General features: G+C 45.7%; 3 protein-coding genes and 2 long non-coding RNA genes across 5 annotated transcripts; 2 read left to right on the plus strand and 3 right to left on the minus strand.

Annotated features, from left to right (window-relative positions):
* Positions 1 to 11,148: 11,148 nt before the first annotated feature.
* On the minus strand, positions 11,149 to 13,214 carry LOC120643974 (chlorophyll a-b binding protein CP26, chloroplastic-like). The gene is made up of 5 exons (XM_039920489.1): positions 12,947 to 13,214; positions 12,699 to 12,783; positions 12,212 to 12,262; positions 11,989 to 12,109; positions 11,149 to 11,760 (listed from the first exon to the last, which is right to left on the minus strand). The coding sequence occupies exons 1-5, from the start codon at positions 13,140 to 13,142 to the stop codon at positions 11,365 to 11,367; spliced, it is 849 nt and encodes a 282-aa protein (XP_039776423.1). The 5' UTR covers positions 13,143 to 13,214; the 3' UTR covers positions 11,149 to 11,364.
* Positions 13,215 to 13,570: 356 nt separating this feature from the next.
* Positions 13,571 to 16,414, minus strand: LOC120643975 (keratin, type II cytoskeletal 5-like). Its single transcript, XM_039920490.1, has 3 exons — positions 16,191 to 16,414; positions 14,700 to 14,871; positions 13,571 to 13,949 (listed from the first exon to the last, which is right to left on the minus strand). The coding sequence occupies exons 1-3, from the start codon at positions 16,345 to 16,347 to the stop codon at positions 13,859 to 13,861; spliced, it is 420 nt and encodes a 139-aa protein (XP_039776424.1). The 5' UTR covers positions 16,348 to 16,414; the 3' UTR covers positions 13,571 to 13,858.
* A 2,582-nt stretch (positions 16,415 to 18,996) lies between these two features.
* Positions 18,997 to 25,856, minus strand: LOC120645464 (TNF receptor-associated factor homolog 1a-like). The gene is made up of 8 exons (XM_039922244.1): positions 25,727 to 25,856; positions 25,491 to 25,602; positions 20,330 to 20,424; positions 20,163 to 20,231; positions 19,923 to 20,049; positions 19,594 to 19,755; positions 19,055 to 19,433; positions 18,997 to 19,005 (listed from the first exon to the last, which is right to left on the minus strand). Exons 1-8 carry the CDS (start codon positions 25,854 to 25,856, stop codon positions 18,997 to 18,999), a joined length of 1,083 nt encoding a protein of 360 aa, XP_039778178.1.
* A 1,001-nt stretch (positions 25,857 to 26,857) lies between these two features.
* LOC120643976 lies at positions 26,858 to 28,067 on the plus strand. The gene is made up of 2 exons (XR_005663264.1): positions 26,858 to 27,165; positions 27,717 to 28,067. It is a non-coding gene; the product is annotated as an uncharacterized LOC120643976 (long non-coding RNA).
* Positions 28,068 to 34,711: 6,644 nt separating this feature from the next.
* Positions 34,712 to 35,448, plus strand: LOC120643978. Its single transcript, XR_005663265.1, has 2 exons — positions 34,712 to 35,154; positions 35,294 to 35,448. It is a non-coding gene; the product is annotated as an uncharacterized LOC120643978 (long non-coding RNA).
* The last annotated feature ends 35,907 nt before the right edge of the window (positions 35,449 to 71,355 follow it).

Here is a 71,355-nt window from a genome sequence, read left to right on the forward strand (position 1 = left end):
TAGTCAACAGTACTTGGTAAATTGACTGTGTTCTCATGTACGGTGCTAGGGTCCAAGAAGCCTATATTGTTAATCCCACATCGTCTACATTTGTGTGACTCCATTCTAGAAAAAATAATGAAAAGTTAAACATGCTAATGAGTGATAAATGAAGACAGATGATCAGTAGTGAGGATACTTGCACAGTCCACAAGGTCATAATTGAGACGTCGAGAGCAACCTGTTGGTAGAAATGATACAAGTGCTCGAAATCAACCCACACTCTGCCTTCCCCCTTATGAAGATCTTCATCAAGATAACTTGCCCCAAACAGCTTACTTTTTTGCATCTTATACCAAGAATGCAACTGTCGCATTCTTGTGGGTAGCTTCGGGATTTGTTCTGGGGCCACCCGATCTTTCCCCAATTCAAATGCTAGGTAATCGGTGGTAGTGGCAATGGTTGTTTCCACCAATCTTCTCCATACTCAATTTGAAGAAGTTCTAACTCTGTCATGTTGTTTTGTTCACAAAATGCGGCCCGTTCAGCTACATTTAACTTGTGTGCAGCTCGGGTTCCTTCACGCCACCTCTCTATATTCATAGTTCGCTCATAGTCTGAAAGCGGAGGTTGATTATTTCCAGTTTGCGGCAGTTTCATTAAGTTTAAGAAATGGTCCATTGCACCTTTGGGGACTATGAAGTCCTCCTCTACTTTCTTTCCTTTTTCTTTGAGTAGCGTTGTTATGCTTCCACTCACCTGTTTCTTGCCCGTCCCTTCACACGGTCCCTCTGGCTTTTCTGCCAGTTCTGAATATTGCTTCTGAGATGATATTTTCTGTGTTCTCGATGATGTTCGCCTTTTTTTCAGAGGGCTAGGAGTTAGCTCTCTTTGAGGTGACGGCGGGCTTGATTCTCTGTTGGACTTTGGTGAAGGAGGTAGGTCCCTCTCCGATGACTCTCAAGGATCATCATCGGATGACTCAGATTCTGATTCAAATATTATGTAGCATTTCCGCCACGCCACAAATCCTCTGATGTTATCCCCTAGCAACCTACTGTCATCACCGGGGATATCCAACTCCACATTTTTGTATTTCCTCTTAACAAGAGAATCAACGGTAACCTTTGCATAACCTTCAGGTAAAGGGCGATTATGCAGCATAACCCCTTCGCCTGTTGGCCAAGCCTGACCTACAGCCACCTTCATATCAAAGAACTTCTGATGGATGTATAGCTTGCTGGTTGTTGGTTGTGTGATCTTATCCACAGGGAAGGTGACTCCAACATCCTCCTCAGGCAACGCAGTGCTTCCACAGCTACTCCGAACCAACCCTTGTGGACTTGTAAGATCTGGCGCAACATCTCTCATTGCTTATCCTGGTGCCAAGGGAGCACCACGGGAAAGTGATTCCACAAGCTCAGCCCGAAACTTCTCATTCATTGCATTTACTTCTTCACGGACAGCTTGTAAAAGACTTTGCCACTCGTCCTGTTGTTGAGCATTCCTCCTCCCACGGCTCCTGTATGTGCCCAAATGTTCGGGGAAGGCAAACCTCCATGGAACATTGCCGGTCCCACGTGTGCGCCCTGGGTGCTCTTTGGATCCAAGTGCTCGAGTCAGCTCATCGTTCTCCCTGTCTGGCACGAAAGTGCCTGTGGAAGTAGCCTCGTGTGCTTCATGAATCTTGTATCCAAGATCCTCAGCATCACGATCACGAAAACCAAGGGAACCATCAGGATTGTAGTACGCACCCCTCGCTAGAAGATACCTCACGGCCCGAGGATCCCACCCATCTGTCTGCAGCGTAACACCACTATGGACCAGCCTCTCTGCTTGCTCCTCCCACTCGGGTATTTTTCTAATATACCCACGAGAGCCGGTTTTATGGGGCTTATCATTTTTCCTACAATTCTGTGAATTTGTGGCACTGCTAGCTTGTGCCTCCTCTGACCTCTTGTACAAGACAAACTGTTCCCAAAAAGGTCGTTGGTTCGGAAAATCCTTCCAATCTGGCTCAGTTTCATTCTTCACATGCTTGTTCAATGTAAATTTGAAGTTTCTGAAAGAGTTGCCCATGAGAAACAGTGCTCGACGCCGTGCTAATGGCTCTGAATCCTCGGGGAAGATGAACTTTTATTTCAACTTGCACCAACATATTTCCTTAATTGAGTCCGGTACCACCCAAGTCTTATCCTTCGCATTCCAATACCTGTACGTGATGGGCACATTTTCCTTCACCACCACCCCAATAGCTGACTTGTATGGCCCGTCACCTTGACAGGAGCGACGGGCTCACCTAATTCATCGAGCTCGGTAATAAGAGACTGACCCTTAGGCATCTTGTTCCGACCTCGTTTGGCCCTACTGGCAGCTGATATCGTGGTCTCTTCCTCAGTCTGAGCTGGCGCCTGCACATATGTTGAACAGTTATTTCCTACAATTGACCAATTAGAAGAGCACACATATATGCGACACTGAATTACCTCATCATTTTGGTTGAGGTTTAAGTACTCAGAAGGGCTTCCATCCCCTCCACCCTCACTATTACTACGGGCCCCTCCATCATCATTCTCCGCATTATTCTCAGCTTCAGCTTGTTTCCCACGACGAGACTTGAATCGTGAAAATCGCCCCATTATACCTGCATATGAGTAAAGAAGCATGGTTTGCTCAAAAAGCTTACGGCACAGACTAGCATTTTCTGACACCACAAAATAAGACGTGATGCATCCATGACGTCTGACAACCTACTCTGGACCCGTCAGTGATAATCAGCATCACCGCTGGTTCCAACGGCCACAACGACCACCTACTCTGGACCCGTCAGTGATACCTCATCACCGCCGGTTCATGTTAAACCGGCGGTGATAGCCCGTTGGCAATGACCAATTCTCTAGTAGTGTTTGGTGCTAATGACCCTGGTTTAGCTAATTAAACACCTGGGATGTCACAAAATGATTCTGCCAATAGTATCATAAAACGAAATGCTACAGCTATACTCGATAGTAAATGCATGCCATGTTTATTCCAGCCTATTAATTCAACCGTTTGTGGCTTCTTGTTGCTGCAGGGCTGCTGTCCTGCAACCGGCCATTTTGGGCTGTTGACATTTCGAGACAATAATAAAAGGAAGCCCATAACAATAATAAAGCTCTAAACCTAACAGGCTTGAAGTAAAGAACTGATTTGCAGAGCTCGTCCTACCTGTCCTCTCCAAGGTTGCCCATATACAGTAGAGAAATAATGGTCCCCTTTTTAGCTATATTTGGTTCTGAGGGTACCTTACAGGCTTACACGTCGATAAATGATCGATACATACACAAGTCTTAATTCAACATGCATTAGGACAAAGTATAGAACAATAATCGACAATTTTGAATTAAATCTTACAAAGTTTTTAGATAAAGGAATATATAGGGGTACTTGATGAAGGTACCAAATATAGGAGCAACACTAAACACACCAAGAATGATCATCAGCACCAAAAGTACACATCCTTTAATGAAAGAGCATAACCAAGTGTGTAGGATACTCATCTTCATATATTCCCAATTTGGAAAAGAGAACTTCTTACTCTTGTCTATATTAACATTTAAAAACATGTGTACCTAACCTTAAAAAAAACATGTGTACCATGCGCACAGTACCCAAAATATTTACTATCTTTCGTGACAATGCCTGCCGACAAACAATATCTACATGTTTGCTCAATGCTATGAATATACGTATCTGCCGTGATCATAAAACACATGACCACTGCAAATGCTACAACTATACTTGATAGTAAATGCATCATGCAATGTTTTATTCCGGCCTATATCCGTTGTGGACTTGCACTTGAATTTCTGGTTGCTGCAGGCTGCTGCTGTCCTGCAACCGGCCATTTTAATTTTTCAGTTGACATTGCGAGACAAATTCATGACCCAAGCATTTATCATCGGCATCGCTTAAGAGTTAAGACGATGTACATATATGTGTGTTGCAAAATTCCATCGAAAATGGGTGCACAAAAGAATTTTGGAATGACGGAAAACACGCGAATGTAAAGCAATTGTCAGGAAATTAGCAAAAATTGCGCATAAAAATTAAATATTTTTACACAATAATAATCAAAGTAAGCCCAAACTAGTAAAGTACTGATTTGCGGAGCTGGTCCTATATATACACCTGTCCTATCCAAGGCTGCACCTATATGGTAATGATCCCATTTAGCTATATTTGGTTCTGACAGTACCTCACACGTTGATAAATGATCACTGCAGCCATACACAAATCTACTTGTATTCGGACAAAGTATAAGCAAGCTAAGAACCGATAATTTCAAAATCTAACAAGGGTACTTGATGAAGGTACCATTTTATTGGTTTATGGATCGAGCAACAGTAAGCACCAAAAGTACACATGCATGCTTTAAAGGAAGGGCAGAAACCAAATGTGTGTAGGGCGTACTCATGTTTGTTGTATCTTAGCCAGTTTCAGTGGGGGTTTCATAAAGAGTTTCATGACATTAAATACTATCAATTTTGCTAATGTGGTAAAGAGAAAAAATGATAGAGTTTTATGAGATGTGAGGAGAGTTTCATCACTATAAAACTCATTTGGCACGCTTATCTAGTTTCCAATCTAGATATCTGTATTCGTGAAACTCTCGCTTAGACTGAACTTAAACACCCTCCAAAATTCGTACTTGACCACCAACGGCTTGTGGCTACTTTGAAATTGTGAATGATCAATGTTGTGGACCTCGGCCCCGGTGCCAGGACGACACAATAGTAGTGGTAGAGATGAAGAGAAACTACGGTCACGCACTCATGCTTTGGTTAGCGGTGAGCCAATGGAGTACTGCAGCAGCACTACTACTGACAAATTGCAATGTATACTCCTCTACTGAGAGAGTGAGAGAGAGAGAGGGCAGGCGTTGAATTGCATTTATAAGAAGTTGGAGTTGGATGTAGGCAGATAGGAGAGAGAGAGGGGCGGGAGCAAGTATACTCAGGGGACCAGCTGCGACTTCAAGGCTGTGTTTAGATATTTTGAAAAAAAAGTTTGTGATGGAATTTTGCTAATTTGAAGTACTAAATGAAGTCTATTTACAAATTTTTTTACACAGATGAGTTGTAAATCACGAGACGAATCTAATTATGCTAATTAATCCATAATTAATTAATAATTAGCGGATGGTTACTGTAGCATCATTGTTGCAAAATCATGGATTAAATAGTCTTATTAGATTCGTCTTGCGATTTACAGCCCATCCATGTAAAAAATTTTGTAAATAGATTTTATTTAATACTCCATATATATATCAAAACATTTGATGTAACGTTTTTTTTTGTATTTACGGGTTTATGGGGTGGGAACGGGACCAAGCGACGTGCTGTAAAACAGTACATTATCCGGCAGTGGAAAACCACAATTTAACCATCTGGGCGTGTGTGTCAGTACATTGTCGTACCATAAGATTTGAACATTATGATACTGTATGTACAAAGAACTCTTAACTAAAATGTGAATACTGCCGAAACAAAGTTGAGTTTGGACCCTGAATTTGCCGCAACTAACTTTAGGCAGCCCTGCCTAAGGCCCTGTTTAATTTCCAAAAAAATTCCTATGGTATTCGTCACATCGAATCTTCGGACATGCATGGAGAATTAAATACGGTTGAAAAAAATAACTAATTACACAATACAACTGTTTTATAGAAAATGACTCTTTTAAATTTAATTAATTCATAATTAAACAGTAATTATCAAATAACAACAAAATATGCTACAATAACAAACTCTAAACTTTTTAGCGAACTAAACACAGTCTAAGTTCCTCGCCACTTGACCCACACGCCACTCACAGTTTTTTCTTGCCAAATGTTACACGGTCAATTAATTTTGCTGGCAAAGATTAACCTTAGCAGCAGCGCACACAGACAAAAACATACATGCCCTAATTATTAATAAAGAGCTTCTAGGCACTGAAGCATGCAGCTGCAGCAAGGTTTTCAGCAGCGGCGCCGGCGCCGGGCGGCCACTGATCGATCGATCGGCCGGCCGGAATGCAAAGCGGAGGGTGAAAGGAAAACCCCAGGCGTGTGATCAAATCAGCGGCCAACACACGGTTGCGTCGCGTGATCTGTGAACTGTGATCCCCCAGGCCTCGCTCATCAATCCACGCCACCGCAGCAGCTGCAGGCCGCGTGCAGGGCAGCGCAGTGCAGGCTGCAGCAGCAGCGTGGTGTCATTTCTCTGCACCGCGCGCCGCTGCTCATGATCGGCAGAGCGCGCACGTGAAGTACTATGTTTCCAGCAGATTTATTTTCAGATCGATTTCCTTGCAAACATGCATGAAAGAAAAGCTTGGTCCTGTTTGGTAAGCCATCAAATCAAGTTTACACAAAAACACGAACGTCCGTATGGAGTACTAAATGAAGTCTATTTGTAAAAAATTTTCAGAAATGAGTGTAACTTTCCGAGACGAATCTAATGACGGTAATTAATCGATGATTTGCTACAGTGATACTATAGTAACCATCCTCGAATCACGCGGTCAAAGGCCTCATTAGATTCGTCTCGCGATTTACACGGGGTTGTGGAGGTGGTTTTATAATTAGACTTTATTTGATACTCTAAATTAGCGGTCAAAGCGTGCTACAGTAATTCCATGGAGACGAGTTAGGAGGGCAGGCCAGCATATGACTGTAGCTTGTGGTGCCTGCAGTGGTATATCTAGGAGATTAGGGAGGAAGCAATGCCTATCCCTGTGTTGTGCAGCAGCACAGCTTCTTGCTTTTTAAGTTGGAGCTCTTCTCTGTTTCTTTAATCCTCTTCACTTTTTTTTCTTGATTTTTCATCAGCTACAGTAGTTCTCTCTTTTGGCCTGTTACGTGCCAGTGCTATTGCACGCAGCTCTTTATGTTTAATCCCTGGGTCTGGGCAGGCACGTCACACGCATTGCCACATTGTAGCAGTACCGCAGCAGCAGGATGCAGCCATGCAGGGTAGATGCTAGTCGTCCAGTATTGAGGAGCAAGCATCACAGGAAGCTGGTCAGCGCTTCCTGTTGCTGTTTTCTGATGTCTCTTCATTTCCCTGGCCGCCGCACACCAGTTCAGGCCCTGCAAAAAAATTTTCTATGGCTGTGTTTAGTTCCTTCAAAATTTCCAAATTTTTCGTCACATCAAAACATTAAATATAGCAAATGACACATGCATAGAACACTAAATGTGGGTAAACAAAATAACTTATTGCACAGTTTGGATGTACGTTGCGAGATGAATCTTTTGAGTCTAGTTAGCCCATAGTAGGACAATATTTACCACATACAAACGAAATGTGCTACAGTGCTTTTCAGCTTCACTTTTCGCAAATTTTTCGCATCTAAACACAGCTTACAGTACCCGTCACATCAAATGTTCGGATACATGCATGGAGCGTTAAATGCAGTTGAAAAAAATAATTAATTACACAGTCTAACTGATTACCACGAGATGAATCTTTTAAGCCTAATTAGTTTATGATTGGATATTGTTTGCCAAGTAACAATAAAATATACTACAATATCAAAATCTAAACCTTTTCGCGAACTAAACACAACCTCAGTTGATTGGCCATGTCAAGAGGAGAAAAGAATAACGGGCCGTGGGCATGTACAACCGTTAGACATCAACCATATGTGTGAGAACACATAAGTAAAATAAGCTGACGCGGTCATCATTAAATAAGAAAAGAATATATTGTTATCTACTATATCATTTACTGTTTTGGCTCGTGCTCTCGTACAAAACAACACGAAACAGAGAAGGCATTAAATATCATAGCAAAATAGACAATCCATTGCCTACGATCCACCTAGGGCATGCATGACAGAACCTAGTTTAAGTTTTGGTTGGAATAATCAAGGGCCAATACAATTGATGATGACAGACCCTACCAATCTATGATGCTGATGCAGTGATGACAGGGTACTGGAACTCTGGGGTGTTTAGTTGCGCTCCGTAAAATTTTTGAAAATATATCTTTCTACATTTGAAGTACTAAACATAGACTAATCACAAAAATAATTACAGAACTCGTCTATAAATCGCGAGACGAATCTAATGAGCCTAATTAATCCATCATTAGAGATTGTTTACTGTGGTATTACTGTAGCAATTTAGCGTCTGATTACAGCCTAATTAGGTTCATTAGATTCGTCTCGCCATTTACTTACAGCGGTCGCAATGCGTTTTTTATTTCGTCTAGATTTAAGTCTTCATATAGGTGCCGGAAATTTTTTTTAGAATTTTGAATTTTGTAACTAAATACGGGCATACGTTTGGACACCAAGGACATGGCAAGCAAGAGCCCGGGAGCTCGATCTCGTCCACGCGCGCGCACGCAAGCATGTGAGCTCTCTGCCGCAGCAAGGACCATTCACCATTCGATCGTCAGGATTTCAGGAACAGATCAATCAATTACCAAGCCAAAAAACAATCTTCTCTCTTGGTGATAACTGTGTCAATTAATTATGTGCATGCGTGTCCCCATGTGGAAATGTGGGTCATGTTTAGTTTCCAAAAAAATTTCTACAGTACCCGTCACATCGAATCTTCGAATATATACATGAATCATTAAATGCAGTTAGACAAAATAACTAATTACACATTTTAACTAATGATGAGACGAATCTTTTAAACATAATTAATCCATGATTAAATTTAATTGTCAAATAACAACGAAAGTGTTATATTACCAAAATTCAAAAAAATTCGCGAACTAAACACACCCGTGTCCCCAAACATGGCCTGCCACAAGCCCACAACACCGGCTGGTGCTCACCTGCCGATCGACTGGCTGGGGGCGGCTGTCAACGCGAAGCGATCAGCCGGAGGACCACGGCGAGTCGATCGATCGTTACAGGATGATTCGAGTTTAATGGGATCTCGCCGGCCTATCAGATCGAGTTGCAGTAAGATTTCGATCCCTCGAGTTATTACACGGTCTGGAGGCTGGAGCCTGCAAGCTGAGCAGATCATCATCAGAGATCACACAACAGGGCACTGATGGCAGGAGGCGAATGCAGCCAGGCCACAGGGCGTGTGCCGTGTCGTCCGCGGGTACCGTGTGCCGTGTGCCTGCTGCTGCTGCTGCTCAGCTCGATCAGTGGCCGGCGATTTCGAGCTGCAGCTCGTCAGAACGGCCTTGTCCTCCGCTGTCCATGAGCATTTCTCCCTCCTTCCCTCCCTCCCTCTCTCTTTAAAAGTTGTGCGTTAATTGAATAAATTCTTAGCAGAAGCGTAGCTTAATTTCCATCAAAATTAACGTATCATATTTTTACGGATTGGATAAACCCTTCCATGAGCCCCCATATTAGTTCTTATGAGCGAGGTGGTGCTAGAAAATGCGATAGATGGCGAGTTCTTATGTAAAGTAAAAAAAACGAGATATTCATAAAGCTTCTGCTATCTTGATTGCTCACTTGTACGCTTGAGCTAAGACGAAAAATTCAGATGGATTTAGTAAATATCACTATATATCAGTCTGCCTTTTTTTTTAGCTAAGAAGTGATTTTTTTGGGAGTTTATCTACCGATTGGGAGGATTGCCATATATTTGGGTTATTTTTGTGGTAGGCTGTAATGCCCCATCCAATGATATTCATTTCTTTTTTGAAAATTATGATATTCACTTCTATAGTAGTGTGGCATGATCCTTGTTGCTATTTTGAATTTATGCATTGAATACTTCTTAATGTGTAATTCTGACTTCTAAGATATATAATGAAGATAGTATAATAATGCAAAAAAATAATTATGAGCATTAATGGTGATGTAATCAGGAATCTCTTAAATTAAAGAAGCTATCTATATATTCTTCAAAATAAATAGTGAAAGTTGAACTACATTATCGCTTATGCAAGTATTATATCAATAAAAAGTAGTAGGTTTTATCCCTATTGGTAGATACCACTATGGGAGTAGATGTGACTCGTAGGTGTTCTTGTTTTGATTACCAAACATCTAAACACAGGTCCAAATAGTGTTAATTTAACATATGAAAACAATCTGGTCATGGACGAAGGACGGTTATGTAGAGTGGGATGACGAACATGATTTACAGGTTGCCCGCCCTTGAAACTAGAGAATCCTGAGGTACAAATAATGTCCAAGCAGCAGTAACACTGGGTAAATGAAAAATACTGTGAGGAAGTAGATGAAATTTGACAATGACGTCGTACCAATCTGTGTACAAGCTAATAAGGAAATGTGCACGCCGTTTACAGCAGAGAGAGAGAGAGAGAGAGAGAGAGAGAGAGAGAGAGAGAGAGAGAGAGAGAGAGAGAGAGAGAGAGAGAGAGAAAGAGAGAGAGAGAGTACCACAGCCAGCCAGCTACGGCGCGCAGGATCGGATCCTCCTGTTACAACTCCTATTCCGTATTACCTGCAAATTCATCCAGAATCATGTCGGTCGCCGAGTACAAGTGCTTAGCTGAATCGGACTAGCAGTATAAGAGCACTAAATGCTGCACGTACCGGCATTATGTTCGAATGTTCGTGGCTGGCTCGTGATTTTTTTACTGATGAGATTTTTAGAAAAAAAAGCACTAAGAAATGGGTTAGGAATTTCTTTTTTTTTCCCTGTGGTTTTTTTCTTGATTGCAACTCACTGGATCATCATTCAATGATGTCCTGGTTACTACATAGGCCCAACTATGTAGTATCACTAGTCAGCCCATATGCACAACTTGCATTCAGCTCGCTCTCTCTGTTTTTTTTTCAATCCAAGGCCTAAATTAGCTAAAAGAACCTGGCCCAATCTTGTGGAAAAAAAACTTCATCAAACACGATAACTGGGATAGTTGACTTTGTAGAAAAGCGCCCAATATAGTCAGCAAGCTCGCCAAGCACTTTGACTTGACAAAAAGGGTTATTTATTAAAAATTTAGTTTCCCGCGTGGCATTAGTGAAATTTTAAGCCCAAAAGTCACTCCCGTATTTGCAAGCGTATCTAGGGAGAATGGATCTCGTTCTATAAATAAGCTGATTCCAGGGGAATTCTGCAAGTGCTAGTAGACACACGTATGCTGGGGTCTTTTAAGATGCCAAATAGATTTTAAATGTACAAAATTGACAGTATTTCAAAAAGGAAAAAAAAGGACTCATCAAATGCAAAGAAGGTCACCTTCACAGTGTGGAGATTTCAAGAGTCCAATTTGGAACCTGAGAGCGATCAATTACTTAAGTAGCATATCCCAGCAGGCACAAGCAAGTTCAAGCAGCAGTCACATCAGAGATCAGAACGAAATGGTTTCTTCCCCATCTTGATAATTTACACGCATGGCACATTCTTCAGACCCTCACGCACACTCTGTTTCCCGGTAAAATCAAACGCAGCAGCAGCAGCAGCGTTGCTCACAGGCTGGGCGTCCTCTCGGCGGCGCCGGAGATGACGGTGAGGAGGTTGTTGCCGAAGGGGTCGCTGAGGTGCTTGGCGAGGTTCTCGACGGGGCCTTCGCCGGTGACGTACGCCTGGATGAAGAAGGCGAGCATGGAGAACATGGCCAGCCGGCCGTTCTTGATCTCCTTCACCTTGAGGATGGCAGCCTGGTCGGGGTCGCTGGCCAGGCCCAAGGGGTCGAACGGGCCGCCGGGGTGCAGCTTGTCCTCCAGGTCCAGGCCGTTGATGATCCGGTAGTACTCGGCGCCGCCAACGAGGACCACCTCGGCGATCACGGCCACCACCAGGTTGATGGGGATGCTGTTGCCGAAGTAGCTGAGGGTGTTGCCGTCCAGCAGCAGGGCGCCGGTCTGCAACCATTGTGGTGGCGCCATCCAAGAGTTCAGGCTTTCTACTTTCAGAGATTGCAATTTGCAACTACTCTACCACTGGAATGTGAAATCTGTGCAAAACTATGCTGTGTCTGGCGTTCTATTCTTTTTTCGTAAAATTCAAGTGGTGCGCAATTCTTCGGCGCATTTGACAAAGAAAAATTACTACTGAAGTGTGAATATTCTGAGAGAGAAGGTGATCAGGACCTTGAACCAGACGGCCTCAGGGCCACAGTTGGCGCCGAACTTGTTGCACGCCTCCGGGATGACGGCACCGGCGGCGCCGAGCATGGCCCACCTGGCATGGATCAGCTCGTAGGCCTGGTACCTGCAGGGTGATAGTAGATGAGGTCAATTAGAATCTAACATGTTCATCAGTGTCCAGGCAGTGTAGGCGATTTGTTACAAGGGATAGAGATAGGAGACTCACTTGGCGAAGTCCTCTGGCTTCTTGCCCAGGCCAAAAGGATCATAGCCATAGCTGCAAGTTGGAAGGGCAAGATAGCTCAGTTCAGATGCATTCAGTTGGATTTTATGCTGCATTTCAATTGAACAAAAAGTAGAATTACAGACAGCCTTAATAGTTGATGAACACTGCTAGTTGCTTAAAAATGTGAGAAAATTAGCCAAAATTATAAATGCTGGTCTGAATGTTTGAGACAGGTTCTACTTTCAGAACGAATTTGACAAACAGCAAAGTTGCGCCTTGGCATGAACAATCTGAATTTGACAACCAAACTACTTCTTTTCACAAATTTATTCTTTTCTCCCAGTATATGATACACTGCCTATTTTTCAGACCAACAAGTAGTACTTAACCTGATTTCAGCCAAAACTACCAACTGAAATCCAAATTTTCAGAAACAAACATGAATCCTATGGCAAGCAAAATTAGAGTTTATTATTATGTGACTTACTCTCCTGGGACCTCTCCGGTGAGGTACTCCGGCACCTCTGAGCGGTCCAAGAGGCCATCCGGCAGGAAGATCCTCCTGTCAGGACCTATCAAGAAACACACAAAAAATAAATAGAGGCAATCATTACACAAGAGGCTCCTGAATTTTCATGGCGAAACACTTAAAAACGCCAAATAGAAGAGATCCCAGAAGTAAGTTTGGGTTCTAGAAGTTGTGCAATCTCAGTAATCAGGTTCCAGTCTACTCACCGTACCACTTGGCGAGCTCATCGCTGATGTCCGGCGAGGATGATACCGCGGCGGGCTTGGGCTTCTGGGCAGGCTTCTTGCTGAAGAGGGAGACAATCTTCTGCGCCCCAGCGGTCGGTGCAGTGGTGGCGTACCGGGAGGAGCCAGCGAAGTTGAGCTGGGTGCCGAGGATCTTGGATGGAGCAAGCGCCGCCATTGCCGCAGACCCACAATTCAGAGGAAGATTTGCAGCAGGAGGGGATGGCTGATGGGCGTTTGTGGAGGGAAACGTGAGCTAGTTTAAATGGATGGAAATGGGGATCGGAGGATGTTGTGGGCCCAGCTGAGATTTGGCCATAGGAGCTGCCATTGGCTGGGTGCCCAGGAGGGCTATCTGTTGCTTGGATGCGATTGGGCAGGTCATGCTTATTTGGCAGATAGGGCGCTGATGTGGTAAGTTTAGAGGGTGCTGATGTGGCAGCATTAGGGCCTCTTGTGAACTTGTCAGTAGGTAGGGATTAAATGGTCCAAACATGACAGAGAGAGACCGAGGGAGAACCAACCAGAGATGGAGAAAGAACCAAGACAGCAATTCCAGGCCACACACTGCTACCAAGAGGTAGGACACGCACAAGCACAAAAGAGTTCCTCTGAATCTCACGCATCGATTCATCCTAGAATTTAAAATCTGTGATAAGCAACCCCAGTAGCAGGACATTACTCGACATGATGGCATCCAACTAATATTATGGACAAGAAAAAACCGGCCTAGTTTATGGATCCTACTTAGATACAAACCTACTAATTGATGAGCAAGAGAAAGCCATGCGATGCAACAGTCTGGATTCTAGATCTAAGTGCTACTGCCTTCCATGATAAACACTGCTTCTAATCTTCACTTCGTTCACAGATGAAGGCAGCTAATGATGCAGCTCAACGCCATTTTTCTATCCCTTTTGAAGTTGCCGTCACAAGCTTCTTGGTGTTTATAACCAGTTCGTCGAATAAAGCAACAACACTGTCCCTGAAATGGAGGAAGAAATGATGAATAACACTGCATTACAATAGTCATGTTCATTCACCTAAATAAATTGGTGATACTGAAAACAATGCCAGGTGTAAAAGAGACAAAAGGCTGGGAGATCAAGCAAGTCCAATGTTATTTATGGTATTAGACAATTGGATGTCTCCTAATAGAAGAATTGGAGTTTTCCATCTCACCAAAAAATAAAATACTGAAACTAATCGTACAGCTTGAACAGTAGCTCCACACCATGTCTTCCAGATATAGAAAATAAATAGCATGATATCTGAATATACATTAGAGAGAAAGTTCCTACTTTTGTTATTTATGTGCAAGAACTTGTCACTATATCTCCATATACCTTTGGGGCCACTTCAAATATCTCGGTACTTTGCTGTTAACATCAGATGGAATAGGATTTCAAAGAATTTACACTTGCCTTCTAATAACTGGTTAATTCATTGAATAGGCTGTAGGAATTAGACGATTTAAATGAAGCTAGGCAATCCATTTATGAATGATTCCCTAAAATTGTGTGCTAATATACAACCATATTTTCCAGCATGAAATTGTGTGCTAATATATTACTCCATACTAAAATCAAGTGAGAAAAAGATGATTCTTCCATACTTAAGACTAGCGTTGCAAGTTAAGAAAACTAGCTACAGTGCACAAGGTAACATCAATGAACTAAAACATTTGCCAGAACAAATACAATAAACTTTTTTGTTATATCTGCAATATACTTACGTAGGCAGATGAGGAACTTCCTGGAACATTTTCCCAACATTTGAGTATCTTTTGTGTTCATCATATGCAATTCCTTTGCCCATGCCGTAACCAAAACCAATTCCAGCACCACATCCAGCTCCAATACCAAAGCCTAAAGTGAGTCCAGGAAATCCAAAGCCTAGTCCCGCACCTAACATAATCAGGGAATAAAACAATATAAGTTATGAGAGGGTATAGAAGGCAGTGGGCATAGGTAAAGATATTTACACAAGAACACAAGACTTCACCATGACTATTTTATACAAGAATGCGCCCGCATAACTTACTTAGTTTTCAGAAATGATCTATGCAAATTTAGTTGTCGTTGTGTTTTGTCAATATGACCCATTTAATATCCTTCAAATCCTATTTACCTTCCACCCTTTGCATAAGCTAAATAAAATGGGCCTTCCATCCACCTTGAAATCTCGATTCAGACAACAAATTCATTGAACCCTTTATAATATAGGTGCTCTCTTATGCCTGGTTTACAACAGGAGGAATAGGTAAATACACTCTCTCTCCCTTCTCTATATTTCAATTTGAGCAACAAACCCGTAGTATCCCTCAGAGGCTTCTTAATGTACACAATACATGTTATGTGGGGTTCTCTTATGCCCAGTGTAAACCAGGAGACATAGGCAAATGCACTGCCTCCATCACCCTCAACCTTTACCTCTATGGAGAAAGGATTGATTTACTGATAGGTAAAGAACAACATTCCATTGAGGTATGGATCTTTGGATTTGTGATCCTGGAGACAATATCTATCACCCATTTTTATACAATTTTAACTTGAACAGACAAATGATTTCTCACTTCAGATCCACTCAAGAAATTCCGAAATCTAACAACTCAACTATCAGTATTCAATCGATCAACTAACTTTTGCAACTTATCCTGCGAATTGTACAAGGAAACTCTGCAACTCTGGACAAAGATTCCTCAATTTTTCTTGTAAAGTCCCAGATTGGGACAGCATCTATCCTCTCCAATGTTAGAACAAACAGTCACTCAGAGAACACTAGTGGAACCTACAGAACCTGGAAATCACAATGCCCTGAAAATCTAGCAGTGTGCTTACCTGTAACCCATCTATCTAAATTCCTCTTCTTCTTGCTACATGGACTGACACCAATTTCTAGTTTTCGACAAGACTAAGCCTCTAATGAACAAATTAAGGTACGCAGATCAGTCATTTCGAGAATCCAATACGCATGGCTCTGAGAAAATCCATAAACCATGAACAATTGTGACTCCCTATCATGCCCCGTCCCGACCCCAGCCCGGCAACCTGATTTCCCCATAACCCCAATGGGTAGGGATTAGATGGGGGTGAATACGATACAGTCAATCACTTCACCTACCACAGCCCAGCGATTGAATCATCCCGCGAGGAGAAGAACGGGAGGGCACGACCTACAATTTTACAAGGAGAGGGGGGGGGGGGGGGTGGCCGGGAGCTTTTACCGCCGAAGAATCCGATGCCGGCGCCGGCGCCGCAGCCGATGCCGATGCCGAAGGCGGGGCCGATCTTGCCGAGCTCATTGGACGTGATCTCCGGCAGCTTCCAGAGAAGCCCCTTCTCGTCGCCTCCGCCGCCGCCTGCCTGCATCTTCTTCCCCATCGCCTCCCTCCGCTCTCTCCGCGCTGCCCGTCCGTCCTCCGCGAAGGTAGCGGGGTCCTCTCGTAATATAATAATATATATACTAATGGAGCCTTTCAGCCTTTTTGGGCCGCGGCTTCCTGATGGCCTGTTTTATCCTGGGAAATATCATGTTTTTCCTGGGTCAAGAGAAATGCCCCTCAGCCCAACAGTTGTTGGACCTAAAGTCGCTTAACGGAGGCCCTAAAAAAAATTTCTGTACTGAGGCCCCTCAAAAAGAAAAAAGTTTCTTTACCGAGGCATACTCATAACAAACGTGCACAGTGCTCACGCAAGCTTGTTAATTACATGGGACAAAAAAAATGATATTTCCTTCTTTTCTCTGAATATAAAGGATCCCCGATGTTTCATGGAAGATTAAGGAAGGATAAAAGAAGACGCATGTGTCCTCTATGACATATTAAGAGCAACCCCGAGAGAATAGTTATTCTTCTAGCTAAATTTTGTGTTTTACTAAGCCGGTATATAAAAAAAATTGAGAGCATCCAAAATACTAGGGTAACCAAAAGACAAATCTTAACTCTCCATCCTCACCGTCCCCGCCCACTTCAGCCCCCTCCGGGCCAACAGTTCATGTCTAATATCTTCATTCCGCGATTGTTGGATCCAAACGCAAGTTTCTTTACTGAGGCCCTTTTAAAAAATAGTTATTTACTGAGGCGCATCAAAAAAAAAATTCTCTATACTGGGAACATAGAGAACAAACGTAAACCATCACATAAGGCGAAATATTTTTTTAGTGTTGGAACAATTATTCTAGCTTCAAAAAAATATTCCGCGTTCAACAAAATGTAGTTAATATTGTTTTGAAGATTTCATCTCAAGAACACAGTGGTGCAGTCAAGATTTTGATTTGGATATACGACTTTGAAAAATATGCATGTGTTACACCTTAACTGCTAGTTACACGTGTGACTGCTAATAACCTCTGAACAAATGTGCACAGTGCTCACGCAAGCTGTTAATTACATGGGATAAAAAATGATATTTCCATCGTTTCTCTGAATATTAAGCATCCCGGATGTTTCATGGAAGATTAAGGAAGGATAAAACAAGAGTCAAGACACTGTGTCCTTTATGACAGATTAATAAGGAGGATAACTTCCAAACTATGTGGAACTTCCTGTTTCCTAGCTAGGACATCAGGCTTAAAATCTTACGCAAGGTGCTCGGTTGATGCGAGGCACGTTTTTACATCAAGAATGTCGTATTCTTTTTCATACAGTATAACTCAGACACTCGCACCGCACGCACACTCACCCCTATGAACGCACACACAAATCTTATCTTTATGAGCATTTTTAAAGACTAGCTGGCAAATCTTTGAGATTATTGATCAAGTTACCATAAGCACCTCGGTGTTGACGGGAATATCTCCTCCCACTGAAAGCACAACACCGTTAAATCCTAGAATATTTGCTCCCACGATGAATCAAACCCAGCACCTGAAGTGCTACTGAGAGTTTTGTAACCACCAAACTAGAGAGGGCCTTTCGCAAAAATGTCATACTCTTGGTGGCCTCGAGATCAAGAACTCACTCATTAGGCCATGAGTTTTGAGGAAAATGTAGTAGCTTCAAGTAATTTTTTTAAATTTTACCAAATCTTTATTTTATAAAAATGCTCCTTTTTGTAAAAAAAAAGCCACACGGAAACAACCACTGTCAATACAGATCTCCATTGTGCAATGCGAATACAAATCCATATTGGACTTCAGTATATTGTCTAATAAACCACCAGTTTTTTTTTTGCGAAAGGGGTAGATTATATTAATGTGAAGCACAGTACATCCCCAGTTGTACAGAAAGGACCTTGACAAAACTAAATATTACATCGAAGCCCCCGAAACAGGTCCCCAGCTTCTTTTTCTTCCTCTCCGATGACCGCCGCTGATGGAAAACGCCGGAATCGGAGCCAAATCTTCCCCCAAGCAGGACGAGAGACTTCCAATCTTGGACATGCCGCAAGAGCCAACGCTGCCAACTATTCCTTTTTCCTTTCCTCGTCTGCGATGAGCTCCTCTTGGAGCTTCAGAGCCTTTGCTTCTTGGTGCGCAGCTTCTATTCGGCTGAATATTTTCGTGTTAGTCAAAGAGAGAGGGAGAAAAACTACCAATCTTCAAGAACTTTTGGAAGTGGAAACAATCTGTTACCTGAATACGTGAGCTATGAAGAAACATTCCAGTGCGACCCACCCGAGCTTTATGAGCCGTGCATCGTCATTCTCACCAGGCGTATGGTTCCTCAACTCCTGATTACCCGTGCGGCCACCCTATAATTATTAGCCGTAGAAATTTGTTAGTTTGTCCCATGTATCTGAACTCTGAAGCTTTCCTGAAAAAAAGTTAAAGGTCATGTCACTACAATTTGTACCAGACTAAAGGCCACTAAGCGCTTGCATGTTTGGTCGAGGGTGCCGTCGAGCACCAAGCTCACGCGGGCTTGAGCCAAGCTGTAGACCTCCTGTAAGAACAGTATTGTATTTTCATCAAGTACGTGTCGTGTGATTTATCAAATAATTTTGATAACCATTGTCTTGGTGTGATGGTTGATAGACTAAAAGTGTAGAAACTAATGTGTTTAAATAGCATCTTCTCTTCGTCTAAAAATCTCATATATTCTTCAGAGAAATAGTCAGATTGTCAGATCAAAGAGAAAGTATTCCATACCTTGGAGCAGTTCTCTGAACTTTTTCCACCCCCTATTTCTTGATGTGGCCCACTGTCAAACAGAGCGAATCTTTCAAGCAACAGAATCGCGTCATCTGTTAAAACAAACATGTCACTATCCTTATCGATAATGACCATAGGAATGCTTCGGCTATCGTTTTCCCCTGCCCACTGGATACCAGCAGCCGTCTCCTCCCTGTTCTTGCACACCTGTTTCATGACCTTCAGCCCGGCATAGAGCGAGTCCATCAGTAAGGTTGACGTAACCTCCTTTTCCACAAAGAAGTGTTTCACCAGAGGTCTTAGTATAGTGGCAGTGTTTTCCCTTGTCAGGTGCTGCCTTGAACTTGGATCAGCTCCGAGCCAGAACGCACGAAGACTGCAATAATGGCAGAAAAAAATGGTGATGACAGAATGGTTAGCATGATAACATCTGCCGGAAACTGCAAATTTGTAGAACAAATACAAGGGAGGACTTGGATGTCAAGTTGTTCAAAATTCCTACATGTAACAAACTGGCCATGTGAAAGTAGTCTAACCTAGACCAGATCGTCCTTTCATCATTAATCAACTTGATGATTTTCCTTCTTCTCTCTTCGATGAACCGCCGGACAGTTGACTCCACATTAGTCAAATACACCTTACAAAGTTCCTTCCGGTATAGCTCATCCAGGCAGCGAAATGGTCGATCTATCCTCTCCCTGTGAAAGTTATTATCTCGAATGAAATAGCAGCACGTCTAACTTTGCAAATTAGTAAATACTCAACTTGAAAAAAGGTGCCAAATTGGAGTAAGCTGAGAAAGAATCAATGTAACAAGAGATGACAAATTAAGGTTGCAGATACATATAGGTAGGCAGGCACAAACCTGATTACTTGAACTTGAGCCCTGATTGTAAGGACATCGTCAACAAGAAAACCATCAAGACGTGACAGCTCGATAAACTTTTTCCATCCCCAGTCATGTTCCTTCTTCCAAAACCTGTGTAGTGTATCTGAAATCGAAGTATCAGTTCCTTCAAAATTTGACAGGTCGATGTCCGAAAGGCGCATAGTTTTTGGGCTCTAATTATTGGTGGAACGAAATACTAGATGGAATTAAACTCACCAGAATACTTTGATTTTGTAGTATCCTTATTAACTACACATAATGTAAACTGTGCAAATCGACTCCATCCTGAAATAGAAGAACTCGTGGATGATCGGAAATACAATATAGTGCAGCAATCAAGTACTTAGTGAGGCAATAGAACATGCATAGAACAGTTTATCAACCTGGGAGCAGCTCATCAGGGTTGACGACACAAAGAAAGAGCGACAAGTAAGCGCTGATGGCATTTTCCAGTCCTTGTGGAAAAATTAACAAACACCTGATGATCAACATTAGGCATCAATATTCACCTAAGAAGTTCGTAAGTGTACATTAATTTGGTTGCAAACTTGCTATGAAAAAATGAAAGAAAACAAACAACAAGAATTTCAACTAATAAATTGTTAAAAAAGAAAATTAGTGAACTGCTTTTGGCCTCACAGCGGAGTACACGAGAACGGGGATAAACTGATGTTCTGTTTAAATTTATCTGAATGAAGTGAACGAAGTAAACAAGCAACCATTGGATTCTTTAATATCAATAGCATTCTGCAAACTGGAGTGTACAAACGGTCAAATCTCAACCCTCAAGAGGTTTGATTGCAACAAATGTATCACGAGAATCATTATCAATTGCTACTTTCTCATTAGCATATGTTCAGGGGGAGTCTCAGTTTCAGGGGGAGCTTTAGGTCTGTTTAGCCTTGATGTGCGCATGTGCCAACAAGGGGGAGAAGTTTAGTGATCGAACAAGGGGGAGAATTGTTTAGTGATCGAACAAGGGGGAGAATTGTTTGATTTTTGAGATTTTCAAAAACTTGTTGTGCACAGGGATTTGAGAGTGCATACATGTGGTGAGAGTTGCACTGGTAAGGGGGAAATGCATTTCAGTGGGAGTTTCTGCTTTGTTTAGCTCCTGGTTTTCTCTTTGCTTCTAGCATGACTGTGTCGAGCCATGCCTCTGTCTTTGAGGAGTCATGTTTGTGTTTGATCGATTGCGTCGAGCCGTTGCCCTTGTCTTAGGGAATCGATCTTTGCTTGGTCAAGTGACTTGTTCTTGATTCTTTCGAGCTTTTGTCACTTGTTCAAGTTCTTCATCTTCTTTGTTATTCTCGATTTTTGCTTCTCTCTTAGTTCGTTTTTTGTTCGATTGTGGTGTGTTGACAATGCACTCATCAAGGGGGAGATTGAGGAATGTGGAGTACTCACTCCTGGTTGTGATGAGTGAATTGTCAACCGTGCAGTGTGATCGTGTGCTTGGTCTTTGGTTGCAGGTACACGGGCATCGAGTGTCGACGGAGAGCTACCGTGGAGGTGCTGTGGTCGATGGACCGTGCGGTGGATGGCGGTGAAGGGCAGCCGGGACCGGAGCTCGGGTCGGGCGGCAGCTGTGGCGTCTACTCCTGAATCGAGGGCGCAAGCGCCGACGGAAGGCGGGTTTCTTGGTTTGCGCCACAAAACCAAGTTGGTGGATGGCGGTTGAAGACGCCAAGTCGTGGAGGCACGGGCGTCGGTCTCGGGACTGGCGGAGGAACGGGCGTCGACGACATCTAGGGCCTTGCTGCGGGCGAGGAGGTGACGGGCGTCGGGCGGCGTCTAGGGCCGTCAGAAGGCCGAGGCGGGAACGACGTCCAGGGCCACGGCGTGGAGGCGGGAATCTTCCCGCGCATGGAGTTTTGGCGGTTTTCTCAAAATCGGCCACCTACCCGGTTTTCGCGGACCCTCCAAAACCGCGGACCGGATCTTCATCCCCACGGCGGCATCGCGGAGAAGACTTCGACTCGAAGAAAGAACCTCGGCCGTTGGATGAGTCCTTGTATCTCTTTCCGGTTTTGACCCTACGGGCGTTTTTATTCTCTAGTTTAAGCCTGAGGGTATTTTGGACCCCTGCGTGGGCACTACAAATACCCCCTCACCCTCTCTCTCTCCAGCGCCTGGCCAAGCAGAAGCAGCCGCCCCCTTCTCCTGGCGCCGCCCTCTTCTCTCCATGTCTCTTTGTTCCTTCTCTCCTCTCTAGGATTTGAGCCATGGATCTTGAGACTTTGTACTGAATTTGTTTGGGAAAGGAGGCCCTTCCCTCCTTATGCCCTCGGGGCTTTCGATTTCGATTCGAGTTCCTACATCTTGTGCTTTCTTTGAATAGAATTTCGATTTTGTTTGTCGAGTCTTGTGCACGAGATGAGAGGTTGTTTCTTGATGATTACATGACTTTTTGAAGTGATTCTAATCCATCTAGCATAGTGCTAAAACCCCAGGTGAAACAGACCGGGTTCCTGAAAGGTGAACCCGACCCTCTGTATCGTCGTGATAGTCCCTGGATCAGTAGCTATCACATACAGAACTCATTTCAATTGAATATCACAGACATAACTCACGTTTACAACATCACATGGGTTTATTTATTGCATAATCCGAAGGATTGCAATACGAATCTCAGAGTACAAGCCCCTCGGGCTAAAAGAAAACAATTAAAAAGCGGAAACGATATCTAGTCTTCTAGGCAATCTTCATCTTCACAAATCCTCTCCACAGGCAGCACGGAGTGTAGCTCGGGCCATCCTTCACATCATCTTCCTTTGTTTTCCTGTTGACTCCTTCACTCGGATCCTGCATCTATCAGGCTATCCCCAAGGACGGGATAGGTTCATGTCACCACCCGTATGCAAGCTTTTGGTGGATGCAAACATTATAAAAGTAATGCCAAGGGTAGGCTATGTTTTCCTATGCAAGCAGTATATGTATAAGTCATCCAAAACACCTTTCAACACAGGCAGCTCCGGCAACCCGGACTCCCGGTCTCCTATCTTCCACTACAACTGTCTCAACCCTGTTTCGGTGTGGGAACTCCCTCTCCCCGCACCTCAGCTGCTATCCAAGCAGGAAAAGTGGTACTAGAGGGAGGTAGAAAAGTATATGTGGTTCTAACTACATTTGTGGTTTCAGATCCAGAGTTGTACATGACCGAGTATGCGGATATACGTATAGTTTTCACCCTGTAGGGGTTGTACACCTGTACCCACTCGCCACGAATCCGGCCGGGAGCGACCCGACCTTCTTCGAGGCACCAGTCAACGAAACTAACGGCTACGGCACCATCCTACTCCCGGTCTGGGGCGCGTCCTCCCGCAGTAGGTCGCCCGGGGCTGTGAAGCTATCTAGAATGGAATCTCCATGGATCCTGCGATCGGGGGCTAAAGTGTCCTGCCCACTCCCCCTGATACTGAAACACTCTCCTCGTGCAGTAATGGTGCCGCGCGTAGCTAGCTCGGGTTGGGTCCCCCCTCATAAAGGATAAGTGGTGTGCACGTTTGACATAGTTCCGTCACTAGGGCCACAAAGTCAAGTCCTTAATCCCGCAAGGGCGAGCGTCTTCGTCCACAGTTTGCGTTCCGTAAACACGGTTCATGATCGGCACCCATTACAGGTATCGCCACCTCAACTCCTCAACTCATGTTACCACGGGAACAGCCTTGCACCCGCCACAGGTGCTCGTCACCCATCACAGGTGCTCACAGGGTCGTGCCCAACACACAACCCCCAGCTCCCGACCCTAAGGTCGGAGAAAGGGTCCGCTCGCCCCGCTGTAACCTATCCCCAACTCCTATATGTGGAGGCATCTTCCAGCACGCAAGGACTATACCATATATATATATATTCCCATACCCCAATCTCACACACACATAGTAGCAATAGCATACAACAATTCACATCTAAGTATGGGAAGCAAGGAATACAGTAAATAAATGGCCATGCAAGCTCATCTCATAACACTCAATTTGGGAGCGTAGTGTATCTAGCAAGCAATGCCTAATAGGTTTGGGTTGCGGCCCAAGGTTTGGAGCTTGGGTTACGGCTGGGCTGAGTCAACGGGTCTGGTCTGGGTTGGGGTTAGAGGTTTCAGATTTAATTTGAATGGCTCAATTCAAATTAAATCCCACACAAGGGTTAGCGGGCGAAATTAAATTGAGGGGCACACCTCGATTTAATTCCCACACAAGTTCACATAATTAAATAAATCCAAATCAAATTCGAATTTTAAACAAGGTAGAGCCAATTAAAACCAATAACTCCAAATATTCTCACACTAGCAAATATTATCCTTAATTTTATACAAAATTTTTAATTACTAGGATTTTGGGGAGGCAGAAATCCTACTTAGGTTGATATTTACAGCATTGCCACGAAATTTTTTTGAAATTCACATTTTTCGTCTTTATAACATTCCGGAAAAATCCGGGATGTTACACCAGGAATCACGAGTCTTCTCGAATCGAAGTTTTTGTGTTCTTGAGAAAACCCCGTTGTTGCTCGGGAATTCCTCGATTCCTCCCAAACCATGGAGTGATTCGTCAATTCCTTCCGTGGACATGTTCACAAGTCCTTTGTGATCATGCCTACAAAATTTGGTGAGGTTTGGACTTGATTTGGCCCTTCGATCACCGAGTTATTCAAGAACCGCGGGCTGAAAAATTCGTTTCTGGGCTCGGGCTGAAAAATTGTAAGCACCGGTTAAACCAGTGACTGAGCGTCGGTTTAACCAGTGATCAGGGTTTTGCTCAGATTCACATTTTAGGGTTTCAGGCATATTTCACCGGTGTTGTTTGTGAACGCTGTGTTACTTCATCGTCGGTTCATCCGGCGTTATCATTTTTGCGTTCACCGGTGCATTGAGCGTTGAGCTTTTCTTCATCGGATCAACCGGTGCTCTCTGAGTTCGTTTTCGTGCCGCTCTGGACAACTGCACCAATGTCGTTTTTGATTCTGTCGGATCATCCGGTGTACTAACACCGGTTGAACCGACGCTGTTGAAATCTGAACGTCGGATCAACCGGTGATTGTCTTTCGCTGCTGCAGGCTCTGCGCGTCGGTTAAACTGACGAGGCGCCCTCTGTGCACGTCGGTTTAACCGGTGTGTATACCGTGCGTATTTTCTACTGCTACTTCTCGCTGTTTGCTTCCGCGCTACTTCTCACTTGTTCCTAGGGCTGTTTCATGTTGGTCTAGCTCTTCCATAGCTACTCCACACTTCACCTAGGATTCTAGGGTTGGGTGTGCGCTTGAGATCTTAAGCCGAGCTTCCGATTGCGATAAAATTTTATCGGCTCCCATTCACCCCCGCTCTGGTCGCTTTTTCGGTCCCTCAGTTTCACAGTGCCTCCTCTAGTGTGTAAAATTAACCCACAAAAAATCCACAATTTCACAGTGTTCTGTGACCAATATAAATAATGACAGTGTACCATGTCTTGGAAGCAAGACTTCCTAGTATGAACTTTTTGATAGTGCAAATGAAAAGTAAAACAAATATTTGAAGTCAACAAAACACCGATAAGTATTTGTATTGTGTACCATTTGTAACCGCCAAGATCGAACGAATTACTGTGCAGCTCTTTGTTGTAAATTTGGGAAAAGTTCTCAATCGTCCACGTAAATGTTCCGTACAGTTCATGGGGCCTTGGTCCTGATCACCCAGCAGAAAAAAATGAATCAAGTGCTCAAGCAAAAGTTTGCACAGGCTATAAGTATTAAGGAAGTCATTAAGATGCAGATGCATGGTAGCAATTAAGGAGCTCAAGGTAGCATACCACAATTATCATCGTCATCATCATCATCATCATCGATGTCCCAGTAAGCTGGAGAATCCAATCGTTTCCCATGATGAACCTCAATCTGATCACGATGCAATTCCTCCGTTGATGAGGATCCAGCAGCCATGGACTCTGTTCTTTGGGGGAGTGGAGGCTACTGTCTCGTCCTTCTCTTCTATCTTGCAGTGATGGAAGCTAAATCTTGAGATGATTCTCTGCAGCCGTGGAATGAACCTGTATATATGTGTGTCCACAGATTTGTAGATCTTAACGATTGATCCATGCATGCGGAGTTCCCTAAGTCGATGCATCATAAACCGCATCAACGCTGAGCTTGCAATAATCTTCCTGCACCACTCGTCGTATGTTGACCATTAGAGCTTACTATTTTTTCATTACAAGCTGTCCTTTGCAGTCGTCGTATCTCTTTGTTTCTTGCTTGGACATGGGAAGCTGCGTGTGCCCCGAGCCGGCAACAATTCTTATCGTGGAGGACGAGACAAATGCTGGAGCAAAGCCACGTTGTGCATACAAGGCGACGCCGACCTACGTTGTTGTGCACACGAGGAATTTTTTTCTCTCTTTTGGTGGGTTCCAAGGCTGCAATGGTATTACCTGAAGAAATGCTCCTAATGCATTCTCAGCTTCATGTCATGTGTTGGCACTTCAGTTGGATTAAACAGCATGTCAATAACTTGCTGTAAGGGATCACTAGAAAATTATTTCTAAGTGAACCGGATGTTGGTGACGCCACCTTCGGATCAGTGGCGTAGCTAGGATTTTTGCATGGGGTATGCCGAACCAAAGTATTGATATGCGAATCGGTAAAATCCATTTAGCAATTCGATAAAATTTTGTAAAAAGTACCCAACTGTAATATCCCATTTATTCAAATATATATATATTTTTTAATTTTCAAGTCGAGGGAGATTAGGGAGTTGACCAAAAGTTGACTTTTTGAATCAATGGTCGGATGAATGATCGGAGACCATAGTGCGTAGGGCTCGTCGAGACGAATCCGTTTGACTACTAGCTTGTTTGGTTTGGATGTTGTATGAATTTTTAAAGGACCGTTGAAGCTGGGCCGTTGGATATGGCTTAGGGTTTTGTTCTTTCGTGAAAAAAAAGGGTAGGATCGTTCCTGTCCACTGCCGCCCTTCACCTGTCGAGGTATTTTTTCCACAGTGCCGCCACCCCTACCTCAATCCTCGTTCCTGTCCACCGCCGCCACCAAATTCTGCTCTCCTTCCTTCCCTTGTTTTTCCCCTACGGTGCTTTGGGCTTGAACCCTGAATGCTTCTCGTGGTGCTACTGGTAGAGAGCCACAAGGAAGCAGCGGCCAGCAGCAAGAGGAAAGAGAAGCAGGGAGGGGAAAAGATTTGGGCCCTTGCAAGATCCATCAAATTTCTCTGCAAATCCTTGATTTCTGGGTTAAGGTAATCCTCAATTAGTCTCCTGAACCTCATATATGGATTTAGGATGAATCAATCCATAATTGAAGATGTCTGGCCAGTTCGGTTCGTGCAGAAATTTTGTCATTAAATCTGGTATTAATTGGCCCAAAATTTTGATTTCTCAACAATACGAAAGTTGTAGGTTTTCTTATTATCTTTCCAATGGCTCTAGTTTCATTCAATTTCGGTTAGCGGTTTAGGAGATATCATCGAGACTGTGTCGCTGTTCCCTTTAGAATAGTTGTGCGCAGAAACTGTTTTATATATTTTTGACTTATTTAGAGGCTGAATTGCCCCTGGGCGCTGTAACAAAAGTTGTAGGAAATTTTCTGTAGATGTTCAAGATGTATTTATTTACCACATTTGGTTAAGCGAATCAAAAGTTATGGGCCAAACAGCGAGTAACTTAGAGAACTAGTAGAGTTTTTAGAAATTGTGAGGGTTAACGGTTTAGGCTTTTAGCTCAGTATTTCTTAGAGTCTTTAGGCTTTTGGTTTATATGAACTAGTTCCTGAGAGTGGTTTATTCCGCAGGTTCGATAAATTCTAGTGGCGAGCGTGTGACGTCGGATTCTCGACAAGGTTAAGGCAAGTGCAATGACGAACCTCTTGATGTGTGATCTTGTCTGTGGCTTTCTTGCTGCCCTTGGGCGACGTTTATTCAATGTTTTTACTTTATATGTCAATTCCTTTAAGATTCGTGTCATAATTTTCTGGTTCTGTCAAATGTTCAAGATTTGTGTGTTGCCTTTCATATCATTCAAGGGCCGGAGGTTTGTATAAACACCGGTTGTGCAATTTGGTTCTTATGTTCAGGTTCCTGTGAATAAGTGCTGGCCCCACTTATTCGGCTTTACCGGTAAATGCAAAGGAAGTTTCAGGTGATGTCCGTTTCAGACGGAAACTACTGTTTCATTGGTTACGGATTTTCCGTTGTTCTTATATTTGCAGACGTTCTTCTAGTTCTGAGTTGTGCTTGCTGAGTATTTTTACTCACTCTTGTATTTATTTGGCTTTTAGGTACTCGCTGATCAAGCTTGCATGGGATGGGAGTCGCTACTTCATGATGAGCATGCACACATTGTTGCGATTCATTAAACAAATCTCTAGGCTGAATAATTCTTTTGACATTGAAAACTGTCGTGTGGTCGTTTGGATGTCATTTACGTTCGTTCTGTCGTGTGGTCATTTGGATGTCATTTACGTTCGTTCGGTCTTATTGGTCAATGTGGAATTCTTAATACTGTTTAGTTATATCATCTTGCTATTATATGACTTGTGTGCCCGCGAATGTTAGAATTTACTGAGAAGACTCTGCCAAAATTTACTAGAATTTTTGTACTGTGTAATTTAATGTCTTAGGTAGTAACCACCAGGTAAGTCGGTACTTGGGGCGTTACAGTTGGTACCCAGAGCCAGGTTATATTTCTTTGTTAGATTGTTTAAGGCTAAACATTTGTGAAACTTGATTTAGGCCTACAATTAAAATTTGACACACTTGTGCACAATAGGATGGGTTGCATGGGCATATTCTACATTTTTTTTTGCTGTCTATTTTCCTTTATGTGCCTATTCCAGCTATGTTTGCGCGTTGTTAATTTGTATCCTCATTGTTTTTCCAAACTATTAGAATTATGCCGCCGCGAAAGAGTGCACGCAATGCTGCGCGTGGGAGAGGTCGTGGTAGAGGCCATGGTCCTGGTAGAGGCGATGTTAACCAGCAGGTTAACAATGAACAAGTGAACCAGGGCAATGAAGAGGTTGAAGGGGGGGGGGACACTCAGTTGCTACTGGAGCTCCTGTTGGTGGTGGTGCAAATGCCCCGGTTCAGGCAATGACGTTTACTAGGTGGATGTCTATGCGCTTGGATACCTTCGATGGCTCAGGAATGCCTACTGATGCTGCTGATTGGCTGCGCAAGATGGAGAAGGTTATGTCTACATGTAGGATGACTGCTGAGGAGATGGTCCTGTTTATTCCTCACCAGTTGACGGACCAGGCTGATATTTGGTGGGTAGGAGTATGTGATGCATGGACTCCTGCTCGAGGTGCTATCACTTGGGAGGTTTTCTTAGCGCAATTCAGAGCTAAGTATTATCCGGACTCCTTCAGGGACAAGATGAATGATGCATTGAACCACATTCAGCAGGGGAACAAGACAATTGATGAGTATGAGAGGGATTTCAGCAATATTGTTCGCTTTGTGCCTAGTGTGGCAAGTGATGAGCGTGAGAAGGCTCGGAAGTTCTTCACCGGACTTAATGCTCGGTACAGGGAAGTGATGGGAAATCCTCCAACCACTTATATCACAACAGTTGAGGAGGCTAGGGGTATGGAGACTCAGTTTCAGCTTACGATGCTCCAGCAAAGGCGTAATGGAAATTCGAGTAACACAGGGGTTGAACATAAGAGGGTTCACCAGGAGGGAGGAGAGCTCTCGCAGCAACCCTCTTTCATGAAATCTAAGGGAAACCAACCGGCTCAGTAGCCTTCCAAGTCCAAGCAATCAGGGGCTCAGTCTTTTTCAGGGCAACACGATGGAAACTCCTCATTTATGTGTCCTGTTCCAGGACAAGGCTTAATTTGTTTCAAGTGTGGTAAGTCGCATCGTGCTTCAGAGTGTAATTTTTCGGGTACATGCAACACTTGTGGCAAGGAGGGGCACATTAGCGTGGTTTGCAAGAGGAACCCAAATTGTATCATCAAGTGGCAACATTCAGGTTCTTCTTCTGCTGGATCCACTCCAGTTGCCAGTTCTAGGGTTTCAGCTCCTACAGTTGGTGCTCCTCGTGGCACAGTTTAGATGTTGGCCGGTTCTCCAGCTCCATATTCTTCGTGTCCTCAGTATTACTATCCTCCACCGGGTTACTATTGGCCCCCACCTCAGCTTCCTACACCATGTGCTCCTTTACAGTTACCCGCTCTGCCTGCTCCTATAGCTCTGCTTCCTCAGTATGCGGTAGGAGGTTCTAGTTCGACTGCACCTACTGGAGTTTACACTATGCCTACAGCCTCTACTCTTGGTCGCCCAGATGTGGTTTCAGGTACTCTTAATGTTGATTGACATGATGCTCATGTCTTATTTGACTCGGGTGCTACCTTTTCGTTTATTTCACTTGATTTTGCAAGAAGGGCCAATATTGCTAGCCAGCAGATTTCTGAGTCAATTCATGTTAGTTCTCCTGGGGGTTTGATATCTAGTTCAGTGGTGTGCCCGGGTTGCACTGTATCTATAGGTGGAGATGACTTTGTGGCTAATTTAATGGAGATCCCCTTACCGGTTTTTGTTGTTATTCTTGGCATGGATTGGCTACATCGCTATAGAGCTGTTATCTCTTGTTTTTGGAAAACTGTTACACTTGAGGCACCATCAGGACAGACCATAACTTTTCAAGCTAATCCACCCAGTCTTTCTGTACTGGTGATGGCGTGTCTCTTTCCTGGCCATCACCCCATAAAGACAGGCTTTCTTTGGAGTCTAGTTGAAACGCCTATCAAACCATTGATTATTGAGAAAAGTTTGGTAGTGCGAGACTATCCTGATGTCTTCCCGGATGAGCTACCAGGAATGCCACCCAAGCGTGAAGTGGAATTTCGTATTGACATTATACCTGGTACTCGTCCAGTATCTATTGCCCCATACCATTTGTCCCGCCCTTTTCAAGAAGAGTTGAGGAAGCAATTGAATGATTTGTTGTCGAAGAAATTAATTCGGCGAAGCGTGTCACCTTGGAGGGCCCCTGTGCTATTTACTAAGAAGAAGGATGGTACCCACTACCCCACTGTGGAAGCAATTGAATGGCTTAAATGCTATGACAATCAAGAACAAGTACCCACTACCCCATATTGAGTGTTAGCAAGGAGCATAGGCCCTGTAGGGCCGGCCCATGTGGGCTGCGGCGCTCCGGCCTGTTTGCCGTGGATCGCGCCTAGATTTTATGGTATTGTTGATAGGATAGGCAAGGATCCCTTATTTGGTGCTGATTCTATAAACCATCCCTAGGGTTTCCTTGCCTATATATTGTACACCTTGTACCCCCTATCAATCAATTCAGTTTTGCCTACCAATTCCCTCTTTCATGGTATCACGAGTTAGGTTTCTCCTGGTTTTTCCGCTTCCCTAGCGCGCCGCCCAGGCTGCGCACGGCGTGCCTCCCTGGCCGCGCCCTCCTCCCTCTCCCCTGGCGTCATCGATCCCTCCACCCAGACGGTCGACGCCGATGCCGCCGCCCTCCTGCACGCTGCCAAGCAGAAGAAGGCGGCGCGCCGCGCCTCCCTGAAGCGCGCCATCGCCACCGACCAGGAGGTGCAGGCTGCTGCTCAAGCGCGCGAAGCCGCTGCGGCGCGCTCGACCGCGCCACTGCTGGGCGCGCGGCCACCGGCGACCCTGATGATGGCGACCTCCCCTCTGACGAGGACGCCCTCCTCTCCGACCCTGAGTCCGAGCCCCCCGGACCTCAGGATCTTCGTCAGGCGCTCCTTCACGAGGCTGCAGCGTTGGCCAACCTCCACGCCCAAGCAATCGCCGTTCAGAACATCCGGGCTCTCATCCCGATTGTTCTCGATCTCACCGCTGGTAACTACAACCGGTGGCGCGACCAATTCCTTCTCACCGTCGGGAAGTACTCTCTGCAGGACCACATCTTGTAGGATGATCCGGTGCCTATCTTCCCTGATTGGCAGTGCATGGATTGCGTTGTCAAATCATGGATCTTCGGCACCATCACCGACGATCTTGCTGCTTCTGTCTCCATGCGGGACTCCACTGCCCACGTCGCCTGGCTTGCTGTGGAATCCCAGTTCCTCAACAAGGAGACACGCGTCCTACTTCTTGAGGCGAAGTTTCGCAACTTCGTCCAGGGCAATCTGTCGATCGTCGAGTACTGCAAGGAGATGAAGCGCATGGCGGACATGCTTGCTGACCTAGGCGAGGTCGTCACCGACTGCACCCTCGTCCTCATTGTCATCCGCGGCCTGAGCGAGCGGTTCAAGACCGTCGGGATGCATCTTCGCCGAGGGCGGCCCTTCCCCTCCTTCGCTGATGCGAAGGCCGATCTTCTTCTCGAGGAGATGATGATGGAGCACCAGGCGACGCAGGCGACAGCCCTCACCGCCTCCACTACCCCCGCGCGCGGTCCCACTTCGGCGCACGGCGCCCCTTCTGCTCCACCCGCCAAGAGCTGTCGCAGCAGGCGGGGCGGTAAGGGCTCTGGCGGCCAGGGCTCTAGCACCCAGGGCTCTGGGGGCCAAGGTTCCACATCTGGCGGCCGCTCCGGCGGCAGCCAGACCCGCCCCAGCGTCCCCTAGCCGTCCTTCTACAACCAGTGGACCGGCACCATACAGATGTGGCCTGGTGCGCGGCCTCCACTGGCGCCCCTGCCCGCACGTCCTCCCCAGCAGGCTCTCCTGGCGCAACAGCATCCCCAGCAGCCGGCGCCGCACCGCGTGCCCACAGATCATGCTGGACAGTGGGCTGCGCCACCCTTCGGCTACTACCCCTCGTCGGCTGGTCTTCCTTCCTGGGACCAGCAATCTCTGGCATCGACATTCAGCACTATGATGCTGAATCAGCCTCAGCCGAACACTGAGTGGTACTTCGATTCAGGTGCTACTTCTCACATGTCTCCTTCCTCTCACTTCCTTTCACATGTTGCTCCCTCGCGGTATCCTACTCCTTGCTCAATCGTTGTCGGTAACGGTCCCTTACTGCCCGTTACATCCACTGGTAACACTGATCTTACACCACACCTCCACCTTAATAATGTTTTGGTTTCTCCGCAACTTATTAAGAATCTTATTTCCGTTTGTCAGTTTACCATTGGTTCTGTTGAGTTTGACCCGTCTGGCTGTTCTGTGAAGGATCTTCTGTCTCGGAGACTGATCATCAGGTGCAATAGCTCCGGACCGTTGTACCCTCTTCGCCTCCTGGTCGCCCACTCCTTCGTCGCCGCTACTGAGTCCACCCTCTGGCATCGCCGCCTCGGTCATCCTGGACAAGAGGCGCTCTCCCAGCTTGCTTCATCGGGACTCCCTGCCTGCTGTCATGACACCAGCTCCTCGCTATGCCATGCTTGTCAGCTAGGGCGCCATTTGCGTCTCCCTTTTCCTATGTCAACGTCAAGAGCTACAAATAATTTTGATATCATACATTGTGATTTGTGGACCTCACCCATTCTCAGTGTGTCCAGTTTTAAATACTATTTAGTAATTCTTGATGATTGTTCACATTACTTATGGACGTTTCCTTTGAAACTCAAATCTGATGCTTTCCCGACGATTGCTCACTTCTTTGCCTTATGTGTCTACTCAGTTCGGGTGCACCGTAAAGGCAATCCAGTGCGACAATGGAAAAGAGTTTGATAACTCTAGCTCCCGCACGTTCTTCCTCACCCACGGTGTTCACCTTCGCATGTCATGCCCCTACAACTCCTCCCAGAACGGTAAGGCTGAGCGCATCATTCGTTCTACAAATAACGTTGTGCGCTCCCTTCTGTTCCAGGCTTCCCTCCCACCCCGCTTCTGGGTTGAAGCGTGGCAGACAACCACTCACCTCATTAACATCTTGCCCACCAAAACACTCACCTCTGCCACGCCACACTCTGCCCTTCTCGGCACTGCGCCTACGTATGATCACCTTCGTGTTTTCTGTTGCAAGTGTTACCCTAACCTGTCTGCTACTGCTCCTCATAAGCTATCCCCTCGCTCAGCCCTGTGCGTCTTTCTGGGTTACTCTGCTCACCATAAAGGATACCGCTGCCTTGATCTCTCTTCCAATAGAGTCATCATCTCTCGGCATGTCGTCTTCTACGAGTCGTCGTTTCCCTATGCCGAGCACAGTCCCCCTCCATCGCCGGCTGACTTTGATTTTCTGGATGCCACTGACTATGTGCAGCGCCTATTGGCCCTGTGCACAAGCTTTTGCCTGCAAGACTTGGTGCTCCTCACCCCGCACAGCCACGTGCGGTTGCGCTTGACGCTCCTCCGGCTGGTTCAGCAGCGCATGATGCGCTCCAAGCCGGGTACTCCCCGTTTGGCGTGCCCCTAGTCGCCACAGCAGCCACGTCTTCGCCCGCACTGCCACGTGCGGCTCCTGCCTCCTCCGCACAGCCACGTGCGGCTTGCGGGCCTCCTCCGGGGTTTCCACCCTGGTCACCGTCGACACCAGCGCCCCGCTCGGCGCTGCCCTCGCCCTTGCCTCGGCCGACTACGCCGCCGACCATGGGCGCCTCGCCCTCGTCGCCCGCCCAGTCGGATGTGGGCACCTCACCTGCTGTCCAGCTGGCATCTGCCGTCCCGCCAGTCCCGGGACCACCGACGCGTCCTTCGCGGCTCTTCCAGCAGGTCTACTCCCGCCGGGAGCGACCTGCCCAGCCGTCCTCCAGTGCACCTGCTCCCCTGCCAGCGGGTGCGGCTGCTATACCTCCAGTAAGCAACTAGCATCCCATGACCACACGTGCGAAGAGCGGCTTTCGGATGCCGTCTGTCTACACCGCCGCCCCGATGTCTCCAGTGCCCAAGACCTTCCGCAGCGCGCTCGCCGATCCTAATTGGCGCGCGGCTATGGAAGAGGAACATGCTGCCCTTTTGAAGAACCACACTTGAGATCTCGTTCCGCGCCCCCCTCGGGCCAATGTGGTTACTGGCAAATGGGTCTTCAAGCACAAGTTCAACGCTGATGGGTCACTCGAGAGGTACAAGGCTCGTTGGGTACTTCGTGGTTTCACCCAGCGGCCGGGTGTGGATTACTCAGAGATGTTTAGCCCCGTCGTGAAGCCTGCTACTGTCCGCACTGTTTCATAATTTTCTGGTTCTGTCAAATGTTCAAGATTTGTGTGTTGCCTTTCATATCATTCAAGGGCCGGAGGTTTGTATAAACACCGGTTGTGCAATTTGGTTCTTATGTTCAGGTTCCTGTGAATAAGTGCTGGCCCCACTTATTCGGCTTTACCGGTAAATGCAAGGGAAGTTTCAGGTGACGTCCGTTTCAGACAGAAACTACTGTTTCATTGGTTACAGATTTTCCGTTGTTCTTATATTTGCAGACGTTCTTCTGGTTCTGAGTTGTGCTTGCTGAGTATTTTTACTCACTCTTGTATTTATTTGGCTTTTAGGTACTCGCTGATCAAGCTTGCATGGGATGGGAGTAGCCACTTCATGATGAGCATGCACGTATTGTTGCGATTCATTAAACAAATCTCTAGGCTGAATAATTCTTTTGACATTGAGAACTGTCATGTGGTCATTTGGATGTCATTTACGTTCGTTCTGTCATGTGGTCGTTTGGATGTCATTTACATTCATTCGGTCTTGTTGGTCGATGTGAAGTTCTTAATACTGTTTAGTTATATCATCTTGCTATTATATGACTTGTGTGCCCGCGAATGTTAGAATTTACAGAGAAGACTATGCCGAAATTTACTAGAATTTTTGTACTTAGTGTAATTTAATATCTTAGGTAGTAACCTCCAGGTAGGTCGGTACTTGGGGCGTTACACCAACAATTCGGTACACAACTACTAAATGACATAATAAATCTTAAATTACAATCAAGATAGTTTAAAATAGCACACTAATAGGAGTGAAACACTATTTTTTCAGGCCTATCAGCCCTACGCTTTCTAATGACCATGAACGTTTTGATTACATCATGTTCATCCACATCTTCCAAAATGTCTCTCTCAATGAACGTGACCAGGCAATCATCCAAGAGATAATCACTCATTTTATTTCTTCGCTTGGTTTTGACAAAATCCATACTAGAAAATGCCCCCTCAACAATTGTGGTCACCACCGGTAGAAGCAATACCATTTTGAGAAGCAAGTAAACCAAATTATAAATATTGTGCCTATTTGTTTCCACTAGCTTAACTGAGAGGTCAGCAAAGTTTTCTAGACCATTGAATCTATCATCATGTTTCATGACATCAATATAGGTATCAAGTTGCAATTCTAGCTCAAGCAAATCAGAGCCGAAAATGTCTTTGGGGTAGAATTCAGCAAGTCGGCGTACCTTTTGTGCATCAAATGATGCAAATGAATTGGAAGTGTTGAGGACATACAAGAAAGCAACTCCATATTAACCTCATCAAACCGATTATCAAGCTCTTGACTAATTTTATCAAGGCAATGTATCAGGTGCAAACCAACCTCTTCGTGCAACCGTGCAAACTTCTAATCTGAGCCACATGATTAACATCCAAGGGGCATGGGGGAATTGGATAATTTTATACTTATCCGTCCACCTCTAATCAGACTTTTGCAAATCCGCCTCCCACTCCCCCTACGCATCCCGTTGGATGTTGATTCTATGGCCCGGATTAGAAGTTTGCACGGTTGCACGATGAGGCTGGTTTGCACCTGATACGTTGCTTTTTATCAATGACCCCAATGTATACCTCTTTTCGAAAGTGATCATCATTTCTTTGATTTTAGACAAACCGTCATGATCTTCCAAAAGGCACATAATTACCCACCATAGCAGGAACTTAAACACCATGTTTGTTGCAAAACCAAATGACCTTTCGAAGGATCCTTCAGACCTCAAGTGTTGTATTCTATTTTTTTTTCTGCCACATCGGGGGCGAAGCGCCGCCGCCAGTGTTGTGCTCGCCATCGCGGCTCACGCGGCCTCACGAGGATGGATCAACTCGAGCAAACAGACAACCGCAGGGAGAGCACAGGCCGTGGGGATGGATCTTTTTTACATGTAACCTTGTTGTGCTGGGCTGCACTAGGGTATGTCGGGCCATACCCGTGCATACCACTAGCTATGCCAGTGCTTCGGATGCCGGGGGTCAACTGAAGACGTGGACTAAAGGTGTACCAAGGACGTGGGCACTGACAACGTGGACCGAAGGTCTACCGAGGATGTGGGCCTATGTGAACATCATCAGCGGTCGGCCTTGGTGCTATGGTGAAGATCTTTTCTCCAAAGGGTCGCCGAACCATGAGGACATCGGTTTTCTGCGGGCCTCATCATGGAGTTAGCGGCGCTGGAAGTGGGCTGAGAAGTGGCCTTCAGAGAAGCTAGCAAGGCGCTGAGCTGTGCCCCTGAAATATTCCCAGAATATAGCTATTGAGAGGGTAAAAAGGTGTAACTGATGAATGGGTAGCTAAACTTCCCCTATAAGTACCGATGATTGGAGTTTCTAAAGTTTGCACCGTATCCTATGGAAACCAAGGTTCTGGTGCAAACTTTAGAAACTCCAATATAGACCACTAGTTCCCTATCCGAGGGCAGCAGATAGAGGTGGGAAAAATTTGCATCTAGGCGCCCGCACCAACCCCACCGTTCCCCTGTCCTTTTGCACATCACCCCCTCCGTCCCGTCCATCTGGATCTCCGTCACCTGCATCCGTTCCGTCTGTCAGTCGTGTCTCTCACCTCGGTGACAATCGCATCTCCCCGCCGCCGTCGCCCTAGGGCTTCCTCTGCCCTCCCACAGCACCGCTACCACCAGCAAGTCCAGCGCCGCCGCCCTCCCACAGAGCCGCCGCCCTCCAACAAGTCCAGCACTGCCCCCTCACCGCAATTCGCCGCGGCCTTCCCGTCGCCGCGATTCGCCGCCGGCGCCCCTTCGCCGAGGCGTCGTCATCGTGATGCCGGCCCCTCATCACGAATCACTGCCGCCGCCCCCGCGCCAGGTTCCACAGGTAACTGATTATTGGCTATATAACTTGGGAAAAATACTATCAGTCTTCAGTTGCTCTATTAGTCTTCTGTTTCCTTCCTTTTTCAGAGCATGTTGACTCGATCACACACAAGCATCACAGTGCGCAAGGTTTCAGACGCTAAAACCCATGTTCAGAGTTCACGTGATGATTGAGAAGGAACTCAGATGGTCCCTTAGATTGTCTTAGTACCCTAAATTCTTTGTTTTTCCAAACTGTTTACCAGTTCTTTTATCAGTCAGGATGAGGCAGGCTGACAATCTCATTTTACCAGTGAGAATGACTGAAGACTGAAAAGGAGGCTGTAAGCCTGATGTATATAGCAGAATGTGATTAGAAATTGTAGCTATAATGATAATCTCATTCTATCAGGCAGAATGTAGCTACAAATTGTACAATGTATGGACAAAGATTGATCCATGAAGGCCGTAAGCATGATGTATATAGCATAGGACTCAAATTGTACAATGTATGTGTTATAAAAGAGATTATTCTGAAATAATTATGGATGTTCTTGAACATGTGATTTGGTCACATTTGTGGCAACATGGCTTCTCAATTCATAACATTTCCACAACATGGCTGATGTTGTGGGATGGATGGTGGATGGTGGATGGATGGTAGCTGTGACCTTGATATTATGTATTGACAGAGAACAAAAGACAGGTTCACTCGCATGAACAAAAAAAATGGATGACAGTTTCACTCACATGAACAAAAGACAGGTTCACTCACATGCCAAAAGTCAGCACTGTTATGTTGTGGGCACATCTTTTTATTCCTGTTAAGCAATATACTGTATGCAGAGTGTTTTTAAACAATCATTATGTCCCTTCTCCCTATACTGTTGGAAACTTGGAATGAAAGCTACAGGCATCTGATTGCTTAGGTTCCATACACTGTACAGTCTTTTTCTATTCTTCATTTAGTTTGGTTGGTACGGTGTCCTTTGAAACAATTAGTGCCATGAAACTCATTGCGTGGCATTCTGATTCCTGAAGTACCATCGTCCTCAAGTTGACATTAGAGTGACCATCAGCCAAGTATCTGATCAAAACTTCCAAGTTGGCACAGAGTGAAAGAAACAATCATCATAGTCAATATACATCACCCACATGACGGCAGTTCTGTCAGCCATCTCTGGATTACAACATCAAAATAAATTCCCATTCTATTGCATTCAGGCACAATACTACAATTTCAGATAATTATAGAACCATCAGATTGCATATGTTTATTTCAGATGAAAAGATACATTGTACATTGCTCCCATGAAATCTTGTACATGGTCACTCTGTCAATACAAAATATCAAGTCGCTCAGTGTACAAAAAAAATGAGAAAAGCACCATACAAGTAGCTAGTGCCAACTACAATTTGGTCTTGTTTATCTCCATGAATCACAGAGTGGGTCACACCACCAAGATGGAGAAATTCAAGTGCTCTTGCAATCCCCGTTGCTATCTGATATCTCCAATCCTTGGCATCATTATCATCTGAAGAGCAATAGCAGTTACAAATATGAGACCACCAAATAATATGGTCAGTAGTTATAGGCATTGTTCAGAAAAAATTTCAGAGAAACAATCAGATATGTGTGCAAGTTAAATTTAGTAGACACATGAAACAATTAGATGTGTGTGCAAGTTAATTTATTCAATTAGTAAGACCAACAAACAGTAAGGTTGGGACCTCAGAACCATTTTTGGTTCATGTGAGCGAACTCCATGGAGCAGCCGCCGGCTTCATGGTTATTGGGCGGCGTTTCCATTGGAGTTGGAGGCTGACATCCATGGCCTTGCGACGAGGCCGGCGACGACCCTTCCGATGAGGGCGGCGGCGCTGGTGGCCGCTCCACGGAAGGCGGCGGCGGTGGTCGAGCCGGAGGGTGGTGGCGACCCAGAAGACGACGGTGGCAGCGCTGGTGGAGGCAGTTGAGGGCGGCGGCACTGGACGAGCTGGAGGGCGACGGCGCTGTGGAGCGGAGGAAACCCTAGGCGGCAGCGGCGGTGGCGGTGGGGAGACGAAGCGCGATGCACTCGTAGTGCGCGCTCGTGACGGAGGTGATGGAGGGAGACGGAACGGAGCGGACAGTGCATGGGGGAACGGATGCAGGGGGGATGTGCAAAAATCGCAGGCCAGGTGGGGGACGTGCGGGTGTCAAATTGTAAAATCTCCCTAGATCTGTTCGGTGCCCTCGGATGGGGATCCTGTAGCCTCCGTTGGAGTTTCTAAAGTTTGCACAAGGCCTTTGGTTTCCATAGGATACTGTGCCTAGAATATTAGTGTTTCTCGTGTGCCTATGGAGTCTTTGTGGGCTGTTGTGGTACGACTTCGCTCTGAAGGGTACTTTTCACCAACACCGGATATGTGAGAACTGCTAATAACATTAAAAACAAGAATTAAACCAAGATTGCACAATACAACAAACTACAACCATTGTCACAACATCACAACAACTAGACCGCCACAATAACACAATCCCTGACTCATCACATAAACTCCACTCTAACACCGGTCGCCAAACGATACCACCATCACTGAACAATAGGCTGTCAAGTCGGTATGCCATCGTCATAGTTTGCATCATCGTTGCTGATGTTTCCCAACACAGAGCCAAGTCATGCAAGAATTTAACCCAGGACCTCTTGCCTCATGCACAAATTGCTTACCATCTCACCTACACATCACATGTGATTCTATATGAGATGCTTTCCTTTCGTACTAACTCGTAGAGAGCCCTTTGGTCCGGGTTGGTACTACCAACCGGGACCAAAGGGTTGGGCCTTTTATCCCAGTTGGAGCCACCAACCGGGACAAAAGGCCCCTGCACTCCCCACGTGCCCGGCTAACCATTGAACCCGGGACAAAAGCCTCCATTAGTCCCGGGTCTAACGGCGGCCGGGACAAATGTGGGGATCAAAGGTCTGTTCTGTAGTAGTGTATCGCTGGAGTTGCTCTAAGAAATATCTGGCCTACTGAACGCACATATAAATTGGCTTGCTAGATGTTGATAGGTACTATATATGACTCCCTGATCACATTCATCGACCAAGCAGTCGGGGAAGGTGTAGCGAAAATGGCCTCTCATGCCATATTTCAATATAATGTTTTGGCGATTGATGACACACACAACACTTGGACTAATATATGTGTTAAGATGATCATTATCAGGCTTATAGGTCCAAGGGATGAAAAGATACAAAACCCCGAAGAAACCAGGTCGAAAGGACCAAGACAGAGGTAATTTGCACTCACCGGTTAAACCGGCGTGAGGCAAATTACACTCACCGGTGCAATGGGCTCAGAGAAGACTCAGTTAGCAGAGTGCACCGGATGAACCGACGAGGAGCAGAGTGAAGGCGTCGGTGCAATAAACCCAGAAGCTGAGGCTAGGGTTTTGCGTCAGTTGAAGCGACGATGCCTGAAGACAAGCGTCGGTGCAGTTGTCCAGAGACTCCGTTTTTGGGGGTTTCTGAGCTTACATACATCGGTTAAACCAATGATGAATTCAAGAGCATCGGTGCAATTGATCAAGTAGCCGTTGGAGCAGTAACGGCTAGTCGGCTGGGAAAATGCACTCACTGGTTAAATCGGCGATGACGGTTTTCCTTAGCGTCGGATTAACCGGTGCTAAGGAAATATGTCTGCTTTTCTTAAAGGCTAGTTTTGGAGGGTTGGGCTATATATATCCCACCCCAGGCCTCATTTGGTGTGTGCTGGAGTTGCTGAAGAGATAGAGAAGTCTACTACACTGGAAGAACACCTCCAACCACCATAAAGCTTCATTGTACATCATATAAGCTTAAGCACACTTCTGAGAGTGCTTAGTGCTTGATTAGGTTTAGCTCTTGAGAGAGCAAGCTTGAGAGAAGCCTTGCTGCGGTAAACAATCATTGTAATCGTCGTGTGACCCTCCGACTTGGTGTGGAGCGGCAACGACACTTTGTGCGGGGAAGGAGACCCCTCTTGGTGAGAAGCTCCGATAGTGAAGACGGTGGCATTGGTGACGCTTCGAGAGAGACGGTGGCGGTGACCTTATCTTGGTGACTTGGCGTCACTTAGCCTTTGCTTGTCGGAAGCCTTGGTGGCGAACGCAAGACATGATCAAGCGAAGAGACTCGGCATCACACTTGTTCTTGTTGGACAAGTGACCGTGGACGTAGGGAGGGACTTGGTGTCCTAACCGAACCACGTTAAATCATGTGTCTTTGTGTCTTCACGGGAGTTTGCATATTCTCTCCCTTACCTCTTTACTTACCATATTACGTTTCCGCATTCACTCTATCTTGCGTGCCTTCACTTTCCTAGTTAGTTTGATTAGGATTGGCTATAGGTTGCAAGTCTTTTGGGGTAAGTAGAGAGTAGTATAGATAAACCTTAGACATAACTAGCATGTGTAGGACGTGTTAGGTTTATCTTATGCAAGTAGTTTGAGCCCTAGGTAAGAAAGCGAATTAGTGACCCTATTCACCCCCTCCCCCTCTAGGGTCGGACACCCCGGTGATCATTACAATTGGTATTAGAGCCTGGTCTCACACCTCTTATGAGGATTAGCCAATTCCATTGGTAAATTTGTGAGAAAGCTTGTAGGAGACCCGTCGACTTCACCGTCGAGTGAGTATCATGTCCGGGGAAGGGATGAGTACCGATAGGGCTCCGTTTTTCGATGGCACCGGTTTTCCTCGATAGAAAGTGCTTATGCAAGCACATCTCCAAACCCGTGGGCTTGATGTTTGGCGTGTCACTGAATTAGGCAAGAAAAATAAGACTAAGGCCGAGAGACAATATGATGCCATTGCAAAATCAATTATATTGTCTTCTCCATGTGATAGTGTGTTTAATCGTGTATTTGCTAATGAAAATGCTCATAAGCTATGGAAGAAAATTGTCGAGAATCATGAGGGCACAAAGGATGTTGCCAATCAAAAATATCATATTCTCGGCGAGGAGCTGAGTAGCTTTAAGCAACTTCCCAATGAAAATGCTCATGACATGTATTCACGATTAAATACTCTTGTCAATGAAATCAATGCCTTAGGTCTCAATCAAGTTAAAGATGAAGAAATTAACCGCAAGATCCTTCGAAGCCTTCACAAGCCCGATTATGACATCATCAACGCTCTCTTGCAAAAAGAAGACTTGGTCAAGATTACACCCAACCAAGTCATCAATCAAATCATCGCCCATGAGTATAGTATGGGGATGACAAAGAAGATGGAGCAAGAGTCCACCTCTTCTTCAAGCCACGAGAGTCTCGCCGCCAAGCACTCATGCAAGCACCAACCAAGGCGACAAGACTCATCAAGCTCAAGTGAACAAGAAGAAGAGGATGAGGAATATAGTGATGATGAATCAAGTTAAAGTGATGAAGAATATCCAAGGGCCGTGCTATACCACCACCGCTAGATTGCCGAACATTTACATGAGCTCTATGAGCTTGGGTACAAAACACTCATTAGAGGGAGTGCGGTTGGGATGGAGAAGATGGCGAAGAAAAAGAACAAGTCAAGACCCCAAGCTCTCTCCGCCATCTACAAGCCCAAGAAAGGTGGTGAAAGCTCAAGTAAAAAGAACAACAAAAATTCCAAGAGCTCCACCACTCATTGCCCTCGGAGGACATCACCACCACCGATGTGTCTTATGGCACTAGGTAATAACGATGTAAGTGATGACTCCTCCTCCAATGATGAATCCGATGTTGAAACTGATGAAACTAGTGAGATGATGACACTTCTTTATAATCAACAAGAACATCTCACTAAACAAAATAAAGAAACCAAAGCTCTCAAGGCTAAAGAAAAACTTCATGCTTCATCTGTCTCAAGATATGAGAACTTGCTAAACAAATTCAATTTGTTAGACAATGAGCATAAAGAACTTAAAATAAAATATGAGAGCTTTGAATCTAAAAGTGAATCATCATCGGATAAATCATTTCCTTACAATATTCCTTGTGCTATTCCCATTGTCAAGGTAGATGCGTCTACCTCTTGTGATCTAACCCCTTGCAATGAGAATGTGATTGTAGAAACATGTGATGATCTCATTGCTAAGGAAAATGATAAGCTCAAACAAAAGGTAGAAAGGCTAATGGCGGACTTGAGGCGGCTCAAAGGAAAGTACACTCAAGAGCAAGCCCAACCTTCTCAAGATAACTCCCTCATGGGCATGAAGAAGCTTGAGAAGGGAGAAACCGTGACTTGCTTCAAGTGTTGCAAAGAAGGCCACAAGTCCTAACAATGCAAGGAGAAAGAGGGCGAAGCAAAGGGCAAAGAAAACGGCAAGCCCAAGAACTTGAACAAGAGCAAGAAGGGACACAAGAAGGCTAAGGAGATCAAGAAAAACACATCTCCGAACTTGAAGGCGTCATACATGTACACCAAGCCCACCCACAAGAACAAGCAAAAGAGCAACCACTACATACTTGAAAAGAAGAAGAATGGCAAGGTGGTAGCTCATGTCATGGGGTGGAGAACATATGGATGGAACCGGCCTATTTGGGTGCCCAAGGATATTATTCATACCATGGATGGCTCTCAAAAGGTTTGGATCCCTAAAACTTAGGCGCCAAACAAGCACTACGGGGAATTTGGAGGCTTGGCAAGGTTTGGGATGCATGAGTAGGGATGCATCATGCAAAGTTGAATTAAAGCCAAGTTATGGATTAAAGATTAGTGACCCAAATTCCCCTCCCCTACATATGAGGTAATGAGCAAGGTAAAAGGATGATCTCAATTCATTTGATATCCTTCATGCATCATTGTAGCTCAATGTCTCTAGGATTGCATGATCTTATCTTTACTATTGGTATCTTTCATTTGATATGCCTTCCTAGAAATTTCACATGGTAGGTTATCCATGCCTTATTCATATCTTGTTGTAACCTACATGAGCTTAATTGATTCTCTCACATGGCATATGTCTCTCATAGCATATCTTGCAATTTGATATCTCTCATATTCGTGGTAAAAATGCTTTTGACATCAATTGCTTGCTTCTGATGCCTTGATTAGCAAGTTATGAAGTTAAATCCCCATTATGTGAATTACAAGTGCATACATTTGTTTAAAGTGATTCAAACACTAATGCACACATTTAGGGGGAGCTAACTCTATAACTTACGTTTGTGTGACTAATATGCTTTACAAGTGCTATTTGTTGTAGTCACCTAGAGATATCTTCATGAGTTCAAATTTCTTTTGAACACTACCCCTACAAGTCACAATTGGCATCACAATTGGTGTTAAGATGAGAAGTGCCACAAGCGTTGAAAAAGGGGGAGCTTGTTCAAACAAAGGGAGATATGCCAAATTTAGTGGGTATAACACTTTATCACTAGTAAATTCCTTTTGCTACTAATGCTCCTTGCTATTAGTGGTTATGAAGCTTTTAGGTATTTGATGACAAAGGGGGAGAAATGTAACCTAAAAGCAAGCAGATATCTTGGAGTAAATGTTGCCATTAGCAAGGGGGAGGAATGGAAAATGCAATGCAAAATGATGCATGGTGATAGGGGGAGGTACTTAGTCAATATGGGGGAGAAGTGCAATTTGATGATCCCATGGACTAAGGTACAAAAATTTTTATTGCTTATATGGTTCAAACCACACAATTGTCTTACATTGGCCACAAGCCATTGTTTCACAATTGCTATCAAGCCGGAAGCATTTCGTCATATGGACTAATCAAATGCCGGTGGCTTTTAAAATGAGCATTGAAATATCATCCGAGCAAGCTAAGTAGTTTCTAACTTTTCAATTTGGTACCAATTTCTTATTCTTGCAATTCATCTTGCTTGCTTTTGTTGTGTTGTCATCAATCACCAAAAAGGGGGAGATTGTAGCGAAAATGGCATCTCATGCCATATTTCAATATAATGTTTTGGCGATTGATGACACACACAACACTTGGACTAATATATGTGTTAAGATGATCATTATCAGGCTTATAGGTCCAAGGGATGAAAAGATACAAAACCCCGAAGAAATCAGGTCGAAAGGACCAAGACAGAGGTAATTTGCACTCACCGGTTAAACCGGCGTGAGGCAAATTACACTCACCAGGGCAATGGGCTCAGAGAAGACTCAGTTAGCAGAGTGCACCGGATGAACCGACGAGGAGCAGAATGAAGGCGTCGGTGCAATAAACCCAGAAGCTGAGGCTAGGGTTTTGCGTCGGTTGAACCGACGATGCCTAAAGACAAGTGTCGGTGCAGTTGTCCAGAGACTCCATTTTTGGGGGTTTATGAGCTTACATACATCGGTTAAACCGACGATGAATTCAAGAGTGTCGGTGCAATTGATCAAGTAGCCGTTGGAGCAGTAACGACTAGTCGGCTGGGAAAATGCACTCATCGGTTAAACCGGCGATGACGATTTTCCTGAGCATCGGATTAACCGGTGCTAAGGAAATCTGTCAGCTTTTCTTAACAGCTAGTTTTGGAGAGTTGGGCTATATATATCCCACCCCATGCCTCATTTAGTGTGTGCTGGAGTTGCTGAAGAGATAGAGAAGTCTACTACACTTGAAGAACACCTCCAACCACCATAAAGCTTCATTGTACATCATATAAGCTTAAGCACACTTCTGAGAGTGCTTAGTGCTTGATTAGGTTTAGCTCTTGAGAGAGCAAACTTGAGAGAAGCCTTGCTGCGGTAAGCAATCATTGTAATCGTCGTGTGACCCTCCGACTTGGTGTGGAGCGGCAACGACACTTTGTGCGGGGAAGGAGACCCCTCTTGGTGAGAAGCTCCGATAGTGAAGACGGTGCCGTTGGTGACGCTTCGAGAGAGACGGTGGCGGTGACCTTGTCTTGGTGACTTGGCATCACTTAGCCTTTGCTTGTCGGAAGCCTTGGTGGCGAACGCAAGACGTGATCAAGCGAAGAGACTCGGCATCACACTTGTTCTTGTTGGACAAGTGACCGTGGACGTAGGGAGGGACTTGGTGTCCTAACCGAACCACATTAAATCGTGTGTCTTTGTGTCTTCACGGGAGTTTGCATATTCTCTCCCTGACCTCTTTACTTACCGTATTACGTTTCCGCATTCACTCTATCTTGCGTGCCTTCACTTTCCTAGTTAGTTTGATTAGGATTGGCTATAGGTTGCAAGTCTTTTGGGGTAAGTAGAGAGTAGTATAGATAAACCTTAGTCATAACTAGCATGTGTAGGACGTGTTAGGTTTATCTTATGCAAGTAGTTTGAGCCCTAGGTTAGAAAGCGAATTAGCGATCCTATTCACCCCCTCCCCCTCTAGGGTCGGACACCCCGGTGATCCTTACAGAAGGGTTCATCATTCCTAGAGCTCGTGGCATCTTCATCTCAGCTTCCACAGCACAAAAACTCTTGGAGAAGCTTGAGGTAGATCAAATCAGCTCAACATGTCTGTTCATTTCACAATGTGTTGCGTGTTGGTTATGCATTAGGTTATTTTTGTGGGTTGATATTTTAAATAAACAAATATCACGTGGCTTGCTACTTTATTTACTCGGTGGATCAGTCTTGTGCAGTGATAACAATGTAATACTATAGCGTGCAGATGCCAGAGATTTTGTTTATCTAAAAATTACATCATCACATGCGTGCAGGAATACGTCCCTTACTATGACAGTGTTGCCTCTGGACTGAAATGGGAGACAAGGACGACCATGGAGATGAAAGATCAGGAAATAGTACAACCTCATTTATACCCCAGGGCAGGGGTATTCACCACTTCTGAAGGAATCTTGAGCAACAATGAGTAATTACGTGCGTGGTCCACTCGTTGCCCTCATTGATGTTGGAAATATGCGTTTAAAGAGACTATATTTTAATTTTAGGTAAAATACAAACAACAATGCTACTGCTATCTCAATGCTACTGCTATCTCAGACAAATTAGTCAATTTACAAAGTAAAATGAGCTGACTCAAACTCATATAACAAATCATTATACTTACATATCTGTGTTCCGTCCTCGTGAAGAGACGATGCAGTGCAGATCGTAGCAGCGCAGAACGTAGTCGATCAGCTTCGAGTAGTCGCGCAGTTGCGCTGCCCAGAAATCTTATTGCCGTCCCTCATGCAGGTTCACGACGGCAATGGCTCGGAGATACCGCTCACTCTTCTGCTCAGTGCACGCCAAGGAGAAGAGCCTGCGAGAACCAGCAGCTCAGCACCACAGCACATTTCACCAGCAGGAAAAAGAAAGAAAAGGATGTGGATAGTTTTTTTTGTGTGTGTTTCCTGGACGTCTCCAGGTCTTCTTATAGGAAGAGAGAGCTGCTTACAGCTGACCAATTGCGCTATAAAAACACCACTAAATAGCAGTAGTAACCTCTGAAATAATTTGAATTAGTAACTGCCCATTTAACTCGGGATTATGGCATTGACTGCGCACTAATCACGTCTAACGACTGTTGTCATTTGATTTAATACGCAGATGGCAAAAGATTCACACCAACTTGGCAGCTTGTTGTGTAAATCAAGCGGTCCATCACGCGAAAACATACGCGGATATGCACGCGCACGTGCATTGTGTAAATCAACCCCACTCTTCCCCTTTGTTGTGTGTTCAGACACAAGAGGGAGCTCTTCTATTTAAGCTGGCTTGCACCAACTTAAACTAGCAATATGGAACTAAAGGTTGCCATACACTCTTGCTTTGGAATTTCTGAAATGGGCCTCTTTCATGGGCCTATTTTTCCAGCAATCCTCCACCAATGCCAAAGTAAGAATAAGAAGAACAAAGGATCGATGTGCTGTAATACTGTTAATATACCAGCGTTTTAGCATAAGTTCCGTACGGGTTGAATTTACACCTAGAACAACAAGATTCATCTTCTTGCGGCTGGAGAATGAACTAAGCCTTGAATTCCCAGCTTTAGTGCAGTAAAACTTCACTTGAAGTTGTAACACCCCTGTGTTAATCGTGCTCGCTAATCACGCATTTAATCGCTAATCATGGCTTAAGCGTGTCATTAGCGTTAACCGAGTTCGCGTGTTAAACATTGTGCCACCATGTTTGACCCCATTTTTTCTCAATGATCCGAACCTCAAATCAACTTTCGCCCAAAAGCAAAGTTGTAGAGCTTCTCTTCCTCTACAACTTCTATTTTGGCCAAATTTCAAGTTCCTATATAAAAATTTGAGTTTTGGGTGGTCAAACTTGGGTCAAAATTCATTGAACGTTACTGTACTGTTCCTGTGCGTCACTGTTCTCGCCGACGCCCATACCGCGACCGACGCCGGTGACTCCATGCATCGGCTGTCGGCGATCCTCGCACGCCGCGCGGACGCCTCCTTATCCGTTCGCGATGCCCATCCTCCATTCCTCCTCATCCCCTTCTCCTTCCTCGCGCTCGCGCGGAGCCAAGCCGAGCAGAGTGAGCAGAGCCGCCGCCGGCGTTGCTCCGGCCACTCCTCGCCGCCCTGATCGATTCCTCGTGCCCAAACCTCCCTCGGCTTGCCCCGCACCCACGCTGCCCCTCCACAAGCTCATTCGAGCCGCTCCCCGGCCGGAATCGGGCCTCGCCGCCGCGGCCACCATTGAAGCTCCACCGAAGCTCCACCCCGCATGTCGAACTTCCCTCTCCGGTCTCCGTCCGCCCAAATTGAACGCGTGGTAAGCTTCCTCGCGCTCTTCTCCTCCTCCCAGACCTCTTTCCCCCTTGATTCCGCGGCCGCCGGCGTCAGGGTGCCATCGCGCCACCGTGGCCGCCGTGCGCCGCCACGCTCGCCGCCGCGGGCTGCTCCTACGCGAGTTAGCGCAGCGCCGCCGCACGCCACACCGCCGCCTGGCCACCCTGGTCGCGGCTGCGCCCCGCTCCTCCGTCGCCCTGTGCCACGCCGGCCGGGAACACATCGCGCCGCGGCGGCTGCCGCGTTGCCGCCGCTCGCTCGTGGCCTGCCTCCCTGTGATGGGCTCATACGCCATCGCCGCGTGCACGGGGGCCGCTTGCCTCCACTGGCACCACCCCCGCCCTTCCTTGCTGCCGCCCTAAGCCCTACCGGCGAGGATGCCGCCGCCGCCGCCCTGCTGGCCGCCGCGCCGGCCACGGCCGTGGCGTGCGGGCGCTAAACAGAGGAGGGGGGGGGGGGGGGGGGGGGCTGGGCTCCCTGACGGGTGGGGCCCGGCTGTCAGCCCCTCTTTAATGTTTTCTGTATTATTTATTTTGGCTGAAATCTTCCAAAAATCGTAGAAAAGTGTAGAAAAATCCTAAAAATGCAAAGTAAAATTTGTTAGTTTTCTTAGATCCAGAACTTCAGAGGAAAAATACTCATGCATGTCAAATGCCAGTTTTATCCCTGCTAGAATTTACTTTGTGTTTGAGCTTGTTTATTTAATATCTGCAGTTCTGTTGATCTAAAAATTCTGAAATTAATTTAGTAGCCTCATCTTTTCATGTGTAACCAACTGTAAAATTTTCATGACCTGTTGCTGTACATTTTTGTGTAGATCTATTTATGTTTAGTTTAACTTGCTAGAGTTAAAATAAATGTTTTCGGTCAGCAATAAATGTTGGAAAATTTGTGTGGCATGCTTTATCAAAATCATGTTATTCTGATAAATTCTTGTGGCTTGATCTTATCTGCAAGTTGGGTACTTGCTTTTAATTTGTTCCTAGCTAGGCTCTTTTCTTTTACAATTGTTGTAATTAATTCTTTCATGAATGTGTTTTTGCAACAAAGCAAGCCACTGGTTAATTTGATCCATGTTGTTCTAGGGTTGTATTTAATCCTTCGATGCAAGTTTAGTAACTTTTCCTTGATAGGAAACACTTCAGGCTAAAAGGCATTAGAGCCAAAGCATGTACATCAGTTCTAACCCATTTCCATCGTAACCCTAGTTGTGAGGTTGGTCCATAGACACTTTTGGAGTTTGGTCCATGCCTTTCTTTGTGCATAGTGCATTGCATCATTTCGTGAGTCTCATGCATGGCATATTCTATTCGTATATACGCTGGAACCGAAGTCGCCTACGAGTTGATTGCCGAGCCGGTCCAGGAGCCTTCCGCAGGAGAACCGCAGCCAGGAGAAGTCGTTGATCAAGCTCCCGAAGAAGTCACTAACCCTGCTGACCTGCAAGGCAAGCCCCGGAGCATAACCCCTACTTTCAGTATTCAATGTTATTATTTAAGTATTGTGCATTAAGTTTTCTTAGGAGTTGAATGAAACACTAGTATGCATGTCTCTCCCTAGGTACCTATGAGTCTCTACTAGTGTATAGGTCGTTAGTACTGCAATGCTTAATAAGGATTCGGTAGAAGTCGAGTGATTCCTGTCACTCGCGAGATATAGGTCCTTGTTACTTAGGAAAGGGTTGCTAGAGAATGAATCTTTGGGAAAGAAAGGAAAAATGAAGACCGAGCGGAGATGAATTTGGTTATGGATATGGAAGGTATGGAAAATCAGTCTCCGCCTATGTCGATTAAGGACCGTACCATTGTTGGCACTACTGATCGAGGATTGATCAGTACTAACCACATGCCGGAAGTAGGAGGTAGTCGAAACCGGTAAGGTGTGTACCGCTTTACAACGATACTTTGAATCCCTACCTGCTATGCTGGGCATGGGAGTTGGTGGGTGTTGGATGGATGTCACCTTCGGGTTCTCTGGAAGTTCGCTGTGAGGGGCCCAACACCTGAGTTTTAGCAGGCGCGATTCAGATGTCGTGGTAACGATGGAAACAGTTGATGCGTGTGGCCCGACGGGGTTTACATGTGTCGTGTTGGTTAGGTCTACCTTGCAAGGTTAAATCGAATCGATTCGCCGTGACTCGCGGATATGAGAACCTGGATCTCTCTGTCACATCGTAGTAAATGATGGAATTGGAAATGGAAAGTTGAGGATATGAGGTATGGCTGTGGTACTTTGAAAAGATAATGTGATCAGGTGTTCAGGCAAATCTAGTCGGTATTTGTATAATAAACTTGAGCTAAAATACTGAAAGTAAGGATCCACTATTAGTAGCTTTTCAGCAAAACAACTCCAGAGCCAAACAACTTTGCATGTCTAGGAGTCGGCTAAGTATATACCATAGTCGGGTAAGACTTGCTGAGTATTAGTATACTCAGGGTTGTTGTTGTAACCCCTTTGAGCAGGTTGTATCTCCGCTGGCTGCAAGGAGGTCTGTGCGTCCTGGTTTGGACAACCGCTTCCTCCTGGGTGGACTGTCGAGTGGGTCCCGTCTTCTCCGTGAAGGTCGGGCAGATCGGCATCACATCGGTGGGCAGGATGTGGAGTTCACCTTGTATCGTCGTTTGCCTCTACCGTATTGTTTTTGAAACTCCATTTTAAACTTCCGCTGTACGTTTTAAAAACTCTGTATTTTGATCTTTCTAACTTATCTGTAAAACTCATTGTTGTAATTTAATTTGGGTTTGTTGTATGCTTGTGTAACCTGTGCTCATCTTCGTACAAGTCTACTAGTGCAATTGTGATCCTAGAATACAGTAGTTTAATCGGGATTTACCCGACAGCCTGTCAGATTACACCGTTTTAAGTGCACAGTAACTTGATTAAGTGTTAAGATGATGGTTAGTGCACTTAAGCTGGTTTAATTTAGGCGGTGCTGCTACAGAAGTCATAGCTAACTCAAACTGAACTAAATCGAAAGATACATGGCCCACATGGCCCAAACGCTCACGCAGGAGCCGATTCATAAGCCTCCTTTAATTTCTTCATTAAGCCCAACTCACTCGCGGCCCATTAATTAACCTATTAATTTATGGTGATAACACATGCCCCCCAAGTTTCAAAGTATGAATGCTTTGAAACTTTGTATAGTTGACGCCTCAATCTGCATGATGGACTCAGCGCCTCGGCTCTTCTGATGTTGCTCTTCCGATAGCTGATGCTTTACTGATAGCTGACGCAAAGAGACGAATCAACTTTACTCCTCCTACTAAACAACTTGGATCTTTTGAATAGAAAATAACTTCACTCCTCAAATGATTCTCTGAAATCGTTCAATGTGTATGATTCCTCACCAAAGCATTATATTGCCTCCTTTCTCCCTATCTCTAGTATGGCTTTTTGTGGAGTTCAAGGTAGTGAATAAAGAGGTAGCATACTCGGGTCGCACATGTTGCAAAGTCAAAGACCGGATCCAATAGAGAAAGCAAGTCAAATAATCAGATCAAGATGTGCATGTGTGTGGAATTTTTGTGGCTGGAACTCGCATCCCCCTTTTGCAGAACTCTCCCTTTTATCTTTTACTGAGATATGAGCTATCTTTCATTTTTCTTTCTTCTTCTTTTTTTTCTCATGCTTTTTGGGGCACGGACATTTATATTTTTTTCTTTTTTTACATAGCCCAAATCTTTCTACATGATGAATATAAAGAGTTCTGTCAAAAAAGGAATGGAGCATTTTTATGGATGGAAGACATATACTTGAGTAACATCTAGTGTAGACATCAGCATATGAGTGGTTGAGTACATGGAGTGTACGTGATCTTGATCTTAAAAATATGAAGCGAATCTCACAAGGATCACAAAGAATTTGACAATGCTCAATGCAAACACAAGCAGCATATGTATAAAGGTTTTAAATGTGTATATATGGCTCTGGTAGGAATTTAGCATATCACTGAGGAGCTAAGCTATTTAAATGCAAAATTCCCAAGTATTTTGCAGTAAGAAATAAAGTTTGCTCGTCATACCGGTATCAGCAGTGTTGGCGGCATCGGCAATTTATTGGTGATCTCCTGTAGCTTCCTGATGCTCTCAACAATTGGTCGATAGAATAGATCTTGCTCTTTTTTTTTATATGCTGGAGGTGACGGCAACGCATCAGCTTTCCTTAATGTTACTGTTCCTGGAGGTGATGGCAACACATTGGCTTTCCTCACTGTCCCTTGAGGCGATGGCAACATATCAGCTCCCCACACTGTTCCTGGAGGTGATGGATTTCAACTCTGCTCCTTTTTTTACTGGCCAACTCAACGTGTTGGCCTATCTCATTTTTTCATTTTTTTTACTGGCCAACTCAATGTGTTGGCCTTTTATAATGCAGCCAGATGGATCTCATCGGCTCTTGTTAGTCGCCTTCCCACATGCTCGGAAAATATTTCTTGAGGTGTTGGCCATTCACGGCTACAGGAAACTTGACACCATCTAATTCTTCAAGCATGTACGCATTTCCAGGCAGGACCTGGTCAACCTTGTATGGTCCATGCCAAGTAGGACACCACTTACCATACTTCCTGTCTTTAGTTCCCAATGGTAGCACTTCCTCCCAAACTAGGTCTCCAACCTGGAATTCTTTCGGCTTCACCTTTTGGTTGTATGCACGAGCAACTTTAGCCTTGTTTTCCATGATCTTCTCAAGTGACCAAAGTCTTAGCTCTGTAAGATCCTCCACATTATCGCTCATCAAGGCTGCATACTCTTCAGCTGATAGATTATTCTGAAACTCAACACGCCTTGATCCGGCCGTGATCTCCCATGGCAACACAGCATCTTGACCGTAGACCAGATGGTATGGTGACGTCTTGATGGATCCGTGACACAAAATACGATATGCCCAGAAAGCCTCTGACAACACCTCATGCCAGCGCCTAGGATATTCATTGATCTTCCTTTTGATCAGCTTGATAAGGCTCTGGTTGGATGCTTCATCCTGTCCATTAGCCTGGGCATAATATAGGGATGATCTGATTAGCTTGAACCCCGTGTCATCGGCAAACTTTCTAAATTCCTCCGATATGAAGACCGATCCTCCATCGGTCGTAATGGTCTGAGGAATCCCAAACCTATGAATGATGTGCTCTTTAACGAAACTGATCACATCTTTCGATGCCACCGACCTCATGGGTACCGCCTCCACCCATTTTGTGAAATAATCCTTGACAGCTAACACCCATTGGTGACCTTTGTTAGATGGTGGGTTAATCTGACCAATCATATCCATGGCCCAACCCCTGAATGGCCATGGCTTAATGATAGGATTCATTACTGATGCCGGCACCATCTGAATCTTGCCGAATCTCTAACATGCCTGATATCCCTTGTAATATTTAAAGCAATCCTCAAGCATGATAGCCCAGTAATATCCCGATCGTCTAATAAGCCATTTCATCTTATGAGCCGATTGATGAGTACCGCAGGCTCCTTCATGAACCTCATGCAAGAGCCGATTTAACTCCGAAGGCCCCAAACATTTAAGCAGCAGTCCTTCCAAAGTCCTGTAGAACAAGTCGTCCCCTATCAGAACATACTTCATAGCTTTGAGTCTTATCCTTCTGGGTGCCCCCCGAGCCGAATCCTTCAAATAATTGAAGATATCGGCTCTCCAGTCTCCAGGTTCTAGAAACTGAACCTCTACATCGACCCCATCGACTGTTTCTTTGTATCCGGAAGCCATCTGTGCCAAGTCATTGGCTTCACTATTCAAAGTCCTTCGTATCCGGTGGAAATTAATGTACCTGAATTGTGACAATAACTCACGGCACTGCATCCATATCGGAAAAAGAAGCTCGCTCTCACATTTATATTCTTCCGTGAGCTGAGAAATCACCAGTTTCGAATCCCCAAATATTTCCACTGCTTCTACACTAGCTTCCAGGAGTAACTCCATCCCCTTGCGAACGGCCTCATACTCTACTAAATTATTGGTGCATGGAGTAGCCATCCTGATGGAAAAAGAACAAGTCGCCCCACGAGGCGATACCAAAAGAATTCCTACGCTGCACCCATCATCACAAGCCGATCCGTCGAAAAACATGGCCCAGGCACGTACAAAAAGTGCAGACAAGTCAGTGTTGACCCTATCTGCAATGAGATCCGCCAGTGCCTGTCCCTTGACTGCCTTTACAGGTTGATATCGGATATCGAATTCTGACAACACAAACATCCATTTTCCTAGTCGGCCTTTTAGAATAGGAGCCGACAGCATATGCTTGATGACATCCGATTTACATATGACGATCATTTCCGCCGAGAGCAAAATGTGTCGAAGCTTTGTACATGTAAAGAATAAACAAAGGCAAAGCTTTTCAATCTCAGGATACCTGGTCTCGGCGTCCAACATGCGCCTGCTGAGGTAGAAGACAACCCTCTCCTGATCGTCATGTTTCTGAATCAGAACTGAGGTGATGGAAGTGTCACCCACGGAAAGGTACACGTAGAAAGGCCTGTCCTGTTGAGGCGGAACCAATACTGGAGGCTTCGACAAATATTCCTTGATTTCATCAAGAGCCTGCTGCTGTTCTGCCCCCCAGTGAAACTCATCCTCGGAGTTGATCTTCACCAGACCCATGAACGGCTCGATACGCCGAGACAGATTGGAGATAAATCGTCTAACAAAGTTGATTTTGCCGATGAGCTTCTGTAACTCCTTCTTCGTAGTAGGCAGCTTCATTGTCTTTACCGCTTCTTGACTCTTCAAGCCGATCTCGATTCCTCGCTCATGTACCAGGAATCCTAAGAACTGACCGGCCGATACACCAAAGGCACATTTCTTCGGGTTCATTTTGAGCCCAAACTTCCGAGTCCGCTCCAAAACCTTACGCAAATCTTCCAGATGCCCCCAGCCGATGTGGACTTGACCACGACATCATCAATGTAGATTTCTATCAGCTTGCCGATGAGATCATGAAAAATGTAATTCATGGCGCGTTGATACGTTGCGCCGGTATTTTTCAATCCAAAGGTCATAACCAAGTACTCGAACAAGCCGACCGCGCCTGGTACTCTGAACGCGGACTTGCTTATATCCTCTAGGGCCATGAAGATCCGGTTGTAGCCGGCGTTACCATCCATAAAGCTCAACATTTTGTGACCGACAGTGGCGTTGATCAATGTTTCTGCCACGGCCATCGGATATTCGTCCTTTGGCGTCGCTCTGTTAAGGTCTCTAAAATCCACGCAGACTCTCCATCGGCCATCCTTCTTTTGTACAGGGACCACACTGGAGATCCATTCTGCATACCTACATGGCCTGATGAACCCTGCGTCCAACATCTTTTGCACCTCTTTCTTGACCTCCTCCAGGACTTCAGCCTTCATCTGCCTTGCTCGTTGTTGAAACGGCCAAAATCCCTTCTTAAGCGGGAGCCGATGTTCGACGATGCTTCTATCCAGACCAGGCATTTCAGTATAATCCCACGCGAAACAATCCCGGTATTCCCTCAACAGTGCTATCATCGGCTCACGCAGGCTCGCGTCTAGCTTCTTGCTGATAAATGTTGGTCGCGGCTTATCCCCGGGACCCATATCAACTTCCTCCAAATTGTCAGCTGATGTAAACCCGTACCCCAACTTGGCGTCGCCTGTAAAATCGACTGTGGACGCAGGCGACTCATCATCATCTGCCACGTCGACAGCAAACACGGGTAGATGACAAAAGAAAATTTTCGGCCGACCGCACAGACCGGCCGTCTCTATATTACCCCTCGAAACTGAATGCTCATTAACTAACCAACTGCCAGAGCAGGCTAAAGTCCATCCGCAATGTAAAAGTTTCGACTCTAAACAAGAATTATCTATTTTTTGAGACCGGTCGCTGGGACCGGCCTCTCTAAACCTACTAGGCTCCGTAGCATGCCAGGATGTATTTATTCTATGAGGCCAGTGGATAAGACCAGCCTCAATCCATTTTTTGTCGCTTCTATCCGATCACAATCTTCCAGCGTGATCCCTGAGATCGGCTCTTGCCCTTCCGCATCCCAGGCGTTCATGTCTGCGAGCGAAACCTCGCTGGAGTCATCTGCACGGATCACCTCCACTTCATCGCCATCCCATTGGACCAAACACTGGTGCATCGTGGAAGAAACACAACAATTGGCGTGAATCCAATCCCTCCCAAGCGCACTGTGTACGTACTCTTACTGTTGACGATGAAGAACGAGGTTGGGATGGTCTTGTGGCCAACTGTCAACTCCACATTGAGGACGTCCTGTGCTTCCGACGGCTAGCCATTGAAATCATTGAGCATCACGTTGGTCTTGATAAGATCAGCAGCAGAACGACCCAGTCGGCGCACTACTGAGTACGGCATTTGATTGACCGCGGCGCCAGGGTCGACCAACAACCTATTCACAGGCTTCTCGTCGATGAGGCCCTTGAGATATAATCCCTTTAGGTGCTTGTAGCTTTTCACCTTGGGCTGCTCGAAGATGATCGGCTGTGGGCCAAGATCCAGCCGCGCGACGGCCAATTCCTCCGGTTGGAGCGCCCGAAACTCCGACGGGAGCACGAACACCATATTAACATCAGCCGATGGCTTTTCATCGGCTCTTGGCTGCTTGGGGCGCCACTCCCTCCTTGGAGGGCGCCTTTCCACCCTTCGCGGGTGCCTGACTTGCTCCGCGAGATCCGGACGCGCTTTTCTCAGCACGTCGAGGTACCTTGCTTCTGCCACCTCGAGATTGCGTAAGCACTGCACTCTGTGCTTCTGTGAATGGCTGAGCCCGTCAGGACACCATCGTGGACGATGATACTTATCTTCCCCTTCTAGCTCAAGATCATCCCTGAATGGCCGCTCAATATGGTCGTCGTAACGTGCTTTGGGCCCCAAGCGCTGGAACACCGACGTCTCGCCTAGCTAGCGTCCCCGAGGCCTGCACTCCAAGCAATCATCGATAGTATGTAATCGGCTCATGCCGGAATTTCAACAGTACCTGAAGAACGGGCAATGCCAGTGGTCGCGTATAGCCTGGCGCCTCCCCAGCGTCCTTCCTGTGCGGTGCTCATACTCCTCCTCTTCCGATTCATATCGGCGGCGCTACTTGTACTGATACTGGTATTTTTCCAGAAGCCGATTGGAAGCTGGGAGTTGATTGCGGATGTGACGCACTTGTTCTTCAGTAACATGTTGCTGCTCCAGCTCGTCTTCATCCTGGGGCCGTTTGCCAAAAGTGGCCTCTTTCCTCTGCTCGTCATGGCGGCGCATGGGTCCCGCCATGTTAATCTGGAATGCCAAGTTCTGGCCCTCAGGTCTAAAATCCGACAGCTCCACCACGTTAGCTTGTGGGAATGGTTGACTGTCCACCTTCATCGTGTGTTGGGCCAGAATTAATTGGCCTTGCTCGATAGCCGATTGGATATGCCGACGCAGCTCCTTGCAGTCATTCATGGCATTGGTGAATGAGTGGTGCCACTTGCAGTATAGCCTCCCCTGCAGCTCTTGCGTCGTTGGCAGCTTGTGATTCTCTAGGAGCTTCAACTGCTTTTCCTTGAGCAGTAAGTCGAATATCTTCTCTGCCTTGGCCACGTCAAAATCAAAGCCCTTCACAGGCCCCTTTTGTTTGACCCACTTGCACGGGACGGGGTTTGCCCCCCGGGTCCACTCTGCCACAGCCACTTCTTGTTCCCCGCTAGAATCATCAGAGTCATCTTCTTGGGCCATATTCACATGGCGCTTGAATTTTTCCTGGTACAGCTCAGGGTGATAGTGTTCATACATCGTGAGCTTCTGTACCATGTGTGACAGAGAGGTGAATTCCAACTGAAAAGCCAGATCCTTGATCGGCTTAGCGAGCTCCAGAACTGCCAAATCGACTGCCTCCTTTTCTGTGATGCGCGATGAGTAGCATCGATTCTTAACCTCTCTGAAGCACTACACGTACTCCGACACACTTTCTCCTCGCTTCTGCTGGAGTTGGGCGAGGTCGTCAATCCCGGCTTCTGTAGCCTCTGAGTGATACTGGGTGTGGAACTGATCTTCCAGCTGCCTCCAAGTGCGGATCGAATCTAGGGCCAATGATGTGTACCATCCAAAGGCTAAGCCTGTGAGAGACTGACAGAAGAACCGGACCCACAGAGGATCCGATACCGAAATCATCCCGAGCTGAGTTAGGTATCGGCTCACATGCTCGATGGAGCTGGCCCCTTCTGACCCGCTGAACTTGGTGAACTCCGGGAGCTGATACTTGGGTGGTAACGGGATCAAGTCGTATTCGCTTGGGTACGGCTTGGAATAGCCGATCGCCTTTCTCTTGTGCAGAATGCCGAACTGATCCCTTAGTATTGCGTTGATCTGATCCACACTAAGAACTCCTGGGGCCGAGGGCTCAGCACTCGGCCCGGTAGCGTACTTCGCTAGCCATGCATGTTTCTCCGCCTCTGCCCCTGAAGCTCCTGTACCCACCAGATGTCCCGTGCGCGTTGGACTGATGCTGTCAGGTATGTACACGCACGTGTAGCCGTGCGGGATCTCCTTAGGCGGCTCGTTCAGGAACTGGCCCTCCCCGGGATCACCGCCGATCTTGTAGACGACGTAGATCGGCGAAGCCTGTGGACCTGGATTTGTGAGCGAATACGATATTGGCAGCCTAGACTGAAGTGAGTCCTCTCCCCTGTGACTCCCCAGGATTGTTCCTGATGGGGAGTACTGGTTCTTGATCACCTGCTGGACGACACGATGTGCCACACGCTCGAGCTCATTCACCAGGCTTTCTGAGTGCCAATGAAGCGTGTGAGCCACCATGTAGTTCATCTCCTGGCGCAGGGCTCTGGTGCGCTCCTCTGATGGTATGGACAAGTCAATGTTGTCGAGAGCGCCTTCGGGTGAGAACCCCTTCCACCTGATGCCGTGGTTGCGGGTCCTCTCGAAAGAGACGATGAGATCGGCTTCGAACTGAGCTTTGTCCTGATCGTATTTCTGCTTGTGCTCGGGGGTCAGCTCTTCATAAGTGACTGGGCTGGTGACTAGCACTTGGCTCTGAGGTCCAGTCATTCCGGCGGTGGACGTTGTTGCTGATGAGAGTCCCACCAGGCGTGCCAGAATGTGTTGTCGGTCAAAAACCATCGGCGAGTAGTGACAGGCAACATGAAGAGCCGAGAGGCTGCCGGGGCGCTGGCTGGCACCGATCCCTCGCTCAACGGCCCAGATCCTGGCACACGCCGTCGCTTCCAGAGATGCAGGGCGTGCCACCTGATCTATACCTGATCAGGACGGTGCGGACGTGCCTTTGACGATTTGCCTACAAGCACAGACACGTGTAAACATTAGTCCGAGCCGTGGTCGGCTCCCCGGGACGACTCTTGCATCGGCTTTAAATAGTCGATCGAGTCCCGGTGTTAGATTGGATCTGCATATCCAGATGGTAATGGATAAAGCAAATAACTGGAAAAACTGCTTCAATTAAATATAGCTAATCTAATCCACGACGGTAAAAGCTTCATTGCTAGATCGGAACATCCTACACGTAGTTAGGCCTAACGAGCGTAAAAGATAACCGAACCTTGACCAGAAAAGAGGCCTAAGAACAAGCGAAAGCCGATTCCCGGATCAATCACTATTAAGATCAAGGCAAAGCATCTAATATGTCGCCAGATCGTCCAACCCGTTTGTAAGGCCTAAACTAGTAGATATTATGCCAATTCTTAAGTATAAGAACTAACCATAACAGATTAGTTCTACTAGACAAAAAAGGAGCAGAGTGTCATCTCTACGCGACTAATTCCATGCAACAAGAATTAGTATAAGATTAAAACATGATCGCGCAGAGATGACATGATGTTCGTAGATGATAAGCAACAAAAGCACGATGAATCTACTAAAAATCATGCTACGAAAATCAGGATAACTAGCACTACTCGCCATCAAAAATGCTTCAGTACGAGTAATACCAAGGTAAAAGCAAGAACAACGCTACCCTGATCGCAAGAAGCGATCAGGGCAGCATGGCGCTTACTTGGACGAAACCCTAGAATTAGGGGTGGCGGTGCTCCGAGAGTTGTTGTTTGCAAAATGTGATGACGTTCTCCCTCGACAAATGTCATAGAGTACATATTTATAGTCCGGAGACTTGGACAACAATCTAAACTAATGTTTCCATATTGGACCCTATCTCTAACTCAAACTGAACTAAATCTAAAGATACATGGCCCACATGGCCCAAACGCTCACGCAGGAGCCGATTCGTAAGCCTCCTTTAATTTCTTCATTAAGCCCAACTCACTCGCGGCCCATTAATTAACCTGTTAATTTATGGCGATAACAAAGTGTGTTTTCACCCTTATTTCACCTACATATAAATATTTACCAGCACTCGTGGAAATGGTTAGTAATAAGCCCCTACCACTTTGTTGATGTTTACATTTTATGTATTTATGCAGGAGTTGACGGTCTAGATTTGGTACTTAAGAGCCGTCAACAACTCCCCCACACTTAGCCTTTGCTCGTCCTCGACTAAAGTTGAAAGGACTAAGGTGGAACATGACTTCCAAAGATATGAAGCGAGCATAAGAGATATTCCAACTCATACCTTGCACTTGTGAACTTTGAAGTGTCTATCATGCCATCTTGGGTAGTTGAGGAATGTAATGGTCGTGAATCAAATCACTTCTACTCCTCATGTCAAGTAGCTTGGGGTTTTTCAATAAGTTTTCAAAAGAAACCTTGCTTAGCTCCTCATTTGATTCTCTCATATCGCTCTATGTGTATATGTCCTTACCAAGGCATTTGAATTTCCTTTTCTTCATCCGACTTCTAGTGATGGCTATATATGGAGCTCAAGGTAGGGTATGGAAGATAAGGCATACTTGTCTCACATATATTGCAAGGTCAAAGACCGGATCCAAAGAGAAAAACAAATCATACAATCAGATCAAGATGTGCACGTGCATGGATTGTGATGGATGGAATGGAAACTCCTTTTGTATGATCTCTCTCCCTATATAAATTCTTTTGAGAGCATGGCTATCTCTTTTTTTTTCATGGACCTTAATGTGCCCACATTTTTTTCTTTTTTTTTCAATACTTGGACCTTCATGTGTCCATTTTTTTTCTCAATAGCCCATGCCTCTCTTTTTTTTTTACAAAAACTGGAGAGAAAGAGACCAACACATATAGTGGAGCATTTATTTTGTGAAATAAGTGGATGGTACAATGCTAACTTCTCAAAGAAGCATAGCAGGAGGGTATATGGTGTGCACGTGAATCTTGATCATGAAAGCATGACAAAAATTTCTCTCAAGGGTCACAACAATTTGACAAAGCTCAATGCAAGACAAGCAACATATGTGTATATGGTTTTCAAGATATATCATCATATAGCTTTGGTAGGACTTTGGCATATCAAAGAGAAGCTTTGCAAAGGTTTTACAAATTTTCAAATAAATTTCCCAAGCACTTAAACAATAAGGAGCGAAGATCATATCATTCAAACCATATCTCAAAAGTCAACTACTTAGATAAGCATGCTTTCCTAAGGATTTTTGTTCACAAGCATCAAGGTGATAAGCATGGAATAAAACATTTGCAAGCCGACCATAGTAAACATGTAGAGCAGGCGCAACACATTGATTCACTTTGAGTTTGATTTTAGCGAGTAAGATTTAAAAACCATTCAAACTCATGAATCAAAGAGAGTTGAGAGGAAGAGGATGCACAAACCATTGCTTTTGAAGAAGATGGGGATCAAGGCAGTGGTGATTCAGCCAAACCATCGGGTGGCTGACTAACTCTGGTGTCCTTGCCTTGTCCCTTGTCATATTTGTGCAGATGATGTTGTGCAATACATATGTGGGAGATCTCGAATATGTATGGCAATGATGGTCTTGAGAGATCTCCCCCACACTTGTACTTGTACCTGGTGTTGTATTCAACAAGATAGTGGAAATGAAATAATGACTCTACTAGTTTTAAGAACCAGGGAGCTCCTAAGATTTATTTGAACTAAAATTTAATCTCACCAAGATACTTACTCAAGCAAGGCTGAACTAAGATTGCATCAACATGAGTATGTTGTGCAACATTAATCCAAAACCTTGTCTTACCTTTCCATTTGAATTCAGCTCAATGACTCACCCAATCGGATTTGAAGATTTCTACAGGGATTAGTCCACATATGCAACCAATATCTATACAAGTATTAACTCAAGAACATCAATTCAGCTCCGAAACCTAAGCACCATGCTTAATTTAAAACGCATATGAATGTATGCTGCAGACACACATTCAAACTAGAGCATACAAGAACAGATAAAGAAAACATGAAGCATGATTGAGCTTTATTCAAACAGAGATAAGCATGAGCACGTACCTAGTGATCCTCGGGGGACCTCCCGGCAGGGCTTTGTTTAATGTCAAAAGCAGGACATTGAGAGCACTTACCATGGTGTCTTGTTGATGAAGACTCAATGTTGTCGCCATGGCAATTCCTCTCTTTTTTCTTCTTCTTCTTTTTATATAGAGCAAGATGCGAGGACTAGCACCAATTCAAAGACAAGATATGGATTGAGAAAGAACTTACTTCGGGGAACTCACATACCTCCCCCACACTTGGAGTTTGCAAAACTTCAAGTGTATGGAGTTCAAGTCTCCTTCTGTAGTTGTTCCTTCATCAAGGCATATCGAGGGATTGTAGTTGGTGTAACTCTCATGTTCGTAGGTGTTGCTTGTCCGTCATTCTTCTTGATCTTCCCCTGGAAATGTTAGCGACCAAAAATACCCGAAGAAAAAAATACATCCTAGAACATGCTCTTGCTTTTATTGATGGGAAATAAATATGCGATAATCTGGGCTATCTTCCAGCAGTGCTTTGCTTTTGTGGTCATAAGCTCGACCATGAGAACCTTTGTAGCCATCATTGGTGGTGGGTCATTGTTTCACCACCAATTGTTGCAGCTAGCTGCAAGGTTAGTGCCACGGTGCACCCACAAAATCTGCAATGTTTACGATAAACATATACATCTACAACCAACCTCCTGAAAGTTTTACAGAAGACGACCATAAGGTGGTTGTAGTCCTCGTGTGTGCATGGTGCACTAAGCATGTCTGACTCTGGAGTTGCATTGAATGAGAATGGTATTTCAAAGATGACGGTCCCATGCTCATTTGTGGAATCCTTTCCATCAGACTTCAGAGTCGGTGCCTCACAAAATTCCATGGCCCATCGATTCTCCATCTCAAGAGATTTGTGGGAAAGCATAGTTGAATCTCGATCGTAGTAGAGAACAACTTTCTCGGGGCCAGAGGGAAGAGGCTCAAACTCGCTCAAGAGGGATAATGATCATTCGTCTTCACAAAAGTGAAGGGTAACTTCCGAGTTGTTCTTTTCAGAAGTGGCAGATTTTGCAATCTCGGAGAGAATGGACTCAGTTGGTATGAACGGAGATTCATGCATCATTTCCTTGAGCGGGTTTGGCTCGGGAAAATACTTCGCCATAGAATTTTCTAAGCAAGAGACAGTGGCAAAAGCAGTTTTCCTAAGCTTTTTATCTAGACTCCCTTGAGGTGTGAGGAGTTTTTCAAGCGGGGAGCCTAGGAGAAGACCAAAATCGAGGATATCGAAGATATGGAAATCTATGTTGACCTCAGTTTTGTCTATTATGAGCGGCATGGCGCTTGCAACCCCCCAACATTTAAGGATGTGTCCCGAGGGACAACTCTTTAAGAGCGTGTTGGATGGTCGTAGTGTAACATTGCCCAAAAGTGTGTACGCTAAGTGCCATGGCAAAACATTAACCTCCATGATGGGGTTAATGTGGGCTTCTAGTGTGGTTCCCCTTATAGAACAAGGAGTGATCACGGATGGTGAATTAATCCAAATTTCTTTAGAAAAGCATTTCTCTCCATCTGACCATTCCTCCTTCATGGCTTCCTCGAGAGGTGCTTCATTACGGGGATCAGGAGGAGAAGGAGGTACCGTAGGCCTAAGGGAAGGTTCTGTCAAGAGATATCTAGATTGATCGGTGTTGATAGAGGAAGGTTCCTTCCCTGAATGGTTTCTATGGTTTCTCGTTGATTCATCCTCGAATCTAGAAGAGAACATTAGGGGGTGAATCTCTTCTCCCTCCGATGTTTCTGGTTTGGGCGAGGTTTCTAGAGCTGAATCTAAGGATGTGGAAGATGAAAGATTGGATTTAACTGCTTGAAGATCCTCTAGGTTCGACTTGCATGTTTTCCGGAGGACTTCGGGCATGATCGTGAAGGCGATAGAATCTATGATATCATACAAGAATTTCCTACCTTCAGCTTGAGTCAAATGGGAAAATGATCCTCCAGAGACAACGTCGAGATGAAAGGTGGAGTACTTGTCGAGGCCCTCATAAAAGTTGCGAAGCAACAAGGATTCGGGTATCGATAGTATAGGTCCTGATTCTATCAAACTCAAGAATCTGTACCAGGCCGCTCTAATGCTTTCCCTCTCATTATGTTAGAAAGAGCGGATATCCCTATGTAGAGCAATGATACGGGACATCGAGAAGAACTCAAGACAGAACTTGTCTCTAAGCTTATCCCAGTTGTCGTGTACACTGCCTACGGTATATGTGTACCATTGTTTGTCCTTCTGTTATCTCCATAAATTAACAGGTTAATTAATGGGCCGTGAGTGAGTTGGGCTTAATGAAGAAATTAAAGGAGGCTTACGAATCGGCTCCTGCGTGAGCATTTGGGCCATGTGGGCCATGTATCTTTAGATTTAGTTCAGTTTGAGTTAGAGATAGAGTCCGATATGGACACGTTAGTTTAGATTGTTTTCCAAGTCTCTGGACTATAAATATGTACCCTATGATATTTGTAAGAGGAAGAACGTCATCACGTTTCACAAACAACAACTCTCGGCGCACCGCCACCCCTAATTCTAGGGTTTCATCCAAGTAAGCGCCATGCTGCCCTGATGTTGTCGGTCAAAACCCACCGACGAGTAGCGACAGGCAACACGAAGAGCCGGGAGGTCGCCGGGGCGCTAGCAGGCACTGCTCCCTCGTCAACGGCCCACAATCCTGGCACACGCCGCGGCTTTCTAAGACGCAGGGCGTGCCACCTGATCTATACCTGACCAGGATGGTGCGGACGTGCTTGCAACGATTTGCCTGCATACACAAACACGTGTAAACATTAGTCCGAGCCGTGGTCGGCTCCCCGGGATGACTCTTGCATCGGCTTTAAAGAGCCAATCGTGTCCCGGTGTCAGATTGGATCTGCATATCTAGATGATAATGGAAAAAGCAAATAACTGTAAAGCTGCTTCAATTGAATCTAGCTAATCTAATCCACGACGGTAAAAGCTTCACTGCTAGATCGGAACATCCTACACGTAGTTAGGCCTAGCGAGCGTAAAAGATAACCGAACCTTAACCAGAAAAGAGGCCTAAGAACAAGCGAAAGCTGATTCTGTAACACCCTAATTTAAATTTCAGCAATTTATAATAAATTTAAATGGCTTTATTTAATTTTCTAAGGTTTATTGTGTTTAGCCTTGCATTTAATTTAATTTTGTTTCACAAGTAATTAAAATTTGTCTAAGTTTAAAAATTTGTTGTGCATTCATGCTGGTGCATAATTTTATTTGAGTGAGTGTGTGTTGAATTCAAATCTGAATTTGAATTCATTTGTGTTTAGTTTGGTTTAGAAATAGAAAATTGAGAAATAGAAAGAAAAACCCAAAACAACCCAACCCAGCCCATCACCCTAACCAACCCAACCCGGCCGGCCCACTTCTCCCTTTACCCAGCCAGCCCAGCTTCTGTCCCCGCGCTGGCCCAGCGCCATCCCCCGCACGGCCCACACACCCCCCCGCTCGCGCTCAGCCCGCATCGCCCGCGCCCCTCCTCCCCTCACCGACAGCACGGACCCACACGTCAGGGTCATCTCCTTCCCCGAGCCGAGCACCCCTGTTCCGCGCTCGCCGCGTTTCCTCGCTGCCCGTGGCCCCGCTCCGCCCGTGCGCGCGCCCGAGGCCCACTGGCCGGCCATCCAGAGCCCCTCCTCCTTCTAGAAGCCTCGCCCCTAGAACCGGATCAAGCTAAGCCGTTAGGGTGATCCGCTATCCCCGCGCAGCGCCAATCCCGGCCGCGTATCTCGCTGGCTTTCCGGTCGTGGCACGCACGCCTAGGACCCCGGATCGCTTCCTTTAAACACCCCAGCCTTCCCTCTGCGACCCACGACGCCACACCGCGGCCGCCATATCCCACAAACCTTAGCCTAGCGCCGCCCCAACGTCGGATCTCCGCCACGGTGAGCCCCTCGTCGAGTTTCCACACCGCCAGTATCCCTCCGGCCCCGCTGACCCTCTCCTTGGCTTCACAGCTCGACGCAGACCCCGCTCGTGAAGATCAAAAGCCGGGAGACCCCTGCGTCGACCTTCTCCACGAGCGCCGCCATATCCTCACCAAGCTGGGAGGTCCGCCGCGCCCGCTCCGGCCCTCCGTCGCCTCCCTCCCATAGCCAAGCGGTCCTAGAGCTTCACGCCGCGATAACGAATCTCCCCGTGCCTTCTTTTCCCTCGGGCTGCCCCTGCCCCGTGCGAGATTTCTCACCGGTGTGCCGCCGAACCGCCTTCGCCGTCGAGGGCAATGCTCCCAGTCCCGCACCAACTCCCTAGGTACCCCAGTGGACTACCCGTGCCGAGCTCGTTCTTTTTCCCCAAACCGCACCCCAAATGAACCCCGGTAGTGTCCTAGCCGCTAACTCCGGTCGGGCGCCGCCGCGGAGCAGAGCTCCGGCGACGTCCCGCCGCCGCCCCGCGCGCCCAACCACGCTGAGCCGCACGATCCCCATCGTACGGCCCAAAATAGATCCAGCCCAGGTCAACCCAGAGGGATACCGGTCAGCCCTTGCATTTTTGCATAAGAGCCCCTGTCTTTTATAGAATTAAACCCGCGGTCCTATATAGTGTAAAAATATTTACACTGAGGCCCAGATTTTAGCGCATAGCCCCCTGACCTTTCTAGATTTAGTACCCGCGGTCCAGCCCTAGTATTTTTGCGAGTTAGACCCTAGAATTGAGGTTTAATTACATTTAGGCCCTCGGTTTTTTCAGAAAACCCCCTGGAACTTAGTTTTTCACGCAGATAAGCCCCTAGAACTTGTTTTTAGCCTAGATTATGCGTTTTAACTCCGTTTTAAGCGTTCTTTATATCCACGCGATCATTGTAACGCGTAGAATAGTTTTAGACTAGTTTAGCATGCTATTTTTATGTATTGATGTACTGTTTCTTAGCTTTTGTTATTGTTTGCTTGTGTGCTTATTGTTGTGCCTCGTTTTGGCCATGTGTTCGGGAGTAGACGTTGAGCTACCAGAGGAGCCCCAGTACCAGTACTCGGAGCAGCCGTCTTATGACCACTTTGATCAGCAGCAGGAGTAGTACGAGGAAGGCAAGTATAACATGAACAACCTATCACTTTTAAATACAATTTCATACTGCATTTTAATACTGTATGCCTATAAGGATTTCCTAGCCACTTTATATCCTTTATATATACCTTTGGGTTGCATTTTGGTTAGTTGTGCTAGGTTGCTGCGCTATAACACACTCTGGTCCTTTTTAATTAATTTGATTAATGGTATATGCAACTTAATTCTGAGAGAGGCCCTCTGTGTGGCTTGAGTGGCTCACGTCTCGTTAAAATTGGTTTTTGTTAGAAACATGGTTTAGGGGGCCAGCACGGTGCTTACTGCCTGGTTGGCTACTCTCCATAAGGACTGGTTCAAAGAGCGACAACCTGGGACAACAGCGCTACCACAAGACTGGAATGGGACGGTCTTGGCGTAATAATTGGGTCTTTTTGGTTTGGAGTAACTTACCTGCGGGGCAAGGGTGGTAAGCTTCTGTAACACCCGGTTTATAAAAGAACATAAACCGAGCAATCATATACGTGCCAGGATCAAGTCACACGTATATACAACAGAATGAACAGTATATCATAGCACATATCACATAAAAAGACATAATAAAGCGAATACGAATGTTATTTATTACATTAATGACAAAATGTCTGATACAGCGGAAGCGAAGTACAAATATGATAAAAACTCTCCGAAGCTGAAGCAGGGCGCCACAGGGACGTCGACTGGGAGACGAACACCTAGAAGTCCTCGTAGTCCTGGTAGCACTGAGCGAACTCCCTCGTGCCGGCAGGAACTGAGCAGCAGTAGCGTAGCCAAGAGGAAAAAGTAGAGAAGAGGCAAGAGTGAGTACACAACTTGTACTCAACAAGTATAACACAAACTATGAGGCTCTAGGCTGGCTGACTGACTGCATTAGCTTCTAAGTCTTGGCAAAATTTTATTAAAGCTATTTACTACGAGTTGATGAATTACAATTAACCCAGTTACATAGTAATTAATCAAGATTAAACATGATACTATTGAGAACCAAACCAAAACCAAGCCACCAAGGCAACCCCGAGAGGCACCTCCCTCGTTGGAAGGAGACAACCCCACTAATCAAAAGGAGGATCTGGGCCGCTCATAACCGTGAGCACGGCTAGTATACCAGTTTTACACTCTGCAGAGGTTGCACATCTTTACCCACAAGTCGTGAGCTACGCCAGTTGTTCATCACACTTCCTTAGGTGAGATGACTAGCAAACTCACTACGCGGCCGTTACAAAGGATCTCGTTGGTAAGGCGTAACCGCGAGAGATAGGTCAGCGACGATGGGGCCCACCTCCGGGGGTACAAGCACAGGAGCGCAATCCAAGCACAGACCAAGCCGGAGGAGCAGGGACCATTGAAGCTTACTACTCTTGCCCCGCAGGTAAGTTACTCCAAACCAAAAAGACCTAATTAGTAAGCCAAGTCTATCCCATTCTAGCCTTGTGGTAGCGCTGTTGTCCCAGGTTGTCGCTCTATGAACCGGTCCTTATGGAGAGTGGCCAACCAAGCACTAAGCACCATGCTGGCCCCCTAAACCATGTTTCTACAAAAACCATCTTTTAACGAGACGTGAGCCACTCATCCACACAGAGGGCCACTCTCAGAATTAAGTTCAAGTAAACCATTAATCAATTTAATTAAAAAGGACCAGAGTGTGTTATAGCGCAGCAACCTAGCACAACTAACCAAAAATGCAACCCAAAGGTATATATAAAGGATATAAAGTGGCTAGGAAATCCTTATAGGCATACAGTATTAAAATGCAGTATGAAATTGTAATTAAAAGTGATAGGTTGTTCATGTTACACTTGCCTTCCTCATACTGCTCCTGCTGCTGCTCAACGTGCTCGGAAGACGGCTGCTCCGGGTACTGGTACTGGGGCTCCTCAACTGGATCAGCGTCTACTCACGAACACATGGCCAAAACAATGCACAAATAATAAGCATACAAGCAAACACTATCAAAAACTAGGAAACAGTACATCAATACATAAAAATAGCACACTAAACTAGTCTAAAACTATTCTACATGTTACAACGATCGCGTGGATATAAAGAACGCCTAAAACGGAGCTAAAACGCATAATCTAGGCTAAAAACAAGGTTCAGGGGCTTATTTGTAATAAAAACAGGGTTCCAGGGGCTTTTTTGCTAAAACCGAGGGCCTAAACATAATTAAAGGTTAGTTCTGGGGTCTAACGCATGAAAAAGCCATGGAAGGACGGCGGGTTCTATTTTAAAGAAACTCAGGGGGCTACGCGTTAAAACCAGGACTTAAATCTAATTATTTTTGAACTCTGGTGGACCGCGGGTTGATTTAGGCAAAGTTGGGGGTCTCTTTAGAAAAATGACCGGGCTGAAGTGGTACATTTGGATCTCGGCCGTAGGATTAGGATCTGGCGGCTCAGTTCTAAAGGATCCTAGATCTAATCGTAGCCGTAGAATCCGGATCGGACGGCGCAGG

The sequence above is a fragment of the Panicum virgatum genome, chromosome 8K (assembly GCF_016808335.1).
Source record: "Panicum virgatum strain AP13 chromosome 8K, P.virgatum_v5, whole genome shotgun sequence".
In the NCBI taxonomy this organism is placed as follows: domain Eukaryota; kingdom Viridiplantae; phylum Streptophyta; class Magnoliopsida; order Poales; family Poaceae; genus Panicum; species Panicum virgatum.

Bases quoted from the DNA above. Each gene is read 5' to 3' on its own strand.
- LOC120643974 (XM_039920489.1), bottom strand. From the start codon at position 13,142: ATGGCGGCGCTTGCTCCATCCAAGATCCTCGGCACCCAGCTCAACTTC. The intron at 12,784-12,946 runs GTGAGTAGACTG...GTTTCTTGATAG, and splicing joins TGAGCTCGCCAAGTGGTACG to GTCCTGACAGGAGGATCTTC. The intron at 12,263-12,698 runs GTAAGTCACATA...TCCAACTTGCAG, and splicing joins ACCGGAGAGGTCCCAGGAGA to CTATGGCTATGATCCTTTTG.
- LOC120643975 (XM_039920490.1), bottom strand. From the start codon at position 16,347: ATGGGGAAGAAGATGCAGGCAGGCGGCGGCGGAGGCGACGAGAAGGGG. The intron at 14,872-16,190 runs GTAAAAGCTCCC...TGATTATGTTAG, and splicing joins CGGCATCGGATTCTTCGGCG to GTGCGGGACTAGGCTTTGGA. The intron at 13,950-14,699 runs GTAAGTATATTG...CCTCCATTTCAG, and splicing joins GAAGTTCCTCATCTGCCTAC to GGACAGTGTTGTTGCTTTAT.
- LOC120645464 (XM_039922244.1), bottom strand. From the start codon at position 25,856: ATGGCTGCTGGATCCTCATCAACGGAGGAATTGCATCGTGATCAGATT. The intron at 20,232-20,329 runs GTTGATAAACTG...CTTCTATTTCAG, and splicing joins CCCTGATGAGCTGCTCCCAG to GATGGAGTCGATTTGCACAG. The intron at 20,050-20,162 runs GTGAGTTTAATT...CTTCGATTTCAG, and splicing joins TACAAAATCAAAGTATTCTG to ATACACTACACAGGTTTTGG.